At 37.6% G+C, this 72,089-nt stretch overlaps 4 protein-coding genes and 1 long non-coding RNA gene across 6 annotated transcripts; 3 read left to right on the forward strand and 2 right to left on the reverse strand.

Moving 5' to 3' along the window:
• Window positions 1-16,612: 16,612 nt before the first annotated feature.
• Window positions 16,613-20,969, reverse strand: LOC127092466 (ETO1-like protein 1). The gene is made up of 5 exons (XM_051031345.1): window positions 20,057-20,969; window positions 18,248-19,954; window positions 17,746-18,037; window positions 17,173-17,482; window positions 16,613-17,077 (listed from the first exon to the last, which is right to left on the reverse strand). Exons 1-5 carry the CDS (start codon window positions 20,161-20,163, stop codon window positions 16,857-16,859), a joined length of 2,637 nt encoding a protein of 878 aa, XP_050887302.1. The 5' UTR covers window positions 20,164-20,969; the 3' UTR covers window positions 16,613-16,856.
• Window positions 20,970-29,138: 8,169 nt separating this feature from the next.
• On the forward strand, window positions 29,139-30,287 carry LOC127092552 (uncharacterized). 2 transcript variants are annotated; one of them, XR_007792207.1, is made up of 2 exons: window positions 29,139-29,570; window positions 29,928-30,287. It is a non-coding gene; the product is annotated as an uncharacterized LOC127092552 (long non-coding RNA). The 2 variants fall into 2 exon arrangements; XR_007792208.1 differs by having other exon boundaries at window positions 29,139-29,330.
• Window positions 30,288-32,251: 1,964 nt separating this feature from the next.
• Window positions 32,252-34,390, forward strand: LOC127092044 (protein LIFEGUARD 4). The gene is made up of 4 exons (XM_051030821.1): window positions 32,252-32,747; window positions 32,851-32,964; window positions 33,736-33,893; window positions 33,976-34,390. The coding sequence occupies exons 1-4, from the start codon at window positions 32,498-32,500 to the stop codon at window positions 34,177-34,179; spliced, it is 726 nt and encodes a 241-aa protein (XP_050886778.1). The 5' UTR covers window positions 32,252-32,497; the 3' UTR covers window positions 34,180-34,390.
• A 5,057-nt stretch (window positions 34,391-39,447) lies between these two features.
• LOC127097102 (VAN3-binding protein) lies at window positions 39,448-42,903 on the reverse strand. The gene is made up of 6 exons (XM_051035614.1): window positions 42,272-42,903; window positions 41,791-41,916; window positions 40,426-40,861; window positions 40,089-40,328; window positions 39,907-40,014; window positions 39,448-39,797 (listed from the first exon to the last, which is right to left on the reverse strand). Exons 1-6 carry the CDS (start codon window positions 42,590-42,592, stop codon window positions 39,589-39,591), a joined length of 1,440 nt encoding a protein of 479 aa, XP_050891571.1. The 5' UTR covers window positions 42,593-42,903; the 3' UTR covers window positions 39,448-39,588.
• Window positions 42,904-67,172: 24,269 nt separating this feature from the next.
• Window positions 67,173-67,748, forward strand: LOC127094117 (leucine-rich repeat extensin-like protein 1). Its single transcript, XM_051032983.1, has one exon. The coding sequence runs from the start codon at window positions 67,173-67,175 to the stop codon at window positions 67,746-67,748; it is 576 nt and encodes a 191-aa protein (XP_050888940.1).
• The last annotated feature ends 4,341 nt before the right edge of the window (window positions 67,749-72,089 follow it).

Genomic DNA, 72,089 nt, shown 5'->3' on the forward strand with positions numbered 1-72,089 from the left:
AAAGGGCATTAAGAAGTAGGGTTTGTGAACTTGCCTACCCCACAATGACTTCATTGTGTCCACCACCTGAGAAATTAAAAACCAAAAGAGGAGTGAAGAAGAAAGGGAAAAAACCAGTATGATATGTGTATACGTGCGTTTTCGACGCCATGAGATTTGGTGTAAGAAATGATTTTTTCGACAAATGATGACATGGGTTGAAACGATTTGATTAATAAGTATGGTTCGACAATTCGACAAAATGGAAGTTTCGTCATTTCGACAAAGATGTTTGCACCTAGGAAAAGCACTTTTGACAGATAGGGAGAACATTGCAGTATGTTGATAATTCGACAAAAATCCTGAAGAAAGACGTCATTTCGACTTAAAAGTAAATTTGAATTTAAAAGGTTGTGACGTTTGGCAGAAGACGCGTGGAAGCATCTGGCGAAAGGAGGAGAGCCATGTGTCATAATTTTAGGATTTAGTCGTTAATAACAGTTATGTTATTTGTGTATATATAGGGTAGTTATTATCTAAAAAAAAGGTGTGAAGAATTACTTATACAAAATTCCTGAAAACACTCAAAGTACCCGTGTGAGAGAAAAGAGTCATATTTGGAAAATGTATGTGTAAACAAACACCAATTTCTTCAAAGTTTATTTTATAAAGTTCAAAGTTCTTTACAAATCTCTTTTATGTTTTCCAGTCATTTATCTTTCTGCACTTTATCCTTTTCGACCACTTTACATCCCGTCAGTTATTTTCCGCCATTTACTTTATCTTGTTAAATTTACATCCACTTAACATTGTAATCAACATATTTCGACGTAAAACACTTAGAGAACAGAAATGAAAGATATGAAAGTGATTTTAGACATCTTCAAGACTATCTAGATTTTGCACATGTCCTAGGATTTGTGTGGTTAATCCTGCAAGTAACCCAATTCGACAAGTTTTGGTAAACCAGAGGTTGTTCGCCAAAATTCACAGCGAACAAATTGGCACGCCCAGTGGGACTGTGCAAAAAATTATAGAAAGTTAGATAATCGCTAGTCAAAATCTGTCTTTCATTTGTATGAGACTGAGAAGCGGTAAATTAGCCGTATCCGAAGTAGAAATACCTAAAAGAACAAGAGTAAGGAAAATGGCGAACCAGCCAAATAATCCTAACGAATCCATCCCAGTATCTAACCCTGTCCCTTCGACAGAAGGCAATATAGGATCGGTCCCTGTGTCAGAGGCTGTACCTTCGTCAGCGGGGTCGATACCAGCGGTTTCGATGTCACAAAACGCACCTAGTTCGTCCTTCAGGGCACAACAAATGCCCATTGGGACACCCCCCCTGTGGGAAACACTTCTAGGCCTTTTGTAACAAATTTCACCATGCCTCCGCCTGGTAGGGAACAACCCTTCGGAATGCCAACTTCGGTGATGGCAAATTTACATAACTCCCCGTTAATATATTCAGACTCGATGGCCAACGTGTCTTCACCCTTACAAGGGTCAGGATATGGTGGAAACGTGAGTAGACTGAATCAACAACCACTTTACGTGCCGCCGATAACAAATAATTCGGCGCAAGTGATTAGACAGCAGATGGACGAGAGTAATCATGATATGGTCCAAATGTTGATGCAACAAATGGGAGCGGTGTTTAATCCACTGATACAGAACACCACTCAAACAAACCAAGCGTTGGCAGCGCAAATGACGCGCATTGCTGATTTCTTTGGAGTCCCTCAAACTCGACACAGAGAACAAGTGGTTCATAACCCAGCGGTAGCGGTCCAAGAAGAACCTACGATAAACCAGATACCGTTAGACAATCCTCAAACGAACGTCAGAAACCGAGAGGATGTAGTCGAACAGCCTCGTGTCGAAATCCCCATTCCACAAGAGCCTAGAAGGATAGTAATCCAGAGAGGCCAGGACGCGGATGTTGTATTGCAACAACGGATGCGGTATAATAATCCGCCTGTCGAAAATAATTTGGCAGCCATGGTCGAAACGATAATGGCACAAAATGGGATGAACATGGGTTTACAAAGGCCTAGTTACGCATCCCCACTATCAGAATATATTCTGCAAGAAGAATTGCCACCAAGGTGGAAAGTCCCTAAGTTCACAAAGTTCTCAGGGGACACTAGTGAGTCCACTATAGAACATGTGGCACGTTACCTGATCGAGGCAGGGGAGATAGCCCGTAACGAAAATTTGAAAATAAAATATTTCCCTAGTTCCTTAACAAAAAACGCGTTTACTTGGTTTACATCTTTGCCTGCAAACTCAGTATACACGTGGACCCAATTAGAAAGGTTGTTCCATGAACAATTCTACATGGGACAAACAAAAATAAGTCTGAAAGAATTAGCCAGTGTCAAGAGAAAACACTCCGAACCAATAGATGATTATTTAAATAGGTTCAGATTGCTAAAGGCTAGATGTTTCACCCCAGTGCCAGAACATGAGTTGGTCGAAATGGCCGCAGGGAGGCTAGACTATTCTATAAGGAAGAAACTAGATACCCAGTATCTGAGGGATATGGCACAATTAGCGGATAGAGTGAGACAGGTCGAAAGGTTAAGGGACGAAAAATTCAGGGCAAATAAGAATAAAAAAGAGAGGGTAGCCTACGTAGGGGTTCGCCAAGATGATGAGTTCGACGAACACGAACCAAGTAGCTTCGACGAACAAGAAATCGACCTAGCAGAACTAAAACAAGGGCCACCTTATTCGTGCAAAGTACTAACTCCGTCGAACGGAAACCCAGTCGAAACCAACGATAAGTTCCCCAAAAGGACTTATACGTTCGATATTACCAAATGTGACGAAATCTTCGATCTGTTGGTTAAAGATGGTCAATTAATAAAACCACCAGGCGCTAAAGAACCGCCTATGGAACAACAGAAAAAGAGAGGTTTTTGTAAATACCATAATTTTCTGGGCCATAAGACGTCTCGTTGTTTCCTTTTCAGGGATCTCGTTCAAAATGCTATCCGGGACGGAAGGCTGAAGTTTGGTGACAAACCAAAACAACAGATGAAGATCGACTCGAATCCTATGCAAGCAGTCGAAGCCCACTACGCTGAACCATCCGTCGTAAACATGGTGGAGGCCGAAGTTGCTCCTGATGGCAATTTGGAAATGGTGGAAGCCCCTGGAAGCTTCGACGCAAATGTCAACATGGTCGAGATTACTGATGACCTCGCAAGCCAGAAAAGAATAGAAACTACTGAAGGTTTCGACAAGAAGGACGGTGACAATGCTGTCGAGAATGTGGAGTTTCGACAAGAGGAGAATTGGGACCGCTTGGGACAGCCAAGTGGGAAATATGATTTTCTTGTGAAGTACAACGCGCCGGCAAGCTCTCAGATCGACGTCAACACAATCCAACCAAGGGGTTGGGGAGATGCCTCTTCAGAAAACAATGAGGAGACAGTCGACGCAATTGAGCATGCCCCTAATACGAAGGGGAGGGTTACTGAAGACCCAGCGATTGAAAACAAGGCTGCTGAAGGCCTTGATTCTAACAAAGCAAAGAAAGGTGATATCGCCAACTGCGTCAACACCATGGGGCCTTTCAGTGAAGAGGTCACAAAAATCAAAGCGGAAGCCGCTAACGGTCCTTCGAAGCCCATGATCAGTGGGATTCTGCGTAGGACAATGGAAGACCCCAGAAGGAATTGGAACAAATGCTGTCGCAAACATGGTCCCAGGACCATATCTTGGTGCTGTTGCCCAGAGAAAGAGTTCGACCAGACACCAAAAGGCGTCGAAGGCGAAGAAGAGAGACTCATCATGAAGATGAACGAATTAAGCATCGCCGACGAACAAAATGTTGGGGTAAATATGGTAGAAATATCTCAGAAGGACCAGGTCGAAAAGGGCGAAGAGCGTCGTCAGAAAGAGTACCAAAGGCTGGCGTACCCTAGAGAGGAGGAAAACTTAATGGAATTCATCAAGAGGTGCCAAAGGATGAAAACCGAAGTGATGTTGTGCCCACGCTGCAGCGCAGTCTTCGACAGGAAGGCAGCAACCAACCTGGAAGCGGTGGATAAGACCAAAAGGAAAGAGAATTGGGGAACAGTGAGATATGACCCAAGGAGAAGTGATCACCACCAGTGGAGGCACGGAGAGAGACGCCAGAACACCTATAAACCATCTGACAAAGCCACGGACGACAAATGGGTTCAACCCATTAGGGACGCCCAGGGGCAGAAGAAATGGGGAAAGTTCGAGGTTCAGAGAGGCGCGTCGATGGAGGGCAAGAAGGAAATGGAAAAACACAAGCCAAGACCATACCCGTCAGAGAATTACAAAGGCAAAAATCCCATGTCCAGGTCCCAATGGAGGAGGTTCCAAAGGCAGAAGAGGGCAGAAATAGAGACGGCGAAAAAGAACATGAATGGTCCAAACGAAGCAGAATCTAGCAACAATCGTCAGACAAGGAGCAGGAAAGAGACTCCCCTCCAGATCAATCCTAGCGGAGTTGTCGAATCGGTGGCGTCGAAAGAGAAGATGCAGGAAGATGATGAAGTAACCGACAGTTTTAACTCTGACTCAGAGGCATCCTTCAACGTGATTTGCAACGTGGTCTCTATTCTCCCTAGAGACTATGATAGAGTCATGGAAATTGAGGATGAAGGAGACGAAATGGAGGAAGAAACAATGGCACACAAGCCCGTCTGCTACTATGTGATGAACAACGGATGCATCGAAGAGCAGAACGCTTTTTTCGAAAGACCAGACGACTCCATGAAAGCGCATTTGAAACCTCTGTTTATAAAAGGAAAGGTGGAAAATGTCGGCGTGAATAAGATACTGGTGGACGGAGGAGCGGCAGTGAATTTGATGCCCCACTACATGCTGAAGAAGATTGGAAAAGACAATTCGGACGCGAAGCCTCACAACATGGTGCTGTCGAATTACGAAGGGAAGATAGGGACAACTATGGGAGTCATCCAAGTGAACTTAACTGTAGGAACCATAACAAGGCCTACAATGTTCATAGTCATCGCTTCGAAAGCCAACTACAACCTGCTGCTTGGTAGGGAATGGATTCACGGCGTAGGAGCTGTACCCTCTTCAATGCACCAGCGGATAGCCATATGGAGGCCAGATGGAATCGTCGAAAACATCGAGGCTGACCAAAGCTACTTCATGACCGAGGTAAACACTGTCAACAGCCAAAGCTTCGACAAAAACCTGGCTCATATACCTCCCTGCAGCCCGGCAGAATTCGACTTGAAGACGACAGACAATGCCTATTGCTCCATGTACCTACATCCAACGCATGGTTTCCAGTGGGATAAAGAAGTGATTGGCGAAACTTACATATGGGGAACCACTCATATAGCGCCGACGGGATGGGGTAGTGAATTTGACGATGACGAGTGAACAATCAGCGATCGAAAAGATTACGGCTTACATGGCCGAAAACAAACTAAAAGAGGCCCTTGAGGCTGAGGTAAAAAATATGGCTGTCGAAGCCAACCAAGAGAACTCCAACAAACAATGTCCTCAAGAAGACGTTGCGGAAGATCATGTCACCAACCAAATGGGCGGATGGCAACACCAAAAGCTTGACGCCATTTACGACGACGAACCTCTGGGGTTCGAAAAAGATCCAGTGTCAACTAACGAGAAGATGGTGGCGCAGGATCCTTTAGAAGAGATAAACATAGGAGCGGGGGCAGAACATAGACCAACGTACATAAGCGCAAAAATGGACCCCCAGTTCAAGGTCGAAATAGTCCAGTTGCTGAAAGAATTCAAAGATTGCTTCGCATGGGATTATGACGAAATGCCTGGTCTTGACAGAAGTCTGGTCGAAATGCAGTTGCCAATAATGGAAGGGAAGAAGCCAGTAAAGCAGACTCCGAGACGCTTCGCACCAGAAATCCTGTCGAAAATAAAAGAAGAGGTCGAAAGACTTCTAAGATGCAAGTTCATCCGCACAACCAGGTATGTCGAATGGATTGCAAATATTGTTCCAGTAATTAAGAAAAATGGCAAACTTAGGGTATGTATTGATTTTCGAGACTTAAACTCGGCTACCCCAAAGGATGAATATCCTATGCCAGTGGCAGAAATGCTCATAGATTCTGCAGCCGGCCATGAGTACTTAAGCATGCTAGACGGATACTCTGGCTATAACCAAATTTTTATCGCTGAAGAAGACGTTCCTAAAACGGCTTTCCGTTGTCCTGGAGCCATAGGAACGTACGAATGGGTAGTAATGCCTTTTGGTTTAAAGAACGCTGGAGCGACTTACCAACGTGCCATGAATTCCATCTTTCATGATTTCATCGAAACTTTCATGCAAGTGTATATTGACGACATTGTGATTAAGTCTGTTTCAGGAAAAAATCATATAGATCATCTTCGACAATCCTTTGAAAGGATGAGGAAGTTTGGTTTGAAAATGAACCCACTTAAATGTGCTTTTGGTGTGCAGGCGGGTGATTTCTTAGGCTTTGTGGTCCATAAGAAGGGGATCGAAATAAACGAAAATAAAGCCAAGGCCATAATGGAAGCGAAAGCACCATCAACCAAAAAGGGGTTGCAGTCTCTGCTAGGGAAAATCAACTTTCTCAGAAGATTCATCTCCAACCTCAGTGGGAAGACACAAGCTTTCTCTCCTCTACTTCGACTAAAGAAAGAAGACTTCGCATGGGGGCAAGAACAGCAAGCGGCTTTCGACAAAATCAAGGAGTACCTGGCTAATCCCCCAATCCTGATGTCTCCTTGCAGAAAAAGAAATATGAGATTGTACATTTCGGCATCAGACAAAACATTAGGAAGTATGTTGTGTCAAGAAGATGAGAATGGCGTCGAAAGGGCCATTTATTATCTCAGTAGAGTCCTGAACGATGCCGAAACTAGATATAGCATTATAGAAAAGTTATGCCTGTGTGTATATTTCTCTTGTATCAAACTAAAGCATTATATAAAACCTGTCGATGTATATATTTCTTCCCATTTCGACGTAATAAAGTATATGTTATCTAAATCTATTTTACATAGTCGAATTGGAAAGTGGGCTTTAGCTTTAACAGAATACTCCTTGAAATATCTGCCTTTAAAAGCAGTGAAAGGACAAGTGGTCGCTGATTTCATAGCGGACCACTCTATAAACGAAGACGTGGAATACGTCGAACTGGAACCTTGGAAACTGTACTTCGACGGTTCCAGTCATAAAAACGGAACGGGCGTTAGGATGTTGATTATTTCTCCTGAAAAAATTCCAACAAAATTCAAGTACAAAGTTGAAAGTCTGTGTTCAAATAATGAAGCAGAATACGAAGCTTTGATCGCTGGACTTGAAATCTTGTTGAAATTGGGGGCAACGAGAGTCGAAATAATGGGTGATTCCGAACTGGTAATAAAGCAGTTGACGAAAGAGTATAAGTGCGTGAAAGAAAATTTAATCATGTACTTTGTAATAGCCAATAGACTTCTCAAAGCATTCGACAACGTCGTCTTCAGGCACATTCCCAGGTTGAAGAATCAAGAAGCGAATGATCTTGCTCAACTAGCGTCCGGATACAAAGTGTCGAAGGAAAAGTTAGAAGAAGCCATTGAAGTCAGAGGAAGAGTCGTGTCCACCAAGTTGTCCCCATCAGATCTAGAGTCAATAAGATTAGGATACGGTGACGAAGAAAACTTCGAGATATTCAACATAGATGATTCAGGAATAACTGACTGGAGAAAGCCTGTCAAGGATTATCTACAAGACCCAAATCAGAAAGCGGAAAGAAAGGTAAAATACAGAGCTTTGAGTTACGTACTTTTGGGAAATGAATTGTTCAAAAAGACTGCAGAAGGAGTTTTGTTGAAATGCCTGAGTGAGGACGAAGCCTACATAGCCTTGTCGAATGTACACAGTGGAGCGTGTGGCGCGCACCAAGCAGGTCACAAAATGAAGTGGCTTTTATTTCGACAAGGAATGTATTGGCCAACAATGCTGAAAGATTGTGTCGAATTCGCAAAAGGGTGTCAGGAATGTCAAGTACATGCAGGCATACCTCATGTCCCTGCAAGTGAGTTGCACTCAATTATAAAACCTTGGCCATTCAGAGGATGGGCGTTGGACTTGATCGGGGAGATTCGACCAGCTTCCTCAAAAGGGCAAAGGTACATTTTGGTTGGGATAGACTATTTCACAAAATGGACCGAAGCCATACCATTGGCGAATGTGGATCAAGAAGCAGTCATAGACTTTATCCAAAAATACATAATCTACAGATTTGGGATACCTGAGACAATAACAACAGATCAAGGATCTGTGTTCACCGGTAAAAACATGCAGAAGTTTGCACAAGAAACAGGTTTTAAGCTCCTTACTTCGACACCTTACTACGCTCAAGCAAATGGGCAAGTTGAAGCAGCCAACAAGGTAGTGATAAACTTGATTAAGAAGCATGTGGGGAAAAAGCCTAGAAATTGGCATAAGACTTTGGATCAAGCCTTGTGGGCTTGTCGAACGTCCCCCAAAGAGGCAACGAATTCGACTCCATTCAAGTTGACTTACGGACACGATGCAGTTTTGCCAGTCGAAATATATCTGCAGTCAGTCAGAGTGCAAAGGCATCATGAAATCCCATCAGATACATATTGGAGTATGATGATGGACGAACTAGTTGATTTAGACGAAGAAAGGCTGCGCGCGCTAGACCTAATAAGAAGACAAAAAGAGAGAGTCGAAAGATTTTACAACAAGAAAGTAAGATTCAAGACCTTCTTAATAGGTGATCTTGTGTGGAAAGTAATCCTTCCTATGGATCGAAAGGATAAATTAATGGGAAAGTGGTCTCCTAAATGGGAAGGACCTTTCCAGGTCTTGAGAACATTTTCAAACGGCGCGTATGAAATAGAAGAAATAGAGAAGGATAAGAGAATCCTAAGAATAAATGGCAAGTATTTGAAAAAATATAAGCCTATATTGCAGGAAGTAAAAGTAGTAACAGAATAAGTGCAAAACATAATTGTGATAAGATGGGCCAAATAAAAATGGCATTCAAAAGTTATTACAAAGAAAGCCTCAAAGGGCTGAGAGTTGCTAAATAAATTCGACTAAAAATTAAATTTGGCAAAAGTATCTCTCAAAGTGGCAAACTTCTGCCTCTGGAGTTGGAGTCGATGATCACAAAGACTTTTGTGAGTAGAGAGAGTCTCAATCTCCTGACTAAGTTGATGGGCTTTCTCTGCATGTCGAATACCCACCCTCAATTCTTCGTCAATCTCGCTCTGCTTGGGTTGCTGAATGGATGCCTTACGTTTCTCCTCTTGAGAGATCTTTTCTTGAAGTGCTGCTATCTATGTTTTCCATTTTTGAATATTGTCATTGCAAGCAGCAACTTCTTCGACATACGTTTCAGAGAGCTTTTGCAATTTTGAAACTTTGTCAGTCGAAGTCGAAACAACATCCCATTCAGCAGTTTGAGTTTCAGACTTGGAGGAGATTTGATTGGTAAGATCCCTTTGACGATGGAGATCTGCAGTGGCCAAGTCAATGAGAGTCATCAGCTCCATCACAAAACTTCCAATCTCAGCAGAAGCTTCCAGGACATTCACTTGCTTCAGAATTTTCTTAAGACCAATTTGAGCAAGGGAATTTTCTTCCAAGACCTTAAACAAATCGACATCAAGGATTTTCGTTTTGATTTTGGTCGGGAGGTTGCCAAGTGATGGTGCTTCAGAAGTTGCCCCAGAAGTGGTCGAACTACTCTGCGAAGAATCCTGAAAATTAAAACGGGTGCTAAGCATGGCTTTCAGATACTCCAAAGGTCTTTGCACTTTGAGATTCTCAAGCTCCTCGCGAGAAAAACTGGTCGAACCAGTTGATTTGCCACTCCCTTGGGCCCGGTCAGGAGCAGGTGGAGTGTTTCGCGTCGAAGTAGGCTCAACCTCTGTTCGTTTCAACTGGTTGTCCCCATCTCTGGCAGCTCCATCTTCAGGATCATCTTCGACTACAACCTCCATTTCAATATCATCACCTTGAGGTGCAACATGTAATCCTGGATGAGGAGGAGATTCATCTTCAGAAGCTTCACCCACTGTAGTGTCGAATTCTTCTACGGTTTGCATGTCATGGTCACTGGCGGGGATATCTTCCTCTGGCGCTGTTTCCTCCAAAATTTTCTCAGACGTTCCTTCGACAGCCACTTGTTCCTAAAAATAAATTCTAAGATTTAGAAGAAAGATGTAGGAAAGGTAAACATATGCTGTCGAATTGAAAAAATTACCTCAGGAATTTCAGTGTTAAAACCGGATTTCCCACTCCCCGTATCTTTCGACTGAGGCTTGGCAGGAGAAGTACTGGCAGAATCCTTCCTGATTGGGTTGACGATGGACCTTTGGGAAGAAACCTTCGTGAGTTTCTTTTTCTTCTGAGGAGGAGGGACTAACTCTGGAGATTCATCACCAGACTCTTCACTAGGGACTTTATCCTCTTTTCTCTCCTCTTCACTCTTCTTCTTTTGGATTGTTGAGGGTTTTCGACTTACCTAGTCATACAGGCCAAAGCCAGTTAGTTTTGAATAATGGAAGGAAAATAATAAGAAAAAAAGTGTTATACCTTTGTCGAAGGCTTCTTAGCAGTACTGGGCGACGCTTCGACAGCAGCTTTCTTAGCAGGGATCTTCACGGCTAAGGAAAGAAAGAAAATTCAGAAACAAATATAAGAGATACATGATAAGACAGTTAGAATAACAGAAAGAAAAATCATATTTTTCTGTGAACACCTTCAAGAATGGTTGGTATCTTCCACGCGAACGTGTTCTATTCCAATATGAAGGTGTCCTGGATATTCGCCCAGATGATACTTAGTCGGAACCACACGCTCAGCAGGTTTTTGATACTTTTGACGAAGAATTTTCATAAAATCCCCACAAAGGAACCAGGCTGGAAGTGGAAAACCAAACGCCACCCCAAAGTCAGCAGTTGGCAAAGGAGGAAACTTTGGTGGATGACAATTGAAAGCCAGGTCATAGCGCGCCTCTGGTGAAAGATTGGAAGGCAATGACAGTTTTTTAAACTTCTCTGTCAATTTACGTTTTAATTCGGCCGCTGCTTCGCATATGGTTCGACTAAGATCATCAGGTCTATACGCAGTTTCAAAATATTTTTGAAATTTCTGTATTTCCTTAATATGTCGTGGAATACCTTTTTTGGTCCGATCCTGCACAAAAGCGAAAGCATTTGTCAAATGTGTAGCAAAAGCAGCTACGTCAAAAAATTTGTTGGAATAATAATCCTTCCACCATTCATCAAACTCAGGAGTGCATAAGAATGATGGTCGAAAAATAACTGGTCGAATGTCGAGAGAAGCATCAGCTAGTTTCTTCGACAGCTCTTTGCCTTCGTCTTCAGTGTGAAGGGAGTTATAAAAGATGATGGACCCCTTTTTGGGGAATATAGGTTGAGGTTTGATTTGGATTAGACCAAATTGTCTAGAAACAAGGTTGGGTTGATAAACTATCAAAGCAATTTGGTTTTTAGTGGTGTTACGATAAGAAAAAAGGAGCCTAGGGGTCAAGAACGATTCTCAAACATTCAGAAATGTGTTTTCGTCTTTTTGCATCTCCAAGGGCAGTTATTGGGTAAACCACTTAGGTCCGATTTTTCTATCAGCAAAAGGTGCCATGGTCGAAGTAAATTGATGACTTTTAGCAAACATCATAACATAGCTTTTAAAAGCTTGTCGAAGGCTGATTCCTTCATCAGTTGGCGTTAGTAGCACTAATCTTGGCCATTCGACAGTCCTATTGTTTACTTCTTCTTCATCTATTTCTGGTGCTACAGGAAGACTAGCTTCAAAGGTGGCATTGAGCCATAGTTGCAAGAGCCAAAAAGGTCCTGATAAGTTGATTTTCCCTTGGGTTTTGGTGTTCTTTAAGAAATGTACGCTCTCGCTCAGAGATTCATAGAGATTCGCCAGAATCATTTCGCTCAAACATAGTTTCGTGCCTGCATGAAGCTGATTGGCTATGGTGATAAATCTCTTGGCAACTTGAAGAGAGCGAGAACAGAACACATATTTGGACAGCCATAGTGTCAAAAAGGCTATATGTTCGACATCTAAAACTTCAGTGGTACTCTTATCATGGTAATAGGACATGAATAAGGAGTAGGGTGCAAGGCTAGTTTCAAAAGCAATGGTATCTTCACTTAAGACAGTAGGGTCGAAATCTATACCATTGGGGTGAAGACCAACAATGGCTGCTGCGTCGAAAAGGGTAGGCGTAACCATCCCACAAGGAAGGTGAAAGGTGTTGTAAGTACTATCCCAAAAGTAGAGAGAAGCCAAAAGCATATTTGGGCAGATATTGGGTCCTACTCTCGACAACTGGATAAGGTCGAAAATGCCTACTTCTTTCCAAAAAGACCCTTTAACTTTTTCGATTTTATCTAACCAAGATACGTAGTCAGAAGGATCTTTCGACCATGGGCAGGTTCTAAATATCCTGGGAAAATTCAAATAGGTTAAGTCCAACTCTCCAATATCCGTCGAACTCGATGAATCTTTTTGTTCTACAACTTTCTCTTTAGGCTGAGGTTTTCTTCCAGCGCCTATGGGTTTTGTGTGAAAGTAAGATGGAAAAAATTCTCTTAAACGCTCTGGTTTAATCTCTGGATTTGGAAGGGGACCTAACATAGCGTGATAATTTCCAGAAATAAGAACGGGGATTAGTACCTGAGATTTATAGATGCAGTCTTTTTCCTTTTCATTTGGAGGTTCCGGAACATACTGTTGATTTCCAATGGTCATTGGCCCTTTTAAATCATGTACAGGAGGAAGAGATGAGTCTTGTTTCTTCTTGGAGTGTTTACTGCTTGAGGGTTTTTGAGGCGCCATTGCTGGAAAAAACTGAAGAAGATTTCTCAGAAAATGTGAAAAGCTTGAGAAATGGGTATGAAAAAAGGAAATCTGAAACGTAAAAGGGTTTAAAGAAAAGGTTTATGGGTATTTATAGGAAGAAGATGTTGAAACGTTTTAGATGGTAATGGTGTTAGTGGGACACGTGGCCATTTCTGATGGAAATGATAAAGAGGTGGAAGTTGAAAAGAAACCATGATGTGAGGAAATGATGGAAGTAGATTGTGAACGTGGGCTAGACGTGACATTGTGGAGAAAGTGTAATGATGAACCTGCATTGGGAATTGAAATTATCAGACTTGCATTTAATGAAGATTAAATGACGTGGCATCAAAACACTGATTGACAACAAATGACTGTTTCTCCAGAACAACGGTCGAAACGTCTTTGCTGGGGGGCAATTTGTATACGTGCGTTTTCGACGCAATGAGATTTGGTGTAAGAAATGATTTTTTCGACAAATGATGACATGGGTTGAAACGATTTGATTAATAAGTATGGTTCGACAATTCGACAAAATGGAAGTTTCGTCATTTCGACAAAGATGTTTGCACCTAGGAAAAGCACTTTTGACAGATAGGGAGAACATTGCAGTATGTTGATAATTCGACAAAAATCCTGAAGAAAGACGTCATTTCGACTTAAAAGTAAATTTGAATTTAAAAGGTTGTGACGTTTGGCAGAAGACGCGTGGAAGCATCTGGCGAAAGGAGGAGAGCCATGTGTCATAATTTTAGGATTTAGTCGTTAATAACAGTTATGTTATTTGTGTATATATAGGGTAGTTATTATCTAAAAAAAGGTGTGAAGAATTACTTATACAAAATTCCTGAAAACACTCAAAGTACCCGTGTGAGAGAAAAGAGTCATATTTGGAAAATGTATGTGTAAACAAACACCAATTTCTTCAAAGTTTATTTTATAAAGTTCAAAGTTCTTTACAAATCTCTTTTATGTTTTCCAGTCATTTATCTTTCTGCACTTTATCCTTTTCGACCACTTTACATCCCGTCAGTTATTTTCCGCCATTTACTTTATCTTGTTAAATTTACATCCACTTAACATTGTAATCAACATATTTCGACGTAAAACACTTAGAGAACAGAAATGAAAGATATGAAAGTGATTTTAGACATCTTCAAGACTATCTAGATTTTGCACATGTCCTAGGATTTGTGTGGTTGATCCTGCAAGTAACCCAATTCGACAAGTTTTGGTAAACCAGAGGTTGTTCGCCAAAATTCACAGCGAACAATATGATGTTTATAGGGACCCTTCGTATCATGAGTATGTTGATCAGGCATCTCAATCTTCACAAAGGCAATCTCAATCATCACAGACTTCGATGAAGTTGAAATTATCAAATAAGCAACCATAATCAAAGAAACATTTCACTCTTCAATTTCCTAATCATATTAGGTCATACATTAAAGATGTAGTTAATGTTGTATCAGATGGTAATTGTAGATTTAGAGTCATTGCATCATTGCATGGATATGGTGAGGATGGTTGGTCAATGGTTCGCCGAGACTTGGAGTTGGAAATAATAGACAAGAAAAGATCAATTTTGTATGACATGTTATTTTGTAATCGATTAGCAAAAGTGAGAGAAATTTTTATGATAGAATCCTTTGGTCCACAGCCATCACAAAAATGGTTGACTCTATCAGATACGGCTTACTTGATAGTGAATCGATATAATGTTGTACTTGTCTGTTTAGGCAATATGTGCATGACTTTCTTTCCTATGACAAGTTCACATTCACCAAATGTCTTCATTTATTGCATTGGTTTTGTTAACCAAAATCATTGGGTTCAGGTACGTATTTTATTTTATATGACTTACTATTTTAATTATTTTACCAAATATCTTATTGTTCACATTCACCAAATGTCTCCATTTATTGCATTGGTTTCGTTAACCAAATATCCTCAACTGTATCCAGAACATCTCTCTAAGTCCGAGAACAGTAAGAGGTATCGTGCCTCGACAAGCGTAAACATCTTGTCGGCAAAAATTATGGAACCCACCAACGTCAACAAATATGCTCTAGTCGCAAATGACCAACTAGAAGCAGCTTTATGTTGTACGGATAAATCGTATAGCCACTCCAATTTATAGTAAGAACCCCTGCAGCTACGAACATCTGTATGTGTCTCACTCTGTGACACTCCTAAGTAGTCAACAGCAAGTTCAACAACAACCTCTTCAGTGACATTTTGAAGGCTCCATAACACACCCTTGATGGGCAAGTGAAGCAGACAAGAGACGTCATCCAAAGTAATGCTTATCTCACCAAACGACATGTGAAATAAAGATGTCTTTAGATGTCATCTCTCCACAAATGCGGATAGAAGGTTTGTGTCTATCTTCATCAAACCAGTTCTCTGAAGTGAAGATAACCCAGACCTAGAAACCTAACTCTCCATCTGTTGTGGAAGAGCTTGTGGAACCTTCGATGTCAGCTTAAGCCCGTGTCCAGCAACCTTCAACTCTTTCTTTGGACCTCTCTCCTAAAAACAATTAAAACACATATTATAAAATACAATATAAAATATTCAAATACTATTCAATATCAAATATACGTCGCTTATTTACCTCACCAAACCATAAATGTCGAGCAACATGATGTTCGTACTTTACCAAAAGAGATGTATCATATGGCCCTCCTGGATAGTCAACCAGCTCTGCTGCAGATGTAGATGCGCTCCGTCCTAAACTACGATCTGGAATCCTACCGTCGGCATCTCGTCTTGAACCAATATAAAAAAAAATTATAAAAATTATAAAATAATAATAATAAAGCGCACCGGGGCACTTCTAAAAAGAGTTTCAATGTGAAAAAAGTGAAGTTTAAACACCGGAACACTTTCAATAAGACTTTCGGTGAATTAAATGAAAACCGAAAGTCTTTTAAGAAGAGTTCCGGTAAACAGTTTGAAAATCGGAAGTCTTTTAAGAAGATTTTCGGTAAACAGTTTGAAAACCATAAGTCAAAGAATTCCGGTATGTTTGAACCGAAAGACTTACTCTATGAGTTCCGGTTTACAATGGCAAATGTGATATTCTGGAAGTCTTGAAACCAAAGTGAAGTAAAAAATGAAAATTTTCAGAAATATAACCTATTTATATGAGGGCATTTTGGTCCAAAAAATTATAACGTAGGGGTATAGGTATAATTGATGGGATACGAGGTAAAACTTTCTCATAATAAATGCATATTAATAAATAAATAAAAAGTGAAAAAAAAAATATAAAGCGTTGAAAATAGATTGATTGAATGTGTTAAATATTTTAGAATATAGTATTTATAAATTAAATTATTTTATTGGCTATAGAATCATGACATACATAAAACATTGTCTCATTCATTCGACTATATGTGGTGCCCCGGCCATAAAATCACGACCTACATAAATATTGTCTCATTCTACTATATGTGATGCCCCACGTTCACCTTGTTATTTTCTGCATTTCACCATCTTCCGTTAGTGGTGTTATTAACACAAAACATAGTCTTAAAGTCTAATTATCAAGTCCTAGTGTGTTTTGACTAAATCATGAATTGAGAAAGATTCAGTTTATTCCTATAGCAATACATTCATATCATCACTAACTTTCATCAACAATTGTATCCAGTATTGAGATGCAAGATTGAGAATAAACTCAAGGAGAGGGAAGTATATAAAAATTTGATGGAAGTTGATTTTCTATCTTCAGAAGAATATGAATACACTCCAAAAAACAGATTCAGTAACAAAATACATGTATCTGGTATTCATAACACATTTTCAAAAGATAGCAAGTATATAAAATACAAAATTTGGGCATCCCCTCCTTAGAAAGGAAAATGATATCATGACATGTTCATTACAACAGAGTATACAGAAGGCTCTAATCATTCATTTCAACTATACTTTGCATTTACAAATTTAGTTTTCATGACGGCTGATGATTGTACAAATGCTGTCCTTAGTTCGCAAACTCGACTCCTCACGGTTCATGGCTGTTAACACGAGTGTGAAGTTCCAGCATTTCTTGGTGGTTTGGATCCACCGAGAGTGCGGCGCGACAGTCTCTTAATGCACTTAGCACATCGCCTTTGTGTTCATGGAACGCTGCGCGAAGATGTAAGAGGTGTAAATCAGCTTTAAATGCTATTGCTCGTGATAGCTCCGCAATGGCTTCCTGTTCCTTATGGTTGTCCATCAAAACTGCAATCACGTTCACCGTATTACACGTGTTTATCAAGTACTAGCCGCAATAACATAATTATAAGCCTTACGATTAAGAAAGTAAAAATATCAACCTGCGGCTCGATATCGATAAGGATAGACGCGAAGCGGATCTAATCGAGTGACCATCTCTAGATCTGCCTTTGTAAGATCACGATCGCCATACTCGGATCTCTTCTCATACGCCGATGCGTTGCTTTTTGCCTTCTCAATAAGTTCAGTCATTTCCTTGTAAGCAGCAGCCTTGTCATTTTTAAGAAAATGAACACGCGCAAGACCCTGATGGGCTCGAGTGTGATGGATTTTTAGGGCTTTGATATAGCAATCGGCTGCTTGGTCCAGTTTCCCATGATCGACAAAAACACTTCCAAGATTGTTCAAGGCCTGGTAGATTAAATGGAACAAAATAATACCAAAACTCTTAAGTTAATACATAATCGGTGTTACCTAGAGCCTACACATCAGAATTCCTAACGTCACATCATCAGAACTCTTACAAAAGTTACGAATAACTGCTATTAATTTCCAAAATAGGGAAAATCGGCGGCTCTTTTTACAAACGTAAGTTAATACTTAACCTGAGTATGGTCACTGGTTGTTGATTAGTGAAATGTTTCCAAGAAGGTGGTACAATAGAAAAACCGTACCTGACCTTTGCGCAGATTATCGGAAGGACACCTCAAGGCATCTTCAAGAAGTGAAATAACAGTTGAAGAACATATTGAACCAAGACCGGAGTCGGCCAATGCATATGCCTTCAGGAAAAAGGCCTCAAAAGACCTTTTAATACAAATAGACTCTTCAGCTTTTTGGAGCCCTTCCTCATAATGACCGGTATCATACAAGATCCACCCCTCGTATACAAGTCGTTCATGCTCACTTGATGCATGTTGCCAAGCTAACTGTAAACTCCGCATAGCGGCCTCAGGACAGTTTAGCCTAAATCAAATAAATGTCAGATTCGTTTACTAGTTGGACACCGACATGCCTTCAATCTAAAGTGTCGGTGCTACATAGATAGTGACTATCAAATGAACAGAGAATTTGACATGAACATTACAGGAAGATTAAAAAAAACAGCTATTATTTGTAAAATTCTGCAATTTTTTACTAGTAAAAACAGTTACCACACATTCATTCATATCATACCTTAGAAGAAGCAATGACTGTCTGAAGTATAGAACACCTTTTGCCGCATCAGATTCCAGCATCTGGTAAATAACAGATAATGACTCAATATCATCAACAGCAGACCAACAGTCATATAATTGTGCCCAACAATCTGCGGTCGTCAAATGTTCAACGTGTTCAAGTACTAGAGTACGGAGTTGAGAAGCAGCTACACGTCCCTCAAACATTCTATAATTTGGACAAAGAGTAAGAACTGCTTGAACATCGCGAAGGGCTGCTTTGTAGTCCTCGAGAGCCAGATAGATAAAAAACCGTAGTTCCAAGCATTCTAACGAAAGTTTGAAGCCAAGTATCCGATTTATTTCAGCAAGTGCACCTTGAGAATTCTCTGTCCACATTAAAGATGCAGCCCTATACATGTAAGGATATACAAGAGTAGGGTCCAGTTCAGTTGCTTTCTCAAGGTCTTTCCACCTTAAATCACCATCACAATATAGCGACCTTTCTTGGTACATCCATCCAAGTCGAGTGACAGGAGAAATGACTGAGCTGATCTTCTCATAAGATATATGCCCCTCCCCTTGTATAGAGTCGAGTCGAGCTAAACCGGCAACAGAATAAATATGACCTGCTTTTACAGCTCTCTCAAAAAGGCGACGAGCTTCGTCGTATTCTTTCCGCAAGAGCCTTACACATCCCAATCGATGAAACGCTAACAGTTTTTCCTTGTCATTTTCAGCAAAATCAGCTAGCCTTTCCAGAAAATGAACTGTTGTGTCTGAACTAGAATTTACGTTCATAGAAACTTCGCTTAAGAAGCAGAAAAGTGCATATAAACCTGGACCAACCATAACTGCCAACTGCTGCTTATTAGGGTGAAGAAATAAATCCACCACCCGACTATCGCTCAAGCAGTGAGGAAGATCACGTAAAAGGATTTGTAAACAAGAAGCTGCAAGGACAGTTGAATTCTCATCGAGAGCATATTCCATGAGCTCGATGGCATCTTCTTTCGAAGTAACTAACGATGCAAGTCTTCTATCACAAGCGTCTTTCAATATATCACAGCAATACTTGTTAGCAAAAACTAATATCTCAAGCAAAAGCTTCGGAGAGAGTTGTTCAAGTAAACTACCAGTCATACTGAAATAACTTATTGCCCTCATACCCGAAGAAGATATATTGTTTTCAGACAAATCTATAGCCTCGGAAACCGATTCACAAAAAACCCCATTTAACATTGTGTGAAATGGAGCCGAGAGTTCAGAAAACTTTTGTCTATCACACACTATCTTCTCATCCCCAATCGTAAAAACAACATACGGTGAAGTGTTGTTCCCATTCATCAAGACCTTCTCCTGGGAACTTACCTTTATATCAGAAACATGAGATTGCACATCTATCGGCCCATATTCGTTTTGACGTTTACCTGTCAACAAACCAGCAATTAACTCTTCACCTTGCTTCTCATATTTCAACCATGCCCCAAATACAACCTTCTCATGAACACTATTCGCCCTCCGCCATGCTTCCCGGAGACTTCTTTGCATCAGTTTAACATCTCCAAGTCCTTTAAAGACCTGATATTGAAACAGAAACAGATTCGACTGTTCCTGTGAAGAACATGACTCAAGTTCTTCATGGATTTGAGCTAAAACTTCGACATAATCAACAGGTTTAAAGAACGGTAGCACAGGTGGCTGCTGGACTTTGATTAGAGATTCTCTATAGTGATTAAAATCAAATCAAACAACTTAATTCAGTGAATTATCCAAAAAATTAAGCTTCCAATTAAAAACTAAACCAGAAAAAATTAACAAAACTTACATTGATGACTTGGGAAGCTTCCCTCTTTCAACTTGAAGCCATGATTGAGGATTAAGAGAACTTGAGTGCTCTTCCTTAGATGATTCTGCAGGGAAGAAAGTCCTCATAGGGCATAATACACGAAACAAATCCCAGATCTCCACTACAGCAACACTATATAATTACCCTTCAAAATCAAACCTTTGCAAATTGGGGGCAAAGGAAAAACGATAAGCTTTTACCTACTGGTCGTCACATTCCACTACTACCCTCAAACTCCAAAATACCCTAACCCCAGAAAGAAAAAACAAAACTTTTTTTTTCATTTTGCCCCTTTTTGTCTACCCTAATCGAAAATAAACCCAATCAACATCAAAATTACAGTTTTTTTAATACCACAATAGTAAAAAATAAAAAATAAGATTAATGGGTTGTACTTCCCATTGACAAAATCTAAGTCAAGATTTGTATTCTTCAGAAATAGAAAAGCATTAAATGGTTTTATTCTAGTACTCTTTTGTTTACCATCAAATGGGTACAAAAACTTTGACCAGAAAAGAAAAATTGACCACTCTGAAATTGTGTACTTAGCTGGTTCATGAAATCAGCACACAGAGAGATGAGTTATGGGTTGAATCTGCAGAGAGAAATGAAGGGTTTGATTTTGAAGATGAAAGGTGGATCTAAGTTAAAGATTGAAACTTTGGTGAAAGGGAAAGTAAATGGCTTTTACTTTTTTTCAAACGCACTTTTTTTTTCAGTTGGATACCATAGAAGTTGCATCCACAATTTGTTGGGAGTGGACCTCACCAATAGTGTATTAAAAAAATGAATAAAATTATTGAGTGTTGAAGTTAGGTTGATAAATTGAGAATTTTGAAAGGGGAAATTGTAGTGTGATCAAAAGAGAAGGGAAGAAGACATGATGAAATAAGTTGTAATAATGAAATGGAAATTAACAAACGGGAGCATGACAAGTATTAGGATGTCGTTTTCAAATATTAATGACAAAAGTACAAAGATTGTTTGTTTGAATTTTGATGTTTTGTTTCATTGGAGGGATGATAATGACCAAATTGGATAAGGAGGACTTGTTTGAAATCAAACATTGCTATTCTTACCTCTCATTTCTAAACCAAACTAGTTAAATACCAATGCGGACTTACACCTCGTTTCTATATCAAATTAGTTACATACTCAAATGAATATTTAAAGTATTTATACGTGTTTTTTTATTTTAATTTAAGTGATTGTATCTCATATTATTTTATAAAGTATTTCAATTATACTTTTAATATTATAGACAAGGGAAAACGAGTGATAGTCAACATCTATCAAATAACAACAAATTATCTTGACAATAAGAATGAATTGATTCTTCAATCATATTACAGTAAAAAGATTGGAATACATAATAATAAAAATTTCAAATCTATTGAAAGCAATATTTATGCATGATTTCTTGCATGAATCCAAAAGGTTATGTCATGTGTCACTTCATGAAATCTTTCTTAATAACTAGTGAAACCTCAAATTCTATGTGATCACTTATGTCCCTAAAAATCATCTACAAACATAAAAACTAAGTGATCAATATACAAAAAACATGTATTCTATTGATAGTAATCCGAGAGGTGTATCATTTTATTATCGTATTTGTTGGAAAACAAGTGTGAATTGTGTTGAGAAACAAGTGTGAGTTCTAAGTCCTACATTGCTTTAAAATTTGAGCATTTTATAAGTAAGAAGACCCATACACATATCACCTTAAGGTTTTTGGTGATATGTTGTGCCTCTCACTTGTTTGAGTGAGTCTTTGACCTTTAGATGAGTGTTTGATCCAATGTGAATGTTTCCCTCTTAAGGATGACCCGTCAATAATATCAGAGTTTGGTTTGAATAAGGGATTGACTCCTTGTGATCCAATGTGAATGTTTCCCCCTTAAGGATGGCCCATCAATAATATCAGAGTTTGGTTCGAGTAAGGGATTGACTCCTTGTGTTGAAAGTCTTTCTAACATGTGGATAACATAGTGGATCGTTGGGAAACAAGTGTGACTTCTAAGTCCCAGTTATTTGGGTGAGTATTTGACCTTTATGTGAATATTTGACTCAATGTGAATGTTTCCCTCTCATGATGACCCATTATTATTTGTGTTAATTCTTCATTTGTATTATCCATCAATCATGTAAGAATTTACAAAGAGAGTGTCGTTATATCTATTAGAAGTAATTCATATTTTATTAGTTGTACTATTTTCTTAGCCCCTAAGTTTGTTAGAGGGTATTTTAGTATTTTATCCTATTCTAGTAACCCTAGTTTTAGCTTATAAATAGGATGGCAATCATTGTAACTTTTATCATGTTTTGTAGCCGTCATTCTCTTAATAGAATATTTTCGTTCATCATTTATTCTACCTTTGCACCAACAATTGGTATCTAGAGCTCCGGTTCGGATTCATTGGGAAACACGGGAAACACGAGGGAACGTGAGGTCTTGTGTGTTTGATTTTGATTCTTAGATTCGTGTTGAATCTTGAACAAAATCTGATCAGAATTTTAATTCTGTGGGTTGGGAAACACTGTGTGAGAAATCTGAGTGTACTGTGCAAGGTAGAAAGATGAACGGAAACGGCAACATGAACACCAAACTTCCAGTATTTGACGGTAAAAACTGGAATCGTTGGATGATCCAAATGCGTGTACTGTTCGGTGCTCAAGATGTTCTAGATCTTGTCATTGATGGTTATGTTCCGGTAGCAGCAGATGCGACGGATGAACAGAAAAACGCGCAGAAGGAAGTAAGGAAAAAGGATCAGAAAGCATTGTTCTTCATTCATCAATGTGTTGATGTAAATGTGTTTGAGAAGATTGCAGATTCAACAACAGCAAAGGCTGCATGGGACACACTAGTTAGATGTTATGGTGGTGACGCTCAGTGAAGAAGGTGAAGCTTCAGTCTTTGAGAAAGCAATATGAGAATCTCAACATGAAGAATAATGAGAAAGTTTCTGAATGTATCTCCAGAGTGATTCTGATCACTAATGAGATGAAAGCGTGTGGAGAAACTCTTTCTGAAGAAACAATCATGGAGAAGGTATTGAGATCCCTTACCTGTCAATTTGATTACATTGTGGTAGCAATAGAACATTTCAAAGATCTGAGCACCATGAGAATTGAAGAGCTGCAGAGCAGTCTAGAAGCGCAAGAGTTGCGTTTGACTGAGAGAACTTCTGAAAGGGAAGTAGAGCAGCAGGCTCTAAAAGCAACTTCTGATAGGAGGTATCAGAAGCAGTCAGAAGCCAGGAGAAGATCTGACGGTGGTCAGAAGTCAGAAAGCTCAACCTCTGATAGACAAAAGAATGCTCAGAAGGGAAAAGATAAGTATGACAAGAAGAAGATCCAATGTTACTGTTGTAAGAAGTTTGGTCACTTTGCTAGAGACTGTTGGTCAAACAAGGAGAGAAAATCAGAAGAAGCAAATATAGTCAGAAGTTCTGATGACGAATCTGTGCTATTGATGGCCTCTGAATCTGATGATATGGATCTGATAAACTGGTGGTATATGGACATTGGCTGTTCAAATCATCTTACTGGAAACAAGAAATGGTTGGTTGACTTTGACTCTGAAAAGAGGACAAAGATCAGATGTGCTGATTGTAACACCCCGAATTAAATAAGAGGATTATTTAATTAAGTTAATAATATATTTAATAATTTAATTAAATAAATTGAATTATTGAATTATTATTATTATTAATATTATTTGGAATAATAATTAGTGGAAAATATATAAGTTGGAATATGGAAAGAGAGTTTTTGGTTGGTAAAGAGTTTTCACGTGAAAAGCAGAGAAGCGATCGTGAAAGTGGAAAAAGGGCAAAGAGGCAGAGCTAGAGAGCAAAGGTTGAAGAACGGAAAAGCTTGAAGCTTAGAGATTGCCGGATTATCTCAGGTAAGGGGGGTTTATCGTCGTTTAATGGGTATTATAGATTAACATGTCATGGGTAGTGATAAACCGTCGAATGACCCTAATTGGGATTGTGAATGCTGAAAATGATGTTGGATAAACTGTGTTAAAAACTGCAATTGAATCGATAATGGTGTGTGTCATAATTTACTGGACGTATAGCTTTTTACGGAAATTGAATCGGAGGTCCGGAAGTCCTCCAACGGCGGAAAATGCGGAGAACTCTGCATTCTGCCTTGTGTTAGCGCAGGAACTGCTGTTTTGTCTGCGTTAACCGGTTAACCCAGGGCGTTAACCGGTTAACACTGTTATATTTTGTGGAAATGTGTTGTTTTGCCTGCGTTAACCGGTTAACCCAGGGCGTTAACCGGTTAACACTGTTGCGTTTTGCCAGAAAGTGTGTTTTGTCCTGCGTTAACCGGTTAACCCAGGGCGTTAACCGGTTAACACTGTTGGAAATTGGAAAAATTGATATTTTAATGTTGTGAACATAATTGGTTATTGGCCTATTATCGTTAATTTTGATGAGTAATTTTGTTGAGTTTATGTTATGAAGTGTTGATACAAATATGTTGATAAGTGGTGTTAAAGTTGTTGAAAATACTGAGTTGTAGGCTTGGTGAGCCAAAGTTGATTATAAGTTGATTATAAGTTGATTTTGTCGAAAACATTGTTGTATTGCTATTATTATTATGTTGTCGACAGTTTAAAGTCGTGTATGCCATGTACATTCATATGCATTAAGTCGGAGCTTTGCTCACACCACGTTGGCCTGGATTGGCAAAATTTTAAGTTGAAAGTTGAAGGCTTATGCCTTGATGCCCACTAAAATGGCAATGATTCTAAGTTGGGAGTTTTACTCCGATTGGTACCACATGCATGACGAGTCGAGTCTCATTTGAGTTGCATTTTAGGTTGTTATTGAGTATGATATTGGAGTTGATGTGCCGTTACTGAATGTGTAAATCTGATTTGGGTGATGAAACGTGTTAAATTACTTAGCATTACATGCTGATTTATAATGCTTATTGTATCGATTGAGGAACTCACCCTTACAACTATTTTTCAGGTAACGAGCAGTGATTGAGTAGAAGCTAGTGCTTGGAGTCTAGTGTAGTCTCCGTAGTGGGTCATGCTCTGATAGATGTAACATCAGGACGGGATGTTTTAATTGTTGAATAATTTACATGTAATCTGTTATATGTTTCGAATGGTTGGTTGATTTTATCCGCTGCGAATTATGCAAAAATGTTATTTTGAATTAAATAATGAGCATGACTGAATTTTATGGTGAAATGTGTGAAATGTTGTGTGACACCCTTGATTGCATATTTACTCTGATATATATATATATTTGTTATTGTTATTTAATTAAATATTTGGGGTATTTTAGAAGGGTGTTACATTAGTGGTATCAGAGCAGGTCGGTCTGTCCGGCCAGTTGTCGTGTCGTTGCTGTCTAACAATTGTGTATTGTTACCAATCTAACTTTAAGTTGTGTTGTATTGATAAGTTGGAATGGCTGGAAGGAATGATGCTGCAATGGCTGCTGCAATGCAAGCAATGGCACAAGCTGTGCAGAACTTGCCAAATGCTGGTGGTGATGCTGGATCACGTAGCTTGGCGACTTTTCAGAGAGAGAATCCGCCGGTGTTTAAAGGGAAGCATGATCCAGATGCAGCCTTGGGATGGTTGAAAGAGATTGAGAGAATCTTCCGTGTTATGGATTGCACTCCAGCTCAGAAGGTTCGGTATGGTACTCACATGCTAGCAGTCGAAGCTGATGACTGGTGGCTAGAGACTCACGAGAGGTTGACCGTGGCAGGTGAAGTCATTACTTGGGATGTATTCCGTAGGGAATTCATGAGAAAGTATTATCCGGAAGATGTCCGTGGTAAGAAGGAAATTGAGTTCCTTGAGCTGAAGCAAGGAAACATGTCTGTCACTGATTATGCTGCGAAATTTGTGGAGCTGTCCAAATTTTATCCTCATTACACTGGTGCTGGTGCTGAATTTTCAAAGTGCATCAAGTTTGAAAATGGACTGCGCTCTGAAATTAAGAAAGCTGTTGGGTATCAGAAGATACGCATTTTTACTGAATTGGTTGATAGCTGCAGGATATTTGAAGAAGACAATAATGCTCATTACAAGATTGTCAGTGACCGCAGGGGCAAGCAACATCAAAATCGTGGCAAGCCGTATGATGCCCCAGTGGGAAAAGGGAAACAAGGAGCTGCTCCGGCTCAGAGGACTAGTAGGGGAGGTGATCCTGCTGGTATAGTTTGCTTCAAATGTGGTCAGGCTGGCCATAAGAGTAATGTATGCACTGCTGAAGTAAAGAGATGTTTTCGTTGTGGTAAGACTGGTCATGCAATAGTTGATTGCAAGCACAAGGAAATGATTTGTTTTAATTGTGGCGAAGAAGGGCATATTGGAAGTCAGTGTCAGAAGCCAAAGAAATCTCAAACTGGGAAGGTGTTCGCATTGACCGGAACTCAAACCTCCAGTGAGGACAGACTTATCCGAGGTACGTGTTATATTAATGGCTTTCCTCTTGTAGCTATTATTGACACAGGTGCGACTCATTCCTTTATATCTTTGGATTGTGCTGTGAAACTTAAGTTAGAGATATCTGAGATGTATGGTAGTATGGTGATTGATACTCCTGCGAAGGGTTCAGTGACTACTACTTCGGTTTGTTTAAATTGTCCTTTGAGTATTTTTGGTAGAGACTTTGGGATGGACCTAGTGTGTCTTCCACTAGTGCAGATTGATGTTATTCTAGGTATGAACTGGTTGGTGTTTAACCGAGTTTCTATCAATTGTTTTGATAAGACGGTGGTTTTTCCTGAGATTGAGGAGGGAAAGAGTTTGTTTCTATCAGCAAGGCAAGTGAATGAGGAAGTAGCTGATGGGGCAGAGTTGTTTATGCTGTTAGCGACTTTGGAGGCTTTGAGTTAGTGTGCTCGCCAATGATTTAGACCCTTGTGCCTATATATCCTCATACGTGCAATAAGGAAGTCAGAGCTTCGTAGTTCGGCTCACAAACGGAGTATTTGTTTAGTTGTTTTTATTGAACAGTATTGGCTTTCGCGTGCTACAGTTCACTTGCTTGTATACTTTGTTATGGGAGCGGGAAGTATGTGCTTCTTTGCGGTAAAGTGGATGCGCTTGGATCACACTCTAGTAGTTAATCAGTACTTGCTCATACATGGAGGCTTAAGCGTCGTTCACGGTAGAACGGAAGTAACACATCCTTTTTGAAAGGTTTTGAAGAGCTGTGCACTAAGGAAGAAAGATGATTTGATTTGTTGGGGTTGATTTTATGTATGGAGACAAGCATCAGACCCTTGGCTAGATACAATCAACAGTCCAAAAACTCGGGAGTTGAAAGGACAATGTTATCCTAACCACTCTTTTTCATCCCAAAAATATATTTGAATTGTGAAAAGAGTTTGGTAAGTCTAATCATTAGAACTTAGAGGGAGACAAGTATTTGACCCTTGACTAAGTATGACCAACAATCAAAATACTTGGGAGTCGAGAGGACAATGGAGTCCTAACTGCCTTTTTTCTCCCTCATAGCACCTAGATCTAACTTGTTTGAATCATTAGATGTTTTAAGGGGGAAGTCAAGTGTCGGGTCCTCAAGCTAGGTACGACCGACAACCTAAGTACTTGAATGTTGTGTACAAGGACGTACACCCCATTTTTGCATTCCAATTTGTTATGAAAATATTTTTGAAAAAGGCACTTGACGTTGGACCAAATGTTTGAGTTTATTATGAAAAATTGTGTGAAGGATGGAGGAGAGAGAGAGAGAGAGAGAGAGAGAGAGAGAGAGAGAGAGAGAGAGAGAGAGAGAGAGAGAGAGAGAGAGAATGAGGTTGAGAAGAGACTGGAAAAAAGATGATATAATGGATCATGAAGTGGATGGAAAATACTTGATGTTGGATCAAGTATTTGCGTTGTAATGGTGTGAGTTTTATTTGGAAAACAACTTGATGTTGGATCAAGTACCTTTTGTTTCTTTTGAAATGCTTTATTTATCGTTTTATTTTTATCTTTTTAATTGGCATGCATGATGAACTAATAAAAAATATACCTAAGCTATTATATGTTCATGGGGTGGGGGGACATTTGACCCACAATGGGGGGTGTAAGCAATACAACTTAAATGGAAATGGAAAGAATTATACAAGTTACAAACTATGTATAATGCCTAAAACATACAAGTGGCATGACACTTCAAACAATACAAGTCGAGTGAATGAGTTAGAGACATGACTAATTAAAAGTGTGCTTGAATCTCAAAGTCACATGTGGAAACACAAAAACAAGAAACGACGTTAGCATGAGATCAAGTCCAATGAGAATGATGCAGCAAATGTAAGCTCATTCAATGGTTTAAATCAATTCAAATATCAATGGATTAATCATGGATAAACAAATCAAAAACTAATCATGTGATCATGGCAAATAAAATTAGGCATACAAGGTATTCATTATCTAAATTGAAATCAGATTTTCAATTTATTCAATACGATCACAAACCAAATGAATCGATTAAATGGACAATTAAAGTGAATATTAATTCTAAGGACTAAAGTCTACCTAAGCATGAATTAGGATCAAACTAATCAAAGGAGTAATCTAACAATCCAAATCAAGAATGTAATCTAATCCACATGGATATTAACAATCATCATACAATAGTCAAATTGAATGAAAATCAACCTAATGGAAAAATCATGGTAAAATCAACCATTAACCATATTAATCTACATAAAATCCACAAAAAGAAATATCAAAACCTAATGATTAAAATCCTAATCATGGCATGATTAATCAAATGAAATAATTCTGGAAAATTAAGAAAAAACTAAATCTAATCTAAAATTTGATTAAACCTAATTAACTAATCAAATAATTAATGAACTAGTCCTAATATCTAAAATCTAAAGATCAAGAAATTACCTAATTCTAACAAGATTAAACTAATCTAATCAGCAAGATTAATACAAAAAATTGGAATTAAAACAGATTAAGAAATAAATTAAAACTATAACCAAGTTTTAAGAAATAATTAAGAAAAACTAATGGACATGGGCCAACTTAGGGGTACGAAACGGAGGTGTGCGTGTGGCCCATGGCAACAAAAGTTTGCTTGGGCCAAAGGCCCAAGTCTTCAAGGACAAGGATAGCTCCAACCCGGTCTGGATCCATGGACGTGTTACGCAAAGACTAGGTCACGATCATGTGGAGGTTGTTGGAAGTCAGTTCCAATTCTGTTATGGTGGTTTTGGAAGTTAGTTGGTTGAAACGGTTAGGAATTTTGTTATGTGATGATGCATTGCCGTTAAAGTTTAGTCTGGATAGCAATTCTGTTGTGCTAATTTGTGTTAGTGGATATTGAATGGATGATATCAATGAGTTGTTCCCCTGTTAAGTAAATTTCCCGTTTGGTATCAACTTCGAATTTGTTCTGCCAAAGGTTTATGCAAAGGGGCCCTGTTGTATATGGTTGCTAATGTTTGTTTGTGACTTTTAGATGCACTACTGTTGGTATGTGTGGACCTGTTGTATGTGGTTGCTATGTTAGTTTATGCTGTTAGCGACTGTTATGGCATAATCAGTTTCAGGGAATGGCAGTTTGGTTTTGTTGTGTTAATTGAATGTTTTGGGTTCAGTTCTGGTTTGGGTTTAATTTGAGGATGCCTTGGTTTATTGTTTTATGGTTCAACTTGGTTATGTTAGCCTTGAATGTATGTTATCATAGCATGGTTTGGAGTGTTGGTAGGTTAGATGAAAATATGTTAGGATGAAGGTTAGGTTATGCTACATTGTTGGATGCATGTTATTCTTAGCATGACTTTGGATTGTGTTAGATTGGTGATATTTAATGAATTTTTTCTCTTGTAGGGTGCAATGTATAAGGTAGGATGGACAAGACTACACAAAGTTCATGAATCAAAATTACCACATGAAGAAAGTTGAAATCTTGGATGCTTTGGAGATCATGCTTGATGGAGGAAATTAGGCTATGAAGCTTGGAGTTTCGGATATGGATTGCTTGGAAATGCTATGAAATTTTGTTGTAAATTTGACATGAACCTTGTGAATTGAAAAAATGGATATATGTAATGATTGTAATTTTGGAATGCATATTGTATTAGCATGTAATAGGATTGATGGTGTTAATATAATTGGAACGTGGTTTGAAATTGTGTATGAATGTTATGGTTCAATGTTGTAATGATAAGTTGAATTTGGTTTGAATAATTTATTTGTACATGAAATAGAAAGATTGAAGGGATGTTTAATCATGTGGTGTAGAATATGAATATGGCTAAAAATGATCATGAACATGAGATTTGGAAGAAAGGTTCATGTATTAAAAGGTGAACAATGAACATGATTCAAAGTGGCTTGAAGTGAACTTGGAAATGGATATGGACATGTATTGTATTGAAAAGATAATGGTTGGAAAATGACTTTGGTTAAATGGTTGACTTTGGTTAAATGGTTGACTTTGGTCAATTGGTTGACCAAAAAGTCATAAGTTGACCAAAAGTCAACTTAGATAAAAATACGTATTTTTGTATAATCTCTTATGGACAAATGAATGTGGATCACAATGCCTTTAAAATATGTCATGTTATTGACTGATCTTGAACCAAAGAACACCAACCAAGCAACAAATTATGACCATGTAAAGCTTTGAATGAATCCCAACAATGAATCAGGATCATAAATCTTTATCAAGCAAATGAACCATCCATAATGAACCAAATGAATCAGATGAAACCTCATTCTTGAATGTATACACCACAGATGATGATCTCATAGTCAGAAACTAGGGTTTCAGGGACTTGAATTAATCTTGATGATGCTCACACCCAACATGCCTTCTATTCTGTGCTCTGTGTGAAAAGACCCTTGAATCCATGATTTTGAGCTTTCCAAATGCAAGTTGAATATATTATGATATTATGGATATATAGATGAGATGAATGTTTATCAGGATATGAAAATGATTAGGATAGTGACCTAGATGATCATTGTGAAGGATATGGTGAATTTTGAGGTATGACACCAGGATATGGTTAGATAACCATTAAATGTACTTCCTTTCAAAAATAAATTAACTTACAAGAGTCCTTGAAAGTGAACCGTGTTTCTCATGGCCTCAACTTTTTCAGGTGATTATCGCCTTGTTATATGGATTATGCTTCTGATGGATGTCAAAATATTCAATTGATGACAAGCAATCAACATCGGGCATCTTATCTAATGAAATTGCAAAGAGATCGACATTGGCTTTGAAACACTTGAGAGGTCCTTTTCCACTAGGGTCTATAGATCGGCTCCTATCTTCATAATTATGAGTGGGGTTTCATAAACTTATACAACTATGAATTCTTCATCTAGAATTGGCCTTGAAATTTTCATCCTTGAATCATTTGGGAGGTTGCGCTCGTCATTCGTTAGGGTTTTATCTAAGTGCACGTCAAAATTTATGTTGTTGATGTCCGATCAATTTTGGTTGGAAAGAATAACCCTTCTCGTTGGTGGGTTGTCATAGTTGGATCTTTCAACATTATTTAATATATCGAGCAAGCTCTGTACAAGTCATCATAAGTAATAACTGGTTCGTCGTATATTTGTTAGTAATCATCTTTAGGTGGACGGTCGAAGCGACGATGTCGAGTGCCACAAAGAAGGGTCTTCTCAGGATGCATTTGTATACGTTTTTACACGAGACTATCAAGAATTGCACGTCAACTGCCCTTAAATTTAATTTCGGAAAATATCAAATTTTTTAAAATATTTGATATTTATCTGAAAAATCTTAATCCATATTAAAAATTGACAAAATTTCCAAAAAAACAAAAACTTCAATAAATTTAATTTTTTAAATAATTTTGCATCTCTTTATAAATTTCTGATACAAACTAAAAAAATTTCGTTAAAAAACATATAAATTTCAAAAGTTTCTAAAATTTATCAAAAATATAAAAGTAAAATCACTCTAAATAAAAGAATGCTAAATATAAATGGGATTGATAAGTTAATTCCTCATTAACTAGTCACAAATGCTGATAGCCATGTTCTTACATGTTCTAGCAAGTCCTAACTTTGTTAACAAAATCTAAAACATTTTCAACCATACACGTGTCAATAGCAGCAAAACCCACACCACCGTGTTTACCAGCGAAGCTACTCGTTGTTTCTCCAGTCGCGTATAAAGTATGATCTCGCGAAGACGCGAAGTTTCTTCTACAGTAATCATTTTTAACAAATTTAACAAAACTTAACCAATAAGCAATTATTTGTTAATTAATCAGTTAACCTCACGAGTCTCATAGCAGTTTATTCCATTTATTTATTAACCCCCGCAAACAAAAATAAAAATCGAAAATCCTCAAACATTTCTCAGTCAAGAAACTTCACCGGAAAAAGAAAGAACGCAACAAGAACAAGTTAACACGATGTGGAATCAACCCTACGGAAAATCCGATTTGGAAAGCGGCGCAAGGCCTCTGTATCCGATGATGCTTGAGAGCCCCGAACTACGGTGGTCTTTCATCCGAAAAGTCTACGTCATCATCGCCATCCAATTACTCGCCACCATCGCTGTCGGCGCCGTCGTCGTCACCGTTCGTCCCATTTCAACGTTCTTCGCCACCACCAACGCTGGTCTCGCTCTTTACATCGTTCTCGTCTTTGTCCCTTTGATCAGTGCGTTTTCTTTTCCCTGAATTTGGTTTGGATTCTAGAATGTTGTTTGTGTTGAGATTTAGTTTTAGTCTGACTGTTGTTGGTTTTTGCATGTGGATTTCAGCGTTGTGCCCGCTTTACTCGTATTATCAGAAGCATCCGGTTAATTACTTTCTGTTGGGGATTTTCACTCTCTCGCTTTCGTTTGTCGTTGGATTGAGTTGTGCTTTCACTAGCGGTAAGATTCGTTGTTTTGATTGTCTTTTTCATGTTGTGTATTATTTGGGATTGATTGGTTAATGCATTCATTCGATTTTGTATTTCATTTGAAATCTGTAACAATTTAAGGTTATGTCGTTTAATTGATTGAACTTGGAATTTTTGGACTGTGTGGTTGAAATTTAGGGTTCTATTTGTCATTCTAATTAGGGGTAATGAACAAAGGAGAAATACTTATTTGGAAATTAGAATTATTCTAACTAGAATTAGGGATTTAGAGATATATTGTAGGTTGTGAGTGTTCAAATACCAATGCTTGTATCATGGATTCAGGTGAGTACTTTCAAAACAAGATTCATTGAAGATTTGAATTTTGTGATCATGCATTGTTTGTGTTTAGTTTCACTTGTGGAGCACTTTGAATTGATTATAGAATTCATTTTGATTATGCTTTTCATAATTGATTCTAATTGAAGTTAGGACTTGTAGCTTTTGGGTTTTAATGTGATTTATATATTGAAATTTGTTGTTCAATTTGCTTTTGTAGAAGTTTATTCGAACATAAATCATTTTACCTTCAACTCACCTTTAGTCCAAATCAATTTTATGGAATTAATTAAAAAAAAAACAAACAGGAAAAAACTAATCTGTAATTTGGGGTTCAGAGTTTCATGCCTTACTATTTTGGCTTATGCAATTTGGTTTGCTCAAGTTGCATTTTATCATTTAGAATTGCCAATTTTATGTGGGATGCCGAGCCTCTCCTAATGAGATTTGGTATTCTATACAGAGAAAGTTATTCTGGAAGCAGCTATATTGACTGCTGTGGTGGTGATAGCTCTGACTCTGTACACATTTTGGGCTGCAAGTAGAGGCTATGATTTCAACTTCCTTGGCCCTTTCTTATTCGGTGCTTTGCTAGTTCTTATGGTATTTGGGCTGATTCAGGTATTATTATGATTTTCAAAGGGTCCTTTCTTGTTACACTGTTTAATGGTTTCGGTTGAATTCTCATTGTCTCTGCCTGCAGGTTTTCTTTCCACTGGGTAAGATATCTACTATGATCTATGGTTGCTTGGCAGCAATTATATTCTGTGGCTACATCCTATACGATACAGACAACTTGATCAAGAGATACTCATACGACGAATTTATTTGGGCTTCTGTCTCTTTGTATTTGGATATCATCAACCTTTTCCTATCTCTGCTCACTATTTTCAGAGCTGCTGAATAGTTATGATCCTTGTTTTTCTTAGTACATACTACTTGTTTACTTTTGGGGTAGTGGGTGGTTTTTGAAAAATAATTCTTATCTGCTAATAAATCTTTATGGCCTCCCAGCTGCTCTTGTTCCTTTCCTTGTATTGGATAATTGTTGTTAAGGCTGTTAATACATACAAGTAGTTGATTAACGATTTTATGTTGAATTGTAAATACTTCTTTTACATTGTTCTCTTGATTCATGTGTTCTTTATTATGTTATGATCTTTAGTTGAAGTTGATGTATAGATACTATGACTGATGGATTTTTGAGTGTTGATCCTTCTCTGATGAAAACTATAACAAAGGGACAATTTAATACTGTTAGGTTTAGATTTATTGAACAATCTATATATTATATTACTCCCTCCGTTCCTTTATAAATGTCACTTTCTTGTAAAAAAATTGTTTCTTTTTAATTGTCACTTACAAAGTTCAAGGTTGTAGAGAGAGAAAAAGTAAAGTGAATGTAATAAATAATTAAGGGTATTATAGGTAAAAGAAGAATTATTGTTTGAAAAGTAACAATAATGATTAGCTTCCGTGGTATGTGTAAAAAGTCAAAAAATGACACTTAAAAAGGAACAGCAAGAGGAGTGGACATGGAAACATTTTTGGAATTGAAAACAGACCAACAGTATATATTTCTATACTGGTATAAAGATCTTTACTCTAGTAGTATATTAACATATTTTAAAACCATTCTTAATAATTTAGTTTTAACCTGAAGTTACACGAGTCTAATAATTGCAGACTACTAGCATCCTAGTTAGCGTTAAAAGTGTTATTAAAAAAAGATTGCATATTGTTTATATTAGCATTAGAACTTACATTATATATTTATTTGGAAACAAAATTTTCGATAGTTTAAAATTATATTTTAAATTTTCAGTATACTGGATATTTTAAATTTTTTGATTTGTTTTATTAACTTTTGGAAATTTGAAATTTATTTATTGAAAAAAAAAATTTAAATGATAAGATTTTTTTTTTAACATTTAAGATTTTATCGACAGTTTTGGACGGTTGTGATTATATCGATAATTTTGTGTGCTTCAGAGTAAATACAAGGTTGTATATGATAAAAACATTTTAAAAAATGCCTCATCCTGAATCATAACAGTCGAATCTGCAACCTTCTTAACTACCGGATCAATCACCGAATCAACAACAACAGCATTTGGTATCACCTCTTGGGTCTTCTTACAATGAGTTTTTGATCAATATCAAGATGATTTTCATAATTTCAAACGTTTTACAAATTATTTTCAAGCTAATACAAATCAAAATCTTGATCAAACATCGAGTGATTTTTTCTAAATCAGATGTGATATTTTTTAAATCAGATGTAATATTAGAATTTTTTAAAAATAAACACGAAAGAACATGATCATTAAAATCTAGTATTCCGGTGGGACCTCTCGAATGATCGAATCGTTCATTCTTTTCTTTCATTCTTAAAATACATAAATCAACTTAGACAAATAAGGACCGTTGGAATCAAACATTATGACGTAGTTTTTTGAACAATTGATTATCATCAAATGTTCGTTGTCCATCAAACGATTTTCTTAATTAATCCTGAATGAAAAAGGATCGTTGCAATCTAGCATTCTAGTGGAATCCCGAATGATTGACCCCGAGGCTACGGTCTCCTTCTCATCAAACGATCGTCATTCACCTATAAAATACATCTAACAAATCACAAATTTTTTCTCGCCGCCGTGCGATTAATCTGAAAAACCTTTTTATAAGTAAAAGACATTTTGTCTTAAGGTGATGCAAAACAATGCTTCATCCACAATCGTTGAGTTGAGATAAGTGACGTTTTCCCGTGAATGTTGATTTGTAAATTCATTTATTGTGATACAAACGCCCCCTTCTAACATGTTTTGGATAAAATAATATTTTTCGTCGATTAATACAAAATAGTTTTTGCTAAAATCGACCAACAAACAAACATTTTATCTCCAGAACTACATATGTCTTGAGTTCTCCATCGTACCTGGAGATACGTAGGAGCAAAATTCGCAATCTTGTCGGACACATTAATAAAAAGATTTTTTTGCAATCCCTTTCTATTCTCTTTTTACTTTTAATAATTTGTAGAAAGCAAATGACATAAGTCAACATTTAATCGCAAATTTAACTAAAAGGTTTTCCTTGAGTACAACGGACATGAGGGGGCTAATACCTTTCCATTGCATAATCGACTCTCGAATCTAAATATGGTTGTGACGATCATGTTTGTTTCTAAAAGTTTTTATCGATATTTTTCTATACCTTCATTGGAATAAATAAAGTTCGGTGGCGACTATGTTCGAACACATTTTTTTCCGCAAGCATGCGATGCACTTCACGAAGGATCATATATTTTTAGGTACGATACCGTGTATCAGACTTCACATCAATTTGCATATTTGTTTGTTAGTGAGTTCCCCTTTAGAACCATTAAGGATCCATTATATTAAACAATTATAAGTATGTATCTATATCATTCTTGTTTTTGAAATCTTATGAACTTTAAAGCTTAAAACAGTGAGAAAAATTATAATTTTTATAGAGAAATTTAGAGAAAGAATGGTAGAAATTCTTTGGAGTTGTTGGAATTTGGGAAACTCTTGGATGTATCTAAAAGGATTGAGAAACATTTATAAATATTTTGGGCTTGCGTAATTCATATATAGAGAGTTGGAGAGATTAATAAACACTTGAGTAGAAAATAGGGTTTGTTCTAGAGATCATGGGTGACGGTTGTTTTTTGGTAAATCTTTTATAATCTCTTGTATTAACTTTTGAAAGTAGCACAGATACTTCAAACCAGAAACAGAGACAATATGAGAAAGATATATAAACAAAATCAATTTGACATCAAATTAAAACACTCAAAATTACATAGATACTTGTTAACATAAATTTAACATTATATATCGTTATAAATGGGGAGTTCAGGATGCTGGAACATATTGATAATATCGTCGGCGGATCTTTCAATCCTTGCATCCACTTTAATCGGATCCTTTGATGCGTAACGGTAAAATGTATTCCACACTATCAGTAAATATTCATCCGTCTTCAATTCAAAGTTGGTGAATTGTATCTTTCCTTCGCTGTCAAGCGATGGTGAATGATACTCGGGCTTAAAAACTCTCTGATTTTCTGGATATCGTATGAGAGTATTCAGTTTAGTTTTTTTTTTAGATCGACGAGAAATATGTTGTCGCACATTTCCAAGGCCCATGTAACGTTGACCTCTTTTTCGGATTCCAAAAATATGAATCCCACTAAAAAAGTCTTCTCCATAGAAGTAGCACCAATAATTTCCAGAAGTGAAAGCCTATACTTGTTGGTCTTATACGTTGAATCAATGATGAGGACAGTGAAAAATATATTGAACAACTTGATATTTTCGGGATGAGTCTAGAATATGTCACGAATAATGACTTTATCCTCACAAGCTTTGTACCTATAAAAATAATGGTTATCATCCAAAAGCTTCAAAAGTTGTTGCATTTCGAATCTTGGACCTCTTATTGTCATATTGTTTCGATAACATGCATTATATATCTGCTTGATATTTGAATAACTTTCCGGTTTTTCCATTTCAAATCTGCAAGTATGTTTTTCGGTGCCACCCTAATTAAAGACATTTCCGAAATAATTCCTTTTCCTCTAGTTTAAGGCGACATACAATGAGATGATCGGCTAGCTCGATTTGCAAGGTATGATTATGTAAACCAAAAATCACATTAAATTTCAATGTATCATCCATCTTATGGTATCCGTGCAACTTCCGAATTGGTGGAACATACATGTCATTTCTCTCGCATCTCATGGTTACAAATGTTTGCATTCTATTAGAATCATTGTCGGAGCTTCCGATTACAATGTCTAAGCTCAATTTCCTGGCCTCCATGCGGACCAATTCAAGCATATATTCACGAGCAACAAATAGTTGTTCATTTCTAAATTATTGACCAACATCTGACTCAACATCAACCGGTCTAGCATTCGATTTAACATCATCCTTCACCTCATTCAGTTTAACATCATTCTTCACTTCATTCGGTCTTACATCGTTACTTACAGTAGTTTTGGGAAAAATATCTGGGTGCACCATATCTAATACAAACCAAAACAGAAAAACTGTTACAAAAATTCACAGTAACAAGCAACTTCGATGATGCATCTCCAAAATAGATGGCAGGTGAATTCGGAGATGCATAACCAGACTAATGTTCATTTTTTCAATTCAAGAACAAGATTAATGCAAATAATGCAGTATGAATGCATTTTATCTTAAATTGCAACTTCTTTTCCTCCCTTTTATGTGATAGAACACAAGAATGGTGATTTGGAATCGAAAAGTTGATTGAAGATGAATTTTTAAAAGGGTTTTGGGTTTTGAAGGAGGTATGGAGCGCGAGAGAGATGATCATGCAAGGTGGTCACATATTCAATTTTCCGCTTGAGATTTTCGGAGATGCATCTCCGAAAACATTACTGAATGGATAAATGTTAAACCATTTTAATGAAAATGCTGTTTAAACGGCTTCAAGAGTCTTTTCGGAGATGCATTTGCGAATTCACCTTAAAAATCTTCGCAGATGTTTCTCTAGATTAAATTTTAGCAAAAATGGAATTTGTGCGTTCGGATATGCATCTCCGAAAAAACCTAAAGATATTTTTGAATTTTTAGAAGTTCGACCCACACCGTAAGGATGATAAATAAATTGCCAAGAAAAATACATATATTAGCGAATTAGCCCAATAAAATTGGAGAAAGATCCATTAACTTTGTGGAGGGAACTGCACCATAACTTCCTCTTTATATCTCTTTAACAATCCACTCTCTCACCTCTTTTTCCTCCCTTTTTTTTTCTTTCTGATTTTCAATTCTCTCTCGACAAAAAATACTTAAAATCAGACAAAGTTAGAGAGTAGAGAATCTCAATCCTAATAAAATTGACTTATTACGAACAAGTGAGTTTTAAAGAAAATTTTGTAAGTGACTTATTTACTTCTTTTTTTTATAATTTTTTTTATTTTTTATTTTTAATGTTTGTAACCAGTCTGAATTAATATCATGTTGTGTCAGTCTGGTATATTCTACTAAATGCTACCTCATTAGTAGACATAGTTCTAACAAGATAATAAAACACCAATTTATAGCAAAAATCGAAGCAATTGGTAGAATAATCACTTTAATCTTATTAGGCTATATGATTTACTTCAAAAGAAACTTGATAGCATTTTGTTTCATGAAAAAAATAAAAGACTTTAGGTTATGAAAAGGTTACAAAATCCATTAATTTCCCTTATAGGAGATTTGCAAAATAAAGCTAACTACATAGATATAACATAGTTTGATTAGCAACCTATATTAGATTCTGTTTTTCCTATGTGAAACAATTGAAAGAAGTCTTGAAACACCTTGAGTCCACAATTCATATTCTCTTTGATTTCTACATTCAAACTCAACTAAACCTCTTGATTCTGTCTTCAATCCAAAGTACCTTCTTTTTTCACCATCCTCTAATAGATGCCTCCCTGACCATGCTGCTAAAGTCATGCACACATCTAACACAACATCTGAAAATATTTCAAGAAAAAACATCATGTTAACAACCAAATGAGTTATCATTGATTTCTATGAAATTGCAAGGAAAACTAAGTTATAGTATATATTGCTATAGCTCACTCTTTTTCTTTTTTGTAATTGTTCCTGCAACATGTCTGCTTTTCATTTTCAACATCACCTGGCCGGTTCGATGTATATAAACAGAAACTACTTTCCAGTGAAGATCACCTGCAGATATAACCAAATAGAGCTTAATCCTTTAGCAAATGAAAATGTTTCGAAACTCGATTTAATCAAATTACCTTTACGAGTGCGTTTGAGTAATTCGGTTCCTCGAGCCAGAAGCTCTTGGCTGCAAGCACTTAGAAAATTATCTGCATTGACAATCTCTCCACCACTATCACTAGTGCTAGAACTACTGTTATTATTGGCTTTACCGCCGCATATTCCAATTCCTATGCTTTTCTCTAACGGTGTCACGGCATTAATACTCCACATCTCTTTCAATGCTCTTGCTTTCAATGTTGCTGCACCCCTTAGAGCTGCATATATCAAGAAAGGACCACATTGGTAATATAATCAGGATTAAGGACCATATTGCAATATTGCTGAATGAATGAATGAACAAAATCTCTCTACCTGTGGCAGCTGCAGCGGTTAGAGTAGTGATATCATCATGAGATCTCACATTGACAGCAGAACTAACAACAGAAGCAAGGTGTTCTCTCTCAGCTCCCATTGCTTCAGCAGCTTCCACACACTGAGCAGCAATCAGTGTTGCTGCAGAAGCCACAGCCATATCAGTCTTGACCATTCTCTCATCCTTGTTTGACGCAGACGATGCTGCCGTTGCTGCTGTGATGGCAGCAACGGCAGAAGCTACTGCTGCTACCGAAATAGCAGCATGAACTTGAGCATTATGGCTTCTGTTTTCTTCTTTCTTTTTTTCTCTTCTTTCTTTCAACCATCTTCCTACTGTTTTTGGTCCTGAACTAGGTGTTGCATTGCCAATTCCACTACTCATGGCTCTTGTACCATTGAATAAAGCATGTATCGAATTGTTTGCACGAAAAAACTGCAATACATTTACATGTAGATTATCATTACCATTTTTTTTTCTAGTTAAAAACCAAATTGAGCTTTTTCTAGGTAGAAGTAAAATAATCCAAAATGAGAAGGTTGTTTTGATTTGTTTTGTTTTGCTTTGTTTGCGTGACTGTGAAGATAAAAGGTACAACATTGGACAGTCAAACTCTTTGTCTTGCTGTCTAACTAATCTTCAACATTTTGATCAGCAATGACTAGTCACATCCAAAAGTTAAGCTCAAAGCTCAAAATGTTCAATTTTGAAATGAAAAAAAAAAGTCATACCTCTCTCTCTATAAAACTAGCTAGGCTCTATATAGTCTAGCTCTTTTTTTTGTCTGGTAGTGGGAGAAGATAAAATAAAAGGGACCCTAATTCCAAACTCTGATAGAAAACCTTTGTGCTTTATTAAGCACTAAAAATCATCAGTGATGTGCAATTTACTTTTGCAGGCATGTTACAAAGTACTAACACAGTCTGTGTCTGCTTCTTGGTTACTACAAACAACTTGAATTGATTTTCATGATATTTTATAACCATAAGAAGTACTAGCTTTTGCATTAGATTGGAAAATTTGCATGAAACTTTACATCAACCTTACTTCCAATAAAAACACAATCATCCAAATTCAAAATATAAACATTAAGTAATTTGAAAAAATGAAAAAAACTAAACTTAATTATAAATATTGGAGTCGTGTCGGTGTAAGTGTATGACACTCGTACATACATGGACACGTCTTTTCTCAGATGCGTGAAACAAAAAGCAGTAGTATATTTTTAAGGAACAAAAACATGTGATACATAACTACTATTGCACTTATAAACCAACAACCAACCAGCCACTATTGACTGCAACAATTGTTCCTAAGGGTCCCACTCCAAGCCAAAAAAAAGAGAGAAAGGAACAGAGAGATACCTTAATAACATCGTCAAATTCATCAGAAGGAGAAATTGGAGGACTATCCGTTCCTGTTAAAGAACCACCACCATTCAATGGTTCACTGCTATGAGACAATCTACCTGATGTTAATGGAGATACTTCCTGTTACATACATAACATCACACATAAAACAAATTTTAAAACCAAACAACATTACTATAAAGTTTATAAACATAAAAACCAAAACATTAATTAAAAAGAATGACAAGCTTTTTCACACAACTCAATTTTTACAATGACCATTTAGTACTATGCTACATAAACTTCAATAGGGGTGTGAAAAAAATAATTTTTACAATGACCCTTTAGTACTATGCTACATAAACTTCAAAAGGGGTGAGAAAAAAATAATTTTTACAATGACCCTTTAGTACTATGCCGCATAAAATTCAAAAGGGGTGTGAAAAAAATAATCTTTTTATGAATGTATGTAGTTTAGTTGATACTTAATAGTTACCTCTCTTGTAGACTGTGACATGATGCGTTCAAGGACAAGCTGTGAAGTAGCAGAGGTAGCAAAAGAGAATTGATTTCCAGATATGGTTTCTTCAGGTATAGAGATAGTAGAAGGTTTATTGGAAGGTAAGCAAGTAGAAGAAGGAGGTGGTGGTTGAGGTGACAAGGCTTTAGAGACTTCAAATGCAGAAGCACTCCATGATCTTGAGAGAAACTCCATTGGTATTCTTGGACTTTCTGGCAAACGAGTAGTGCCATTGTTTGTTGTTGGAAGGTAGTCATTGTTATTTCTGTTACAGTTGATTCTGAACTTTGGTTCCATGTTAGTTATGGTCTTGTTGAATGTTGTTAGTTATATTGGTTAGAGTGGTAGGAGCATGAAAGGTTTTAAATGGTGATGTTGTGAGTGAGGACAATGTTTTGGTCAGCAAAATGTGGTTGATTGATGAATAATGAGGAATGGTCAAACAGCATGTGATGAAGTACTTTGTGATCAACTTCATAGACAGTAAAGAAAGAAGGAAATAAAGTAAAGTAGTGTTATGTGGTTTGTGGCTATATATTAGGGAGGGACTATAGGGTATAGGGAGAATTATGTGAAACCTATTTTAACACAACTTTGTGGCTTTAGTGGTTCTCTTGTAGTACATTGTAGCATTATTATGCTATTGAAATAATTTATACAGTGGTCTGACTAAAAGAAATTTATATAAATCAGTGCTGGATATTTTAATGAGCTATTATTAGTGACTGATTCAACAATCATCACCAAACAACATTTATCAAGTGGATGAGGGTGGCCATGATGTGGCGACACTTGGATCTTGGAGAAGTTGTTTAAAAAGTGGGAATGGCAAGAGGTTTTTTATACCTCAATACTCCAAATTGAAATAAAAACTACCCGGTTGCCCTTACGAATAAGCATGGTCATTTATTGATCGAGAGTAAGAAAAGAGATTTAAAAGAGAGAGTTCGGCCTTTCAATAACCGAGGTGTCAAAGTTGATTTTCTAAATATTAATGGCCTCCCCCTTTCATTGGCCAATGCCATATGTTCAAAAAAACGCAGGGTACCCTCGGTCATTTAATGGCCGAGTCTCTTTATCAAATGTGATAGTTTGAGATTTTATTTGTAAAGTAAGGCAGTTAGGGAATTTTGTTTCAAAAGTGGGGCAAGGCAGTAAAAAAATCGAATGATAACGACTCTTATTCAATATTTTAAAAAATCGGACATATCATCAAATCGTTGATGATATTGGGTTATTGGTTTGTTGATCGAGCCATTGAATCAGTGTTTGAACCACATGATTAAACCTAATTAAGTCGAATAAGTCACTTGAATAAACTTATTTTTATAACAAAATTATATAGTTATTAAATTGGTCGAATCAGAGTACTCTTGTGAGATATTGGATCGAACTTTAGTATGGTCGAAGGGTAGCTTCTTGATTTGATAATTCGACAGGACCTTAGCATGCCGTTGAAGTCTGTTCACATGTTGTAGTCGAAATATGCTAGGATTGTTAGCATGTAGAATTTAGTCTGTTTGTAATGCCCAATTGTTTAAGTTAACTTGTTCTCTAAGTTAGCTTGTGTAATGGGCCTGTGTGTAAAATTCCATTAGGTTAATGTGTTAGTTTTCTTATAAATATCATACTAGTCTCTCATCATTGCATAAGGGCAAATCCTAATTAGGATGAGATAGGTTATTTGATATTCTATAACACTTGTAATCTTGTTTCAAAGAGAAAGTAAAGAATAACAGTTTATAACCAATTTCATTGTGTTCTTATTGTTTTTTCTTATTTTCTACCCTTGTGGGTTTCTTACCGATCAAGAAATCAATTATACTTTATAATTCTGACATCATTTTTACAACAAATTGATGCGGTGAGCGTGGAGAAGATGCCTTCAACAAAGTATGAGATTGAAAAATTCACCGGAGTGAACGATTTCGGTTTGGAGCACTTGAAGATGAAAGCCTCACTAGTTCAGCAAGGTTATTTAGAAGCGTTGAAGGGAGACGCAACCATGGATGATGCGTTAAAGGATAAAGAAAAAAGACTATGGTAGAGAAAGCCCACAACACCATCTTATTGATCCTTGGTGATAAGGTTCTTCGACAGGTTTCGAAGGAGACGATATCGTCGGGTCTTTGGTAGAAACTCGAAAGTTTGTACATGACCAAATCTTTGGTCAATCGCCTCTACCTGAAGCAAGCTCTGTATTCATTCAAGATGAGTGAAGACAAAGTTCTGGCTTAGCAGTTGGATATGTTCAACAAGATGATTCTTGATCTTGAAAATATCGATGTAAAAATCGAGGATGAAGATCAAGCGCTGTTACTGTTGTGTGTTTTTCCCATAACAAATGCTCACTTCAAAGAAACTCTCTTGTATGGAAGAGAGTCTCTGACCTTTGAAGAGGTTCAATCGGTCTTGCACTTTAAAGATTTGAACAAACAAAAGGAGCACAAGCCATCTTCGACTGGTAAAGGTTTGTCGGTTAAAGCGAAATTCACAAAGAGAGATGGCAAGTTCGACAAGAAGAAGGGTAAAAGTCAGCATAAGTCTTATAATGGTGATGCATCTGGTATTTGATGTTATCACTATTAGAACAAGATTTGTTTCTGCATCTATACCTTGAGTTTTGATGATAACAATGTTGTATTTGTATGAGAACAATTTTGGTGCCCTAATGGTTTATTATTTTGTAGCTTTAATAATCAGTTTTGATTCTGATCATATGATGTGCAACATCATCAGTTTCTGAACTTCACGTTCCAATCCGCTTCCGTGCCTATAATTAGAAGTTATGAAAGATGTAACACCCTTCTAAATACCCCAATTATTCAATAACAACAACAATTATTTATCAGAGTAACTACACAAACAAGGGTGTCACATAACAACTTCTTCACAAAATTCACTATAAAATCAGTCATGCTCATTATTTAATTCATCATAAACACTTCTTTAAAAATTCGCAGCGGATAGAAACATTCAACAACTGTAATATCTTAAAATTAACATTCATTCAACAAATAAAACATCCCGTCCCGATGTTACATCTATCAGAGCATGACCCACTAAAACCACTCTAGACTTCGAGCACTAGCTTCTACTCAACTCACTGCTCGTTACCTGAAAAATATAACTGTAAGGGTGAGTTCCTCAATCGATATAACAAATATTCTAAATCATCATGTTATGTTAAGTAACTTTACACGTTAATCACCCACATCATATCATGCATTCGGTAGCAGCATATTCAACTCAACATCATATTCAAACACAACGTAAATGCAACTCAAATGAGACTCGACTCTTCATGCATGTGGTACCATTTGGAGTAAAACTCCCAACTTAAAATCATTGCCAGTTTAGTGGGCATCAAGGCATAAGCCTTCAACTTTCAACTTAAAAATTTGCCAATCCAGGCCAACGTGGTGTGAGCAAAAGCCCCATAATTTTTGCCAATCCAGGCCAACGTGGTGTGAGCAAAAGCCCCATAATTTTTGCCAATCCAGGCCAACGTGGTGTGAGCAAAAGCCCCGACTTAATGCATATGAATGTATATGGCATGTACGACTTGAAAGTTCAACAACATAATAACAACGACAACATACAGCTTTTTCAGTAACAACAACTTAAAAATCAACTTTGGCTCATCAGCCTACAACTCAGCATTTTCAACAAAACAACTTGTATTCAACTTTGGCTCATCAGCCTACAACTTAATATATTCCACAAAAACAACTTATCAACATATTTGCATCAACATTTCACAACATAGACTCCACGAATTTATTTATCACAATTGGATACAATAGGCCAATCACCAATTCCACTTACATCATAAAAATCAACCATTTTTACATACTGCAACAGTGTTAACCGGTTAACGCTATAGGTTAACCGGTTAACGCAGGAAAATTACACTTCCAGGCAAAACGCAACAGTGTTAACCGGTTAACGCTATAGGTTAACCGGTTAACGCAGGCAAAACTCAACATTTTTCACAATTTATAACAGTGTTAACCGGTTAACACCCTGGGTTAACCGGTTAACGCAGGCGAAACAGCAGTTCCTGCGCTAACACAAGGCAGAATGCAGAGTCTCCGCATTTTCCGCCGTTGGAGGACTTCCGGACCTCCGATTCAACTTCCGTAAAAAGCTATACGCTCAGAAATTCACAATACACTCAACACAAATTCAATTTCAGCTTTAATACAACTTATTCAACATAATTTCTCAGCATTCTAAATCCCAATTAGGGTCAATCGACGGCTTATCACTACCCATTACATGTTAATCGATAATACCCATTAAACGACGATAAACCCCCTTACCTTAACAATCCGGCAACTCTTCGAGCTTCAAGCTTTTCCGTTCTCCAACCTTTGCTCTACAGCTCTTTGCCCTTTTCCTCTTCTCTGCAGCTTCTCAGTTTTCACGTAAAAACCTTTTCCAAAAAAAATGAAAACCTTTTCTCTTATTCCACTTATATATTTTCCAAATATTATTATTCCAAAATAATAATAATAATAATAATCCAATTTATTTAATTAAATTAATAAATATATTATCAACTTAATTAAATAATTCTTTTTTTTCTTTATTTGGGGTGTTACAACTCTCCCCTACTAAAAGAGTTTTCGTCCTCGAAAACATACCTCAAGCAAATAACTCTGGATAGGACTCTTTCATCTGACTCTCCAGTTCCCAAGTCACATTGCCACCTGCTGGTCCTCCCCAAGCTACCTTCACTAAGGCAATCTCTTTACCCCGCAACTGCTTCAACTCTCGATCCTCAATCCTCGTAGGTGATGTTTCAACAGTCAGGTTGTCTCTCACCTGTACATCATCTACTTGGACTACATGCGACGGATCATGAATGTACCTCCTCAACTGAGACACATGAAAAACCTCATGCAATTTCGCAAGTGACGGCGGTAAAGCGATACGATAGGCTACTTCTCATATCCTCTCCAAAATCTGATAAGGACCAATAAATCGAGGTGTCAACTTCTTCGACTTCAAAGCCCGACCAACACCTGTTATCGGAGTAACACGAAGAAACACATGATCTCCCTCTTGGAACTCAAGTGACTTCCTCCTCTTATCATGATAACTCTTCTGACGACTCTGAGCAATTCTCATCTTCTCCTGAATCATCTTAATCTTTTCTGTAGTCTGTTGAACAATCTCCGGTCCAACCACAGCACTCTCACCGGACTCATACCAACATAACGGTGTCCGACATCTCCTACCATACAAAGCTTCAAACGGCGCCATACCAATGCTCGAATGAAAACTATTGTTGTAGGTAAACTCAATCAACGGTAAATAACAATCCCAACCACCTCCTTTTTCCAAAACACAAGCTCTCAAAAGATCTTCTAATGACTGAATCGTCCTCTCAGTCTGACCATCAGTCTGCGGATGATATGCAGAACTCAATCTCAGCTTAGTTCCCAAAGCCTTCTGTAAACCTTCCCAGAACTTCGATGTAAATCTAGGATCTCTGTCCGAAACAATACTAGACGGAATACCATGCAAACTTACAATCTTCTCAATATACAACTCAGCTAGTTTCTCTAACGGATAATCCATTCTGATCGGAATGAAATGAGCCGACTTCGTCAATCTGTCAACAATCACCCAAATGGCTTCAAAATTCTTACTTGTCCTCGGTAAACCAGAAACAAAATCCATACTGATACTATCCCATTTCCACTCTGGAATAGCCAACGGTTGCATTAGCCCAGACGGCTTCTGATGCTCAATCTTTGACTTCTGACAAGTCAAACAGGAATAAACAAAACTCGCAATTTCTTTCTTCATTCCCGGCCACCAAAATAACTTCTTCAAATCATGATACATCTTCGTAGCTCCAGGATGAATACTCAATCCACTACGATGTCCTTCCTCAAGAATACTCTTCTTAAGTTCGGTAACATTCGGAATGCACACCCGACTACCAAACTTCAAAATACCATTCTCATCAACTCTGAATTCGCCACCTTGACCTTGATTCACTAGAGTCAACTTATCAACCAAAAGCATATCAGATTTCTGACCCTCTCTGATCTCATCCAGAATACCACTCGTCAACTTCAACATTCCCAATTTAACACTATTGTGAGTACTCTCACACACCAAACTCAAGTCTCTAAACTGTTCAATTAAATCCAATTCCTTAACCATTAACATAGACATATGTAATGATTTCCGACTCAACGCATCAGCCACTACGTTTGCTTTACCCGGATGGTAATTCAAACCAAAGTCATAATCCTTCAGAAACTCTAACCATCTCCTCTGTCTCATATTCAGCTCTTTCTGATCAAACAAATACTTTAAACTTTTGTGGTCACTGAAAACCTCAAATCTTGACCCGTACAAGTAATGTCTCCATAACTTCAGAACAAACACCACAGCTGCCAACTCTAAATCGTGCGTCGGATAGTTCCTCTCATGAACCCTCAGCTGTCTTGAAGCATAAGCTATAACCTGCTTATTCTGCATCAACACGCCACCCAAACCCAACAATGAAGCATCGCAATAAACTTCAAATGATTCCGACGAACTCGGTAATATCAGAATAGGAGCAGTAGTCAACCTTCTCTTTAACTCTTGGAAACCTTCTTCACATTTTGAGTCCCAAATAAACACTTGCCCCTTTCTAGTCAACATTGTCAACGGTAACGCCAACTTAGAAAACCCTTCAATGAACTTCCTATAATAACCAGCCAAACCAAGGAAACTTCGAATCTCAGCAACAGACTTCGGAGCTTCCCACTTAGATACCGCTTCTATCTTAGAAGGATCCACAGCAACACCACTTCTTGAAATCACATGACCAAGAAAACTTACCTCTTCTAACCAAAATTCACACTTAGACAGTTTAGCAAATAACTTCTTTTCTCGTAGAACTCCCAAAACCACTCTCAAATGCTCAGCATGCTCTTCTTCAGATTTCGAATACACCAAAATATCATCAATAAACACCACAACAAACTTGTCTAGGTACGGATGGAAAATCCTATTCATATACTCCATAAATACTCCAGGTGCATTAGTCACACCAAAAGGCATCACAGAATACTCATAATGTCCATACCTTGTCCTGAAAGCAGTCTTCTGAATATCCTCAGTCTTTACACGTATCTGATGATACCCAGATCTCAAATCCATCTTGCTGAACACACTCGCACCAACCAATTGATCCATCAAATCATCAATCCTCGGCAACGGATACCGATTCTTGATCGTCACTTTATTCAGTTGTCTGTAGTCCACACACAACCTCATAGTACCTTCTTTCTTCTTAACCAATAGCACTGGTGCACCCCACGGTGACACACTCGGACGAATAAATTTCTTATCCAATAGATCTTCCAACTGACTCTTCAATTCAGTTAACTCAACAGCAGACATACGATACGGAGCCATCGATATCGGTCTAGTACCAGGTACCAAATCAATAGAGAACTCCACTTCACGCTCTGGCGGCAATTCATTCACTTCTTCCGGAAACACATCAGGAAAATCACACACCACAGCTAGATCGCCAATCACCAGTTTATCTTTAGCCTCCAAGGTTGCTAACAGCATAAACAACTCCGCTCCATCAACTACTTCTTCATTCACCTGTCTTGCTGATAGAAACAAACTCTTTCCTTCCTCAATCTCCGGAAAGACCACAGTCTTATCAAAACAATTGATAGAAACTCGATTAAACACCAACCAGTTCATACCCAGAATAACATCAATCTGCACTAGTGGAAGACACACTAGGTCCATCCCAAAGTCTCTACCAAAAATACTCAAAGGACAATTTAAACAAACCGAAGTAGTAGTCACTGAACCCTTCGCAGGAGTATCAATTACCATACTACCAAACATCTCAGATATCTCTAACTTAAGTTTCACCGCACAATCCAAAGATATAAAGGAATGAGTCGCACCTGTGTCAATAATAGCTACAAGAGGAAAGCCATTAATATAACACGTACCTCGGATCAAACGATCATCTGCAGAAGTCTCAGAACCCGATAAAGCAAAGACCTTGCCTCCTGACTGATTCCCTTTCTTCGGCTTCTGACACTGACTTCCAATATGCCCTTCTTCTCCGCAATTAAAACAAATCACTTCCTTGTGCTTGCAATCAGCTATTGCATGCCCAGTCTTACCGCAACGAAAACACCTCTTTACTTCAACAGTGCATACATTACTCTTATGACCAGCTTGACCACATTTGAAGCAAACTATACCCGTAGGAGCACCTCCCCCACTAGCTCTCTGAGTCGGAGCAGCTCTTTGTTTCCCTTTCCCAGCTGGAACATCATATGGCTTGCCACGATTTTGATGCTGCTTTCCCCTGCGGTCACTGACAATCTTATAATGAGCATTATTGTCCTCTTCAAATATCCTGCAGCTATCAACCAATTCAGTAAAAATGCGTATCTTCTGATACCCAACAGCCTTCTTAATTTCAGAGCGCAATCCGTTCTCAAACTTGATGCACTTTGAAAATTCAGCACCAGCACCAGTGTAATGAGGATAAAATTTGGACAACTCCACAAATTTCGCAGCATAATCAGTGACAGACATGTTTCCTTGCTTCAGTTCAAGGAATTCAATTTCCTTCTTACCACGGACATCTTCCGGATAATACTTTCTCAGGAATTCCCTACGGAATACATCCCAAGTAATGTCTTCACCTGCCACAGTCAACCTCTCGTGAGTCTCTAGCCACCAGTCATCAGCTTCGACTGCTAGCATGTGAGTACCATACCGAACCTTCTGAGCTGGAGTGCAATCCATAACACGGAAGATTCTCTCAATCTCTTTCAACCATCCCAAGGCTGCATCTGGATCATGCTTCCCTTTAAACACCGGCGGATTCTCTCTCTGAAAAGTCGCCAAGCTACGTGATCCAGCATCTCCACCAGCATTTGGCAAGTTCTGCACAGCTTGTGCCATCGCTTGCATTGCGGCAGCCATTGCAGCGTCATTCCTTCCAGCCATTTCAACTTATCAATAACACAACTTAAAGTTAGATTGGTAACAATACACAATTGTTAGACAAAACGACACGACAACTGGCCGGACGGACCGACCTGCTCTGATACCACTAATGTAACACCCTTCTAAATACCCCAATTATTCAATAACAACAACAATTATTTATCAGAGTAACTACACAAACAAGGTGTCACATAACAACTTCTTCACAAAATTCACTATAAAATCAGTCATGCTCATTATTTAATTCATCATAAACACTTCTTTAAAAATTCGCAGCGGATAGAAACATTCAACAACTGTAATATCTTAAAATTAACATTCATTCAACAAATAAAACATCCCGTCCCGATGTTACATCTATCAGAGCATGACCCACTAAAACCACTCTAGACTTCGAGCACTAGCTTCTACTCAACTCACTGCTCGTTACCTGAAAAATATAACTGTAAGGGTGAGTTCCTCAATCGATATAACAAATATTCTAAATCATCATGTTATGTTAAGTAACTTTACACGTTAATCACCCACATCATATCATGCATTCGGTAGCAGCATATTCAACTCAACATCATATTCAAACACAACGTAAATGCAACTCAAATGAGACTCGACTCTTCATGCATGTGGTACCATTTGGAGTAAAACTCCCAACTTAAAATCATTGCCAGTTTAGTGGGCATCAAGGCATAAGCCTTCAACTTTCAACTTAAAAATTTGCCAATCCAGGCCAACGTGGTGTGAGCAAAAGCCCCATAATTTTTGCCAATCCAGGCCAACGTGGTGTGAGCAAAAGCCCCATAATTTTTGCCAATCCAGGCCAACGTGGTGTGAGCAAAAGCCCCGACTTAATGCATATGAATGTATATGGCATGTACGACTTGAAAGTTCAACAACATAATAACAACGACAACATACAGCTTTTTCAGTAACAACAACTTAAAAATCAACTTTGGCTCATCAGCCTACAACTCAGCATTTTCAACAAAACAACTTGTATTCAACTTTGGCTCATCAGCCTACAACTTAATATATTCCACAAAAACAACTTATCAACATATTTGCATCAACATTTCACAACATAGACTCCACGAATTTATTTATCACAATTGGATACAATAGGCCAATCACCAATTCCACTTACATCATAAAAATCAACCATTTTTACATACTGCAACAGTGTTAACCGGTTAACGCTATAGGTTAACCGGTTAACGCAGGAAAATTACACTTCCAGGCAAAACGCAACAGTGTTAACCGGTTAACGCTATAGGTTAACCGGTTAACGCAGGCAAAACTCAACATTTTTCACAATTTATAACAGTGTTAACCGGTTAACACCCTGGGTTAACCGGTTAACGCAGGCGAAACAGCAGTTCCTGCGCTAACACAAGGCAGAATGCAGAGTCTCCGCATTTTCCGCCGTTGGAGGACTTCCGGACCTCCGATTCAACTTCCGTAAAAAGCTATACGCTCAGAAATTCACAATACACTCAACACAAATTCAATTTCAGCTTTAATACAACTTATTCAACATAATTTCTCAGCATTCTAAATCCCAATTAGGGTCAATCGACGGCTTATCACTACCCATTACATGTTAATCGATAATACCCATTAAACGACGATAAACCCCCCTTACCTTAACAATCCGGCAACTCTTCGAGCTTCAAGCTTTTCCGTTCTCCAACCTTTGCTCTACAGCTCTTTGCCCTTTTCCTCTTCTCTGCAGCTTCTCAGTTTTCACGTAAAAACCTTTTCCAAAAAAAATGAAAACCTTTTCTCTTATTCCACTTATATATTTTCCAAATATTATTATTCCAAAATAATAATAATAATAATAATCCAATTTATTTAATTAAATTAATAAATATATTATCAACTTAATTAAATAATTCTTTTTTTTCTTTATTTGGGGTGTTACAACTCTCCCCTACTAAAAGAGTTTTCGTCCTCGAAAACATACCTCAAGCAAATAACTCTGGATAGGACTCTTTCATCTGACTCTCCAGTTCCCAAGTCACATTGCCACCTGCTGGTCCTCCCCAAGCTACCTTCACTAAGGCAATCTCTTTACCCCGCAACTGCTTCAACTCTCGATCCTCAATCCTCGTAGGTGATGTTTCAACAGTCAGGTTGTCTCTCACCTGTACATCATCTACTTGGACTACATGCGACGGATCATGAATGTACCTCCTCAACTGAGACACATGAAAAACCTCATGCAATTTCGCAAGTGACGGCGGTAAAGCGATACGATAGGCTACTTCTCCTATCCTCTCCAAAATCTGATAAGGACCAATAAATCGAGGTGTCAACTTCTTCGACTTCAAAGCCCGACCAACACCTGTTATCGGAGTAACACGAAGAAACACATGATCTCCCTCTTGGAACTCAAGTGACTTCCTCCTCTTATCATGATAACTCTTCTGACGACTCTGAGCAATTCTCATCTTCTCCTGAATCATCTTAATCTTTTCTGTAGTCTGTTGAACAATCTCCGGTCCAACCACAGCACTCTCACCGGACTCATACCAACATAACGGTGTCCGACATCTCCTACCATACAAAGCTTCAAACGGCGCCATACCAATGCTCGAATGAAAACTATTGTTGTAGGTAAACTCAATCAACGGTAAATAACAATCCCAACCACCTCCTTTTTCCAAAACACAAGCTCTCAAAAGATCTTCTAATGACTGAATCGTCCTCTCAGTCTGACCATCAGTCTGCGGATGATATGCAGAACTCAATCTCAGCTTAGTTCCCAAAGCCTTCTGTAAACCTTCCCAGAACTTCGATGTAAATCTAGGATCTCTGTCCGAAACAATACTAGACGGAATACCATGCAAACTTACAATCTTCTCAATATACAACTCAACTAGTTTCTCTAACGGATAATCCATTCTGATCGGAATGAAATGAGCCGACTTCGTCAATCTGTCAACAATCACCCAAATGGCTTCAAAATTCTTACTTGTCCTCGGTAAACCAGAAACAAAATCCATACTGATACTATCCCATTTCCACTCTGGAATAGCCAACGGTTGCATTAGCCCAGACGGCTTCTGATGCTCAATCTTTGACTTCTGACAAGTCAAACAGGAATAAACAAAACTCGCAATTTCTTTCTTCATTCCCGGCCACCAAAATAACTTCTTCAAATCATGATACATCTTCGTAGCTCCAGGATGAATACTCAATCCACTACGATGTCCTTCCTCAAGAATACTCTTCTTAAGTTCGGTAACATTCGGAATGCACACCCGACTACCAAACTTCAAAATACCATTCTCATCAACTCTGAATTCGCCACCTTGACCTTGATTCACTAGAGTCAACTTATCAACCAAAAGCATATCAGATTTCTGACCCTCTCTGATCTCATCCAGAATACCACTCGTCAACTTCAACATTCCCAATTTAACACTATTGTGAGTACTCTCACACACCAAACTCAAGTCTCTAAACTGTTCAATTAAATCCAATTCCTTAACCATTAACATAGACATATGTAATGATTTCCGACTCAACGCATCAGCCACTACGTTTGCTTTACCCGGATGGTAATTCAAACCAAAGTCATAATCCTTCAGAAACTCTAACCATCTCCTCTGTCTCATATTCAGCTCTTTCTGATCAAACAAATACTTTAAACTTTTGTGGTCACTGAAAACCTCAAATCTTGACCCGTACAAGTAATGTCTCCATAACTTCAGAACAAACACCACAGCTGCCAACTCTAAATCGTGCGTCGGATAGTTCCTCTCATGAACCCTCAGCTGTCTTGAAGCATAAGCTATAACCTGCTTATTCTGCATCAACACGCCACCCAAACCCAACAATGAAGCATCGCAATAAACTTCAAATGATTCCGACGAACTCGGTAATATCAGAATAGGAGCAGTAGTCAACCTTCTCTTTAACTCTTGGAAACCTTCTTCACATTTTGAGTCCCAAATAAACACTTGCCCCTTTCTAGTCAACATTGTCAACGGTAACGCCAACTTAGAAAACCCTTCAATGAACTTCCTATAATAACCAGCCAAACCAAGGAAACTTCGAATCTCAGCAACAGACTTCGGAGCTTCCCACTTAGATACCGCTTCTATCTTAGAAGGATCCACAGCAACACCACTTCTTGAAATCACATGACCAAGAAAACTTACCTCTTCTAACCAAAATTCACACTTAGACAGTTTAGCAAATAACTTCTTTTCTCGTAGAACTCCCAAAACCACTCTCAAATGCTCAGCATGCTCTTCTTCAGATTTCGAATACACCAAAATATCATCAATAAACACCACAACAAACTTGTCTAGGTACGGATGGAAAATCCTATTCATATACTCCATAAATACTCCAGGTGCATTAGTCACACCAAAAGGCATCACAGAATACTCATAATGTCCATACCTTGTCCTGAAAGCAGTCTTCTGAATATCCTCAGTCTTTACACGTATCTGATGATACCCAGATCTCAAATCCATCTTGCTGAACACACTCGCACCAACCAATTGATCCATCAAATCATCAATCCTCGGCAACGGATACCGATTCTTGATCGTCACTTTATTCAGTTGTCTGTAGTCCACACACAACCTCATAGTACCTTCTTTCTTCTTAACCAATAGCACTGGTGCACCCCACGGTGACACACTCGGACGAATAAATTTCTTATCCAATAGATCTTCCAACTGACTCTTCAATTCAGTTAACTCAACAGCAGACATACGATACGGAGCCATCGATATCGGTCTAGTACCAGGTACCAAATCAATAGAGAACTCCACTTCACGCTCTGGCGGCAATTCATTCACTTCTTCCGGAAACACATCAGGAAAATCACACACCACAGCTAGATCGCCAATCACCAGTTTATCTTTAGCCTCCAAGGTTGCTAACAGCATAAACAACTCCGCTCCATCAACTACTTCTTCATTCACCTGTCTTGCTGATAGAAACAAACTCTTTCCTTCCTCAATCTCCGGAAAGACCACAGTCTTATCAAAACAATTGATAGAAACTCGATTAAACACCAACCAGTTCATACCCAGAATAACATCAATCTGCACTAGTGGAAGACACACTAGGTCCATCCCAAAGTCTCTACCAAAAATACTCAAAGGACAATTTAAACAAACCGAAGTAGTAGTCACTGAACCCTTCGCAGGAGTATCAATTACCATACTACCAAACATCTCAGATATCTCTAACTTAAGTTTCACCGCACAATCCAAAGATATAAAGGAATGAGTCGCACCTGTGTCAATAATAGCTACAAGAGGAAAGCCATTAATATAACACGTACCTCGGATCAAACGATCATCTGCAGAAGTCTCAGAACCCGATAAAGCAAAGACCTTGCCTCCTGACTGATTCCCTTTCTTCGGCTTCTGACACTGACTTCCAATATGCCCTTCTTCTCCGCAATTAAAACAAATCACTTCCTTGTGCTTGCAATCAGCTATTGCATGCCCAGTCTTACCGCAACGAAAACACCTCTTTACTTCAACAGTGCATACATTACTCTTATGACCAGCTTGACCACATTTGAAGCAAACTATACCCGTAGGAGCACCTCCCCCACTAGCTCTCTGAGTCGGAGCAGCTCTTTGTTTCCCTTTCCCAGCTGGAACATCATATGGCTTGCCACGATTTTGATGCTGCTTTCCCCTGCGGTCACTGACAATCTTATAATGAGCATTATTGTCCTCTTCAAATATCCTGCAGCTATCAACCAATTCAGTAAAAATGCGTATCTTCTGATACCCAACAGCCTTCTTAATTTCAGAGCGCAATCCGTTCTCAAACTTGATGCACTTTGAAAATTCAGCACCAGCACCAGTGTAATGAGGATAAAATTTGGACAACTCCACAAATTTCGCAGCATAATCAGTGACAGACATGTTTCCTTGCTTCAGTTCAAGGAATTCAATTTCCTTCTTACCACGGACATCTTCCGGATAATACTTTCTCAGGAATTCCCTACGGAATACATCCCAAGTAATGTCTTCACCTGCCACAGTCAACCTCTCGTGAGTCTCTAGCCACCAGTCATCAGCTTCGACTGCTAGCATGTGAGTACCATACCGAACCTTCTGAGCTGGAGTGCAATCCATAACACGGAAGATTCTCTCAATCTCTTTCAACCATCCCAAGGCTGCATCTGGATCATGCTTCCCTTTAAACACCGGCGGATTCTCTCTCTGAAAAGTCGCCAAGCTACGTGATCCAGCATCTCCACCAGCATTTGGCAAGTTCTGCACAGCTTGTGCCATCGCTTGCATTGCGGCAGCCATTGCAGCGTCATTCCTTCCAGCCATTTCAACTTATCAATAACACAACTTAAAGTTAGATTGGTAACAATACACAATTGTTAGACAAAACGACACGACAACTGGCCGGACGGACCGACCTGCTCTGATACCACTAATGTAACACCCTTCTAAATACCCCAATTATTCAATAACAACAACAATTATTTATCAGAGTAACTACACAAACAAGGGTGTCACATAACAACTTCTTCACAAAATTCACTATAAAATCAGTCATGCTCATTATTTAATTCATCATAAACACTTCTTTAAAAATTCGCAGCGGATAGAAACATTCAACAACTGTAATATCTTAAAATTAACATTCATTCAACAAATAAAACATCCCGTCCCGATGTTACATCTATCAGAGCATGACCCACTAAAACCACTCTAGACTTCGAGCACTAGCTTCTACTCAACTCACTGCTCGTTACCTGAAAAATATAACTGTAAGGGTGAGTTCCTCAATCGATATAACAAATATTCTAAATCATCATGTTATGTTAAGTAACTTTACACGTTAATCACCCACATCATATCATGCATTCGGTAGCAGCATATTCAACTCAACATCATATTCAAACACAACGTAAATGCAACTCAAATGAGACTCGACTCTTCATGCATGTGGTACCATTTGGAGTAAAACTCCCAACTTAAAATCATTGCCAGTTTAATGGGCATCAAGGCATAAGCCTTCAACTTTCAACTTAAAAATTTGCCAATCCAGGCCAACGTGGTGTGAGCAAAAGCCCCATAATTTTTGCCAATCCAGGCCAACGTGGTGTGAGCAAAAGCCCCATAATTTTTGCCAATCCAGGCCAACGTGGTGTGAGCAAAAGCCCCGACTTAATGCATATGAATGTATATGGCATGTACGACTTGAAAGTTCAACAACATAATAACAACGACAACATACAGCTTTTTCAGTAACAACAACTTAAAAATCAACTTTGGCTCATCAGCCTACAACTCAGCATTTTCAACAAAACAACTTGTATTCAACTTTGGCTCATCAGCCTACAACTTAATATATTCCACAAAAACAACTTATCAACATATTTGCATCAACATTTCACAACATAGACTCCACGAATTTATTTATCACAATTGGATACAATAGGCCAATCACCAATTCCACTTACATCATAAAAATCAACCATTTTTACATACTGCAACAGTGTTAACCGGTTAACGCTATAGGTTAACCGGTTAACGCAGGAAAATTACACTTCCAGGCAAAACGCAACAGTGTTAACCGGTTAACGCTATAGGTTAACCGGTTAACGCAGTCAAAACTCAACATTTTTCACAATTTATAACAGTGTTAACCGGTTAACACCCTGGGTTAACCGGTTAACGCAGGCGAAACAGCAGTTCCTGCGCTAACACAAGGCAGAATGCAGAGTCTCCGCATTTTCCGCCGTTGGAGGACTTCCGGACCTCCGATTCAACTTCCGTAAAAAGCTATACGCTCAGAAATTCACAATACACTCAACACAAATTCAATTTCAGCTTTAATACAACTTATTCAACATAATTTCTCAGCATTCTAAATCCCAATTAGGGTCAATCGACGGCTTATCACTACCCATTACATGTTAATCGATAATACCCATTAAACGACGATAAACCCCCCTTACCTTAACAATCCGGCAACTCTTCGAGCTTCAAGCTTTTCCGTTCTCCAACCTTTGCTCTACAGCTCTTTGCCCTTTTCCTCTTCTCTGCAGCTTCTCAGTTTTCACGTAAAAACCTTTTCCAAAAAAAATGAAAACCTTTTCTCTTATTCCACTTATATATTTTCCAAATATTATTATTCCAAAATAATAATAATAATAATAATCCAATTTATTTAATTAAATTAATAAATATATTATCAACTTAATTAAATAATTCTTTTTTTTCTTTATTTGGGGTGTTACAAAAGACGTTAATATTGTTGTTGCAATGTTCTTTCCGCTTCTGTCTTATTTCACCAATCAGAAGCTTCTGACGAGATACTATGTTGCTGCTACAATGTTTTCTCAATTATTGCTTCTGGATGTGACTCTGATCACCAAACTTCTGAAGAATGTAAAACTTATAATGTTGTGTAGCTGAAAATTCTAAAGACCTCAAGCCAGATTTATGACGCTGTCAAGGTTCGAAAGTTTCTGAATCTAGTTCTCTACTTCTTCACTTCATGCTTCAATCATATTTTATCAGAAGCTAATGAATCTAAAGATAAGATCAAAATGAGAACGTGTCAAATAGTACATGGTACAAATTGAACAACCTTTCCACTACCTATTTTCGTGGGCAAGGACAGTACTATTCATCACACCTATCATTAATTTTGTGGGCGAAAGAAAAGTATGTGGTATCATTCCTTTCCCATCCAACAGTAGACAACCGCTCAAAGGAGCTTTCCCCATTTTACCATCCAACGGTCACATGCTTCACTATATAAGCATGCATTGGAGACTTGAAGAAAACATTGATTTTGCACAAGTATTTTGACAAATTATTTTTCTTTGTGAAAAGCTATCATTATCTGTATTCAGTTTTCTTTAAGTGTTTGTTATTCATTTGTGTAAAATCTGCTTGTATAGAATCATCTTGTAACACACTAAATATTCCTTCAAACTTTTTGTTTGAGTCCTTAAGGAGGTTATCCTTGAGAAGACAAAGAAAGTTGTTCTTTGTGAGTCCTTAAGGAGACTAAGGTTTAGCTGGATTCTTGAGAAGACAAAGAAGGTTATTCTTTGTGTTTATTGTAATCTGTTGATTATAGTGGATTAAGTCCTTGTGTATAAGGCAAAATCACCTGGACGGGTGGACTGAATTAGTTTTGAGTTCAAGCGAATCAGGATAAAAATTAGTGTGTTTTTATCTCTCTGTTATTAACTTGTTAGTTCTGTTTTTGTTTTGGAAAAAGATTTAGCTTTTAAAAACCAAATTCAAACCCCTCTTTCTTGTGTTTTCCATACCTTCAATTGGCATCAGAGCTCCGGTTCTGATTGTGATAAACAGTTTTATCAACACCTCACAGTGTTCAGTACCGATCCACTTGTGTGAGAAACAACGGTTGCTGCTAACATTGTTAATAGAGATTATTACAGTTCAAAACCTCCTATTTTTGATGGTGAGAAATTTGACTACTGGAAAGACAAAATAGAAAGCTTCTTTCTTGGTTACGATGTTGATCTCTGGGATCTCATAGTCGATGGCTATGTTAACCCAGTAAATGCTGAAGGAAATATTTTAGCAAGAAGTGATATGTCGGATCAACAAAAGAAAGACTTCAAAAATCATCATAAGGCCAAAACAATATTGCTTAATGCTATCTCTTATATGGAGTATGAGAAGATAACAAACAGGGATTCTGCCAAATCCATCTTTGACTCTTTGAGAATGACTCATGAGGGAAACGCTCAAGTAAAGGAGACAAAGGCCTTGGCTTTAATCCAGAGATATGAGGCTTTCAAATTGGAAGATGATGAAAAAGTTGAGACTATGTTCTTAAGGTTTCAGATGCTTGTTACAGGGCTTAAAGTTCTGGACAAAAGGCATTCTATAGCTGATCATGTCAAGAAAATTATCAGAAGTCTTCCTAAAAATGGAGACCTATGGTAACTACCTTGAAGCTGGCTAAGGATCTCAGCAACATCAGTCTTGAAGAACATGTTAGTTCTTTAAGAAGTCACAAGTTTGATCTAGAAGAAGATGAACCTTAGAAGAGAGGTAAATCTACACCTCTAAAATCTAAGCCTGAGAAGACTAGAGCATATCAAGCTAAGGAAGAATCAGAAGGATCTGATGAAGACTCAGAACATGATGATGAGATATCTCTAATCTCAAAGAGAGTCAACAGACTTTGGAAACACGGGCAAAGTGGTCAAGGGAAACTCAAGGCGGTTAGAAGGTCTGATGTTCGCTTCGAATCCTCATCTGGTCAAAAGAAGCAAACTTCTGGAAAATAAGTTATCTATTCCGAGTGCAAGGAGCCAGACCACTATAAGAATGATTTCCCTAAACTAAAGAAGGACAGAAGGACAAGAAGAAATACTCCAAAGTCAAGAAGGGCTTGATGGCTACCTGGGATGACTCAGAATCTGAAGAAGAAGATTATAACGAAGAAAAAGCCAACGTTGCACTGATGGCAATCACTAAGGATCCCACAAGCTCTAAGGAACCAAAAGATAAGGTTTTATCAGAATTAGAATCCGACTCCGATTCTGAAGAGGTATTCTCTAATCTATCTCGTTCTGATATTGAAATTTGTCTTTCAGAAATGCTGGAAAAGTACCAGAGTCTTCAGAGTAAATACAAGGACCTTAAACAAGTCCAAGAAACTGCTTCTGAAACACAGAAAGGGCTTGAGAAAGATATTTCCTCTTTAAATGAAAAGTATTTTCTTTAGAAAGTAATAACTCTGCTTTGAAAATAAATTTTTCAAAATTAGAGGAGAAAATAACTTCAGAAGCTTCTGGTATTGATTGCATCATCAGATATGACAAAGCATTCCAGTACTTTCTGGCTAAAAGCATAGATATAAGCAAAATGGCTTCCTTGGTCTATGGAGTTAGCAAAAATGGCAGGAAAGCTTTGGGTTGTACAAAGTCTATAAAACCTAATGAAAGTAAGAAGGTCAAACCAAAACCTTTCTATGTGCATTTCGTGCCTGTTGGCAGTGAACCTGAAACCTAAGTAACATGCACAAATCTATCATGATTATCCTTCTGCTAAAAGATCCAAAATTGTAAGAAACTCTAGGAAAACTAACAAAAGAGGACCCAAAAAATGGATACCTAAGGATAAAATATTTTTTGTTGTTGACATCCTTAACAACTCAGTTGAGACACCAATCATGGTACCTAGATAGTGGATGCTCGCGACACATGACGGCGAGAAGGTCTATGTTCTAAGATTTGGAACTTAAGCCTGGAGGCTTCGTTTGTTTCAGAGGAAACTAAAAAGGGAAGATAATTGGCTCTGGAACCATTGGTAACAGTAAACTTCCTTCTATTACTAATGTTCTTTTAGTTGATGGTCTGATGCATAACCTATTGTTTATTAGTCAACTTAGTGACAATGGTTATGATATCATCTTTAATTAAAAGTCTTGTAAGGCTGTTAGTTAGAAACATGGCATAATCCTTTTTAATGGAAAGAGGAAAAACAAAATTTATAAAATTAGACTTTCTAATCTTGAAGATCAAAATGTAAAATGTCTAATGTCTGTTAATGAAGAGCAATGGGTCTGGCATAGATGTTTGAGCCATGTTAGCATGAGAAGGATTTCTCAGCTCAATATGCTTGAATTAGTCAGAGGTCTACCCAAACTGAAGTTTGCTTCATATGCTCTTTATGAAGCATGTCAGAAAGGCAAGTTTTCTAAAACTTCTTTCAAAGCTAAAACTGTTATTTCTACCTCTAGACCATTAGAACTTCTGCACATTGATTTGTTTGGACCAGTGAAAACTGCTTCTATCAATGGAAAGAAGTATGGATTAGTCATAGTTGATGGCTACAGTTGTTGGAGATGGGTAAAGTTCTTAAAACACAAGGATGAGTCACATTTTATGTTTTCTATCTTCTGCTTACTAGTGCAAAAAGAAATGAATTGCAAAACAGTCAAAGTCAGAAGTGATCATGGTGGCGAATTTAAAAATAAACATTTTGAAAATATTTTTGATTCAAATGGTATTTCCCATGATTTCTCATGTCCTATAACTCCACATCAAAATGGAGTTGTAGAAAGGAATAATAGGACTTTGTAAGAAATGGCCCGCATCATGATCCAAGAAATTGATATGGCTAAGCATTTCTGGGCAGACGTAGTTAACACAACGTGTTATATTCAGAACAAGATTTCTATCCGACCTATTCTGGGCAAGACTCCTTATGAATTGTGGAAGAATAGAAAGCCTAACATTTCTTACTTTCATCCTTTTGAATGTGAATGTTTTATGTTAAACACTAAAGAAAATCTTGGCAAGTTTGACTCTAAGGCACATAAGTGTTTACTGTTAGGATACTCTGAACGCTCTAAAGGCTACAAAATATTTAACACAAAAACACGAATTATTGAGGAATCAATTCATGTTAGATTCAATGATAAGCTTGACCCTGAAAAGTAAAAGCTAGTTGAGAAATTTGCAGATCTGAAGATTAATCTTTCAGAATCCAAAGACTCTATCTCTAGAGAAAAAGACTCAGAAGGCAAAGCCAAAGAGTATGAAGAAATGACTCAACCAGAAGCAATAGCTGATCCAACTCATCAGAAGAAGAGAAAATCAATAATTTCTCATTCTGAAGAACCGATTCTAGGAAATAAGAATGCCCCGGTTAGAACTAGATCTTCATTCAGACCCTCTAAAGAAACTCTTATAAGTTTGGTGTCTCTGATAGAACCCACATCCATTGATGAATCTATTCTAGATAATGAATGGATTCTGGCCATGCAAGATGAACTTAATAAATTCACTAGAAATGATGTTTAGGATCTTGTTCAGAAACCAAAAGGCTTCCATGTCATTGGAACTAGATGGGTTTTCAGAAACAAGCTGAAAGAGAAAGGAGAAGTTGTCAGAAACAAAGATCGACTAGTAGCATAAGGTTATAGTCAGTAAGAAGGTATAGATTATACAAAAACCTTTGCTCCAGTTTCCAAGTTAGAGTATATTCATCATTTAATTTCTTTTGCAGTCAATCATAACATCATCCTTTATCAGATGGATGTTAAGAGTGCATTCCTGAATGGATATATTTTTGAAGAAGTATATGTGCATCAACCTCCTAGTTTTGAAAGTTCTCAAAATCCTGATTTTGTTTTTAAATTGAAAAAATCTATGTATGGTCTAAAGCAAGCTCCAAGAGCTTGGTATGATAGACTAAGCAGTTTTATGTTGGAAAGTGATTTTACCAGAGGGAAAGTGGACACAACTCTCTTTTGCAAAACATTTAAGAATGAAATTTTGGTTGTGCAAATATACATTGATTATACTATTTTTGGTTCTGCTAATGCGTCATTGTGCAGTGATTTTGCTAAGTCTATGTAGGCAGAATTTGAAATGAGTCTGATGGGAGAACTTAAGTTCTTTTTAGGAATCCAGATTGATCAAATACCAAAAAGAACTTATATTCATCAAAGCAAATATATAAAGTAACTACTTAAAATGTAAGCTAGCAAAGATTCCAATGCATCCTACATGCATTCTGGAGAAAGAAGAGGTAAGCAGTAAGGTAAGTCAGAAGCTATTCAAAGGTATGATAGGTTCTCTTTTATATCAAACAAATTCTAGACTTAATATCTTATTCAATGTCTGCTTATATACTCACTTCCAATCAGATCCTAGGGAAACTCACTTAATTGATGTTAAGAGAATCTTTAGGTATCTGAAAGGTACTACTAATCTTGGTTTATTTTATAGAAAATCAAGTGAGTATAAATTAGTAGGATATTGTGATGTTGATTATGCTTGAGATAGAATTGAAAGAAAAAGTACTTATGGATGTTGCCAATTTCTGGGAGATAACTTGATCTTATGGTCCAACAAGAGACAATCAACAATTGCACTCTCAACAGCCGAAGCTGAATACATTGCAACTTCTGGATACAACACTCAGATACTTTGGATGAAGAGTCAGCTACAAGATTATCAGATATCTGAGAGTAACATTCCTATTCTCTGTGCTAATACTTCTGCTATCTGTTTATTAAGAATCCTATCTTGCATTCTAGGGCTAAGCATATTGAAATAAAACATCACTTTTTATGTGACTATGTTCAAAAGGGAATTTTTCACTTAAATTTTGTTTATACAGGCCATCAATGGGATGATATCTTTAAAAAACCCCTTGCTGAAGATAGATTCATATTCATTCTGAAAAACCTATTTATGAAACCGTGCCCAGAATGAAAAGATGTATTTCAAAATGTTAAGTCTTTAGAACTCTAGATTAAATTATGAGATTGTTATGCTTTCTGACTCTGAAATATGAAGTTTTCTAAAGTTAGAAAGTTTTCACAAATCAGAAAGGTTCTGATCAGAAACAATCTTATCGATTTGTCTTCCTGATTCTGAACAGTTTCTACATTTAATGGTTATCTTGTCGTTTGAATTCAGGTGGTTCTTAGTGGCGACAATTGTCCACTTTTTGAGAATGCGTGATAAAAGCGTGACCTATTGTGTCTAACAATTCTTGGAATTAGTTTTAGACCTTTACACTTCCCCCTATGACTGCAAACTCCTTCTTGTCATTATTATAAAATTTTCTATTTAAACCCACTTCACACACATTTCACACTACGCGCATAATTCTCCCACACTTTCAAGTTTTCAAACTTTAAACAACCTCTTTTCTCTCTCTCTCTCTCTCTCTCTGCAACCATTCTTCATCTTTACCTTCTTCAAATCAATGGATGAACAACAACAATCTTCAAAGGCAACTGAAAGCAACAACATGTTGGAAGGAATTCCTGAGTTAACTCTTTATACTCCAGTGAATGAGTTAACCGTGTTGTGTGAAACCATCATTGATTTCGAAAACCTAAAGGATAATGGTTTTGATTTCACTGAAATGTTGAACGTTCAAGGATGGAACACCTTCTTTGAGAGACTCACAAACCCAGTTTATCCTGTGTTGGTAAAGTAGTTTTGGGTTCATGCAACAACTGAAAGGGAAACCATAACCTCCTATGTCATGAATAGGAAGATCTTCATCACTAAGAAGTCCATTGCGGACCTTATTGGTCATAATGGCAAAGGAAAGAGAGTTCACAGTGCAACCATCATTACTAAGAGAGATATTGGTATTTCTCATGTCACATTTAAAGAAGAAACAAATTTTGCTGATGAAAAAGGTCCTAGTGCTAACGACTTAACAAGGAACCTAATGGTTTGGTTCAAGATCATTTTGGGGTGCATCAACCACAGGCCAAGTACAAACAGTTCTGACTACATCAGCGCACGTCATAAAATCATGTTATCTCTTTTGGAAAAGGGTGTCAAGCTAGGACTTCCATCACTTATGTTTAAGTTCATAAGGGATTCTATCAGAGAATCCAGAACTGGTGGATCATCCAATAAGGCTAGGAGCAAGTTCATTCCAAATGGCAGATTAATTTCAGATATTCTGGTGGAAAACGGTCTGGTGGATTACCTTCTAGTCAGTGGCTTGACAAAAGAATTGGTGAAGGACGTTGGTAAAGTGTTATGGGGGAAGAATCTGAAGAGTATGAGTCTTATCTCTAGATTTCAAAGACCATATGTCATGCTACCTAAGGATGATATCTGTGGTATAAGAAATCCCCTTGAATACTACCCTATATTCACCAAAATTGATCTTCCACAGGTTCTGATGGCTTACTTGGAAAGCTGTCTGAAGGATGGAATTGAACCTCTGGTGGATCAATTTAACCTTCCGGAAACTTTCCCAGATGTTCATGGAAAGAGAAAGAAAGAGTTCTGAGGCGAAGGATCTTCTAGGGCTCAGAAGCAAAAAATATTGCTATCTTTCAGGACAAAGATGAGGTGCCCCTATGTGAGCGCTAGAAGGCCATGATTCTGAAGGATACTTCTGGGATTGTCCAGTCTTCAAGAGTTTATGGTAAGCTTCCTTCTGATAACACTTATTTAGATTCTGATTCAATTTCTTCTAGAATCTTACCAATTCCTCCTCCATCTCAATCCACTATTTCTGAACCAATTCCAATTCCACCACCAGAATCAAATCCACAAATATCAAAACCAATCATAGAAATTCCAAAACCAATACCTAATCCCATTATAGAAACACCTGTTACAGAAAGTCCAATAAAAACTCCTACAATTTCTGCTCCTGTTTTAGAACAACAACAGATACCACCACCATTATCTCCTTCACAGTTTCAAACTTCACCCATCTCACCACCACCAATTATTTATGCTCCCCAACCAAATAATCCAAATTTTACAACACCTAGAACATCTCATGCAAGACGTGTTTCTGAAGGACATGTTTCCGACGACACTCTTGAAGGAATGTTCGACTTCGAACCAGAAATCACTTCACCAGAATCACCTCCCATTATTCAACCATCACATTCTTCCTTTTTGGTCCTGACTTTGATGAGTCCAAAATCAACCTCACCATAAAATACTCAAAAATACCAAAATAATCCTCTTCTGACCTTGGTCAGGTTTTGATGGATTTTGACTCTGAATCTAAGAGACGTTTGGAGAAAGCAATGACTGTCAGTCATTCTTCTACAAACCCTGCTACAAGTGATTTAGCACATGAAGCTTATAGAAGTTGGATGAACTTCGATATTTCCAAGATGAAGGATCTTGGGTAAACTCTTGCTGAAAGCAAATTTCATTTTGGGTTCATGCCCTTAATGGAATTGTAGAAGCTGAGGAATTCCCAATTATGCCTTCCTGCACCAGAAATCAAGGAAGCCTCTCCAGAAGCTCTGAAAGTAGAAGAAGTTGCTTCAGAAACAAAAATTATTCAAAACATTGTGTTAGAACAAGGTTTTGGTTATGCAATTTATCTCTAAGTTTTGATGATAACAAAGAGTGAAACATTTTGGTACCCTAATAAAATTCTCTAAGCGTGCAGAACTCTAACAAAAAATGAATCTGATAAAAACAACATCTGATGTCACACAAAGTCCAGAACTGCTGACTTAGAAGTTAAAGGTATCCTTTCTTACGCTGAAGACAAAGTTGTTTAAAAGAATCACCCACAAAATGTGTCATCTGAAGACTCTGGAAACTCCTTATCTGAAGACTTTTGAAGAACCCACATATGAAAACTCTAAACATCCTTACATCAGAAGACTATCTAATTGAAGACCAGTTAAGAACTTCTGAAGCAGACACAATAGACAACTATCTGAAGAATACAAGATCTGAGAAAAGAATTTGAATTCCGCGCACTCTGAATCATGCCCAACAGATCATAATCAAGAATTTAACAAATGAGTATTCCTAATATGGTATGAATCTCTATATGGATAATATTGGATACTCTCCAAAACTGCTATGGAAAGGAAAATAAAATTAATGTCATTAAGTCCCATAATTGGCAAGATATCAACATCAATGCTCCATTCAACGGTATCATCTCCAAGCACTATAAAAATGCCCAACTATCATCATACCTAAATATGAAGATTTACACAAGAATTTTGCACATCAAAATCTAGTCATACACTAAATTCTTGTTTTACATTATCACACGAGTTGTTGCTCTAAGTGTGATCATTGATCATTTGTACCTATTGTGTTCATATTGCTTATCTAGAAGCACCAAACACATTCTTGTAATTCTTAAATAGTTGTTGTAAATTTCGTCAAGTGACTTGTGAAGTCTGTAGACTTGAGAGGGCTAAGAGATCAGTGTACTCTTAGACGTTTGTTGTAATCTTTCTAAATTTTTGGATTAAGTCCTTATTGAAGGCGAAATCACCTTGGCCGGGTGGACTGGAGTAGCTTTGACTTTCAAGCAAACCAGGACAAAATTCTATGTTGTTTGTTATTATCTTTGTGTGTGTAGCGTTTCCAAAAGTTTTTATTGTTCATAAAAACAATTCAAACCCCCCTTCTTGTTTTTCTCTACCTTCAATTGGTATCAGAGCTTCGGCCATGTTATTGATTTTTGAATCAAACACTTAACAATATAGAGAGATCCAGTGTGAGAAAAACATCATGCCTAACACCAATGAAAGAGATAACTACAATGCTAAACTACCAGTATTCGATGGAGAGAAATCCGACTATTGGAAGGACATAATTGAAAGCTTCTTCCTAGACTATGACGCTGACCTATGGGACATCGTTACAAATGGTTATGAACCACCTGTATCTGATGTTGGTATTGTCATTACCAGAAGTAAAATGACAAATGATCAGAAGCGTGATTTCAAGAATCACCACAAAGCCATAACTATTCTGTTGAATGTTATATCCTACAATGATTATAAAAAAATCACCAACAGGGAAACAACAAAAGAGATCCTTGATTCCTTAAAGATGACTCACGAAGGCAATAGTCAAGTCAAAGAGACTAAGGCTCTGGCCTTAATCCAAAAATATGAAGCCTTTAGAATGGAGGATGATGAAGTTGTAGAGGTAATGTTTTTTAGATTCCAAACATTAGTTGCAGGACTCAAGGTTCTGGACAAAGGATACACAACTACAGATCATGTTAAAAAGATAATCAGAAGTCTGCCAAAAAAATGGAGACCTATGGTTACTGCCTTAAAGTTATCCAAGGATCTGAACAACATAAGCCTGGAAGAACTCATCAGCTCCCTCAGGAGTCATAAGATAGAGCTAGAGGAAGAGAAACCTCAAAAGAAAAGAAAAATAGTGGCTATGAAGTCCAAATCAGAAAGATGAAAGCCAGAAAGGAAAAAAGCCTTTCAAGATGAAGAAGAAGATGACTCTGAAAAGGAAGATTCTGATGATGAAGAAAAGTTATCTCTTTTATCCAGAAGAGTCAAACAACTCTAGAGAAGAAGGAATAACAACTTCAGAAGACCCAGACATAAGGGAGATCGTTCTGAGTCAACTTCCAGAAGCATACCAAACAAAGAGGTAACCTGCTATGAATGCAAAGAACCAGGACACGACAGAAATGAATGTCCAAAGCTCAAGAAAGATATTTCTAGAAAAGAAGGATTCAAGAAAAACTCCTTCAAAACTAAGAAGGGGCTCATGTAAACCTGGGATGACTCTGAATCTGACGCTTCAGAATCTGACTCTGAAGAGGAATAGGCAAATGTTGAATTCATGGCTACCATATTCGGAAGTTCATCCAAAAAAGAATCTGACTCTGAAGAGGTATTTTCTGATTTCTCTCGCTCTGTTCTGGAAGCCTGTTTATCAGAATCTCTAAGCTCTTATCAGAAGCTTCGACAGAAATTCAAGGTCCTAAAAAGAGTCCATAAAGAAACTGTTGAAGAGTGTGATAAGCTGAAGAAAGAAGTTTCTGAACTTAAAGGAAACATTTTTATCCTTGAAAAAGAAAATGAAAACAAACTTTTTGAAGAGCTTTTTGATTCTAATGGAATATCCCATGATTTCTCCTGTCCTTGAACTCCACAACAAAATGGAGTTATAGAAAGGAAGAATAGGACTCTCCAAGAAATGACCAGAACCATGATCAATGAAACAAATGTAGCTAAGCACTTCTGGGCTGAAGCGATGAATACAACGTGTTATATTCAGAATAAAATATCTATTAGACCTATTCTAGATAAGACTCCTTATGAACTGTGTAAGGGAAGAAAACCCAACATTTCCTACTTTCATCCTTTTGGATGTTCTTGTTTTATCCTAAATACTAAAGATAATCTGAACAAGTTTGACTTTAAAGCATAAAAATGTATTATGTTGGGATACTCAGAACGCTCTAAAGGCTATAGAGTATGAAATTCTGGTATCAGATATGAGATGTCGAAGGTAATGTCACGACACTAATATCTGAACAATACAAACAGGATTAAAGATAAAGAACAATAATGCAAGAGACACAAGCAATTGTTAACCCAGTTCGGTGCAAACTCACCAACATCTGGGGGCTACCAAGCCAGGAAGGAAATACACTAAATAGAATTAGTTCAAAGACTCTCAGTAAACAACTTCAAGTTACAGTCTTTTCACCTAATCTCTACCCGTGTGACTTCTACCTAAGAACTCTTAGATATGAGATCCTACTCACTCCCCCTCAATCACAGTAGTGATATAAAACAAGAATTACAATGAAAAGAAGACACTCTTCAAAGACACATACTTGATCTTGCTTAAAAGCTTCAATCAAGTAAACACACACTCATTCTTAAAAGCATAGAGTGGACAAATTACAACTCAAAAATCAGTCCAATTCAATCATCTATGGATGAATGAATGGCTTACAATTCACACGACCACACAAGACTAAAACCCTTATTCTCTCTCAATATTTCGTTCGTTATTTCTTGTGTCTAAAACCAGGTTTTCCATGTCCTTTATATAGAAGCATTTGGCTAGGCTTGGACATCATAAAACCCTAAAACTATTTTCCATTCATATCTTCTCATGACAGTTGATTATATCTCTTTGGAAAATAAGTCAATCTAGTTGTAATTACAGATTGATAGCGCGTTCAATCATCTCATCAATCATACATAGGTTAGCATTAAAAACGCAATCACATAATATATAACATTCAGACTGAATGTTCTGTATACAGATGTCATGACATCGGGTCTGACACCTCAGTAAAATCCTGCATATTCATATTTTAAACATCCTGCAGGTACATGTTATCTTATGTCAAGACAACACTTGTGACAACTTGTGAACACTCTAGGTTTTACCAAAATTGCCGCTAACACATAGAACCAACAAACTCCCCCTTTGGCAAATTTTGGCTAAAACATACATCAGTCCATTTGTTCACAAAAACAAATCAGCAGCAGAAGTAATAAACCATACATTTACTAGCTA

Source organism: Lathyrus oleraceus, chromosome 6, assembly GCF_024323335.1.
Source record: "Lathyrus oleraceus cultivar Zhongwan6 chromosome 6, CAAS_Psat_ZW6_1.0, whole genome shotgun sequence".
NCBI classification, from domain to species: Eukaryota; Viridiplantae; Streptophyta; class Magnoliopsida; order Fabales; family Fabaceae; genus Lathyrus; species Lathyrus oleraceus.

Coding starts and splice junctions, on each gene's coding strand:
- LOC127092466 (XM_051031345.1), bottom strand. CDS start 20,163: ATGAGGACTTTCTTCCCTGCAGAATCATCTAAGGAAGAGCACTCAAGT. Junction 18,038..18,247: donor CAGTCATTGCTTCTTCTAAG/GTATGATATGAA, acceptor TATTTGATTTAG/GCTAAACTGTCCTGAGGCCG. Junction 17,483..17,745: donor ATAATCTGCGCAAAGGTCAG/GTACGGTTTTTC, acceptor TTAATCTACCAG/GCCTTGAACAATCTTGGAAG.
- LOC127092044 (XM_051030821.1), top strand. CDS start 32,498: ATGTGGAATCAACCCTACGGAAAATCCGATTTGGAAAGCGGCGCAAGG. Junction 32,748..32,850: donor CGTCTTTGTCCCTTTGATCA/GTGCGTTTTCTT, acceptor TGTGGATTTCAG/CGTTGTGCCCGCTTTACTCG. Junction 33,894..33,975: donor TGGTATTTGGGCTGATTCAG/GTATTATTATGA, acceptor CTCTGCCTGCAG/GTTTTCTTTCCACTGGGTAA.
- LOC127097102 (XM_051035614.1), bottom strand. CDS start 42,592: ATGGAACCAAAGTTCAGAATCAACTGTAACAGAAATAACAATGACTAC. Junction 40,862..41,790: donor AATTTGACGATGTTATTAAG/GTATCTCTCTGT, acceptor AATGTATTGCAG/TTTTTTCGTGCAAACAATTC. Junction 40,015..40,088: donor ACTCAAACGCACTCGTAAAG/GTAATTTGATTA, acceptor TTATATCTGCAG/GTGATCTTCACTGGAAAGTA.
- LOC127094117 (XM_051032983.1), top strand. CDS start 67,173: ATGATTCTGAAGGATACTTCTGGGATTGTCCAGTCTTCAAGAGTTTAT.